This window comes from Solanum dulcamara, chromosome 6, assembly GCF_947179165.1.
Source record: "Solanum dulcamara chromosome 6, daSolDulc1.2, whole genome shotgun sequence".
Taxonomy (NCBI): Eukaryota; Viridiplantae; Streptophyta; class Magnoliopsida; order Solanales; family Solanaceae; genus Solanum; species Solanum dulcamara.
In genome coordinates this window covers 16681563-16753651 of record NC_077242.1, presented here as the reverse complement: position 1 = coordinate 16753651, position 72089 = coordinate 16681563, and the positions used below count along the sequence as shown (strand labels likewise).

Here is a 72089-nt window from a genome sequence, read left to right as displayed (position 1 = left end):
TCAAATGATTTGGGTTAAATACCCTGTAGAATATAACGAAGTTCCCAACGCATTTCTTGAATACATATTTCTATTCTGAAAGTTTCACTAAGCCTATTCTTACAATTGAGGCTTGCATTTCTCCATTGGTTGATAAACTCGATGACATGTTCATTTTCCCATTGATGTGTATTTGTGAGTTCAAACATGCTCGCAGTACGCCTTGTGCTATAGAAACAATTGAAAAATTCATGTTCAAGTTGTTTCCAACTATCAATAGAGCCAGCCTCGAGATTCGTGTACTAGTCAAAGGCATTCCCTTGTAAGGAGAGCATAAATTATTTAATCAGATAATCTCCATATGTTCCACCATTATTCCAAGTTTCAACAAAATAGGCGATGTGTTGATTGGATTTCCCTTTCCGTCAAATTATTGAAATTTTGGAGGTTGATTAATGCAGGAATCTTTAAAACATCGATTCTTGAAGTGTATGTCTTTGCATACGTAAATGGTGACTTTGAATACACGCCATACTTATCTATGATAGTTTCCATAATGAAGTCCTTCAATTGATGAATGGGAATTTCTCCTTCAGCGGATACTTGCAGTTTATCACCTACATGTATTTGCTTTGTAATTGAATCTCCCTTTATTGTACCATGGGACGTTTTTCAGGTGCATGACTTGAGTCCCCCTCCATAACATTTTTAACTTTGTCTATCAAATTGACGATTCGATTATCCTGATCTTGCACATATTTTGTTAGACCTTCAATTGCCTTTGTCAAACTCGCCAGTTGTTCTTCAATAGTTGATGCATTAGTCATCATCGCTTGGATAGCTGTTATGGATGATGGAGTAAAGCACAAATTTTTCCTCAAACTAAAATTTATTTGGAACAAGTTACGTGGAATGACTGGGGTAGGTCTAGTGATCAAGACATCATCTTTATCTTGAATAGTGCAATTTCATGTGTTAAAAGGACTAAGTCGAGCCAATGTCTTTTCAATAATATCAGCTATATTCTCTTCTTTTTCCAATTCACTCAGAAATAATATTGCCCCCCTTTGAAGATGAAAGATCAAAAATAAGAATGGATGCAGTCGACAATTGAAGTGCTTGTTGTCCTAGCAAGTTTGCCTTGTTTCTAGTGATGTCCCAAACCTCCCATAGTAGCATCCAGTATGTTCTCCACCTCAAATAAAAACTTGAAATCAGTAGCCTTAGCAACAATAGTACTGAAGTCAAACTTCTTAGATGTCATTTAAGTATTCTTGAAGTTTGATGATCGATGAAAAGAGATGAGAGGTAGAGATGGTCCCACTGGGCGTGTCAAAATTTATAAACAATAAATTTTTGAACCGAGAAAAATAAATAATCAAGACCAAAAAATTGGAGTAACAAAGTGTAATATTTGATTTCAAAATGTAGTGCGTGTTACAATCTCTATGATAATTCTCTGATTCTTCAAATAATATGAAATCTCTTGAACTTGAATTTGATTTAGAGTCAAGGGATTGAATAGCTTGATCTTGAATCTTCGTCTTCAAATTTGAATTTGAATTATTTGTTACGAACACTTGTATGGTTATGACGAATAATAAATATGAACAAGTAACTTGATCTTGAACTTCTTAATATTTGCCTTTGTTCTTGATCTTGAATTTGATTACTTGAACTTTGTAGCTTTATAGAGAATTTGCGGCCTTTGATCCACGAGCTCTCTTCTTACTTTTTTTTTCTTTCAAAAAAAAAACTTTGAGAATAATGAAGACCCCTATTTATAGTTGTAGGGAGTGGTATCCCTGTGTGATTTGATTGGTTGGTTTGAACTAACAAATCAGATGCCTTTGGTGAAGAGCGTCAATTTGATTGGTCAGAACATGTCACATATACACGTGTCATTATTCTAGTGGCTCATTTAATTTGACTTGGATTGCCACATAACTTCGACACGTGACATGATTTTAGTGGCTTATTTAATTTTACTTGGATTGCCACATAACTTTGACACGTGACATGAGTTTAGTGGCTTATTTAATTTGATTTGGATTGCCACATAACTTTGATGCGTGGCATGATTTTAGTGGATTATTTAATTTGACTTGGATTGCCACATAACTTTGACACGTGACATAATTTTAGTGGCTTATTTAATTTACTTGGATTGCCACATTGTTTGGACTATTTTTTTGAATTTAATATAGTCCCAAATTAATGTACGGATTTAAATCAAATAATTTTAATATTTACAGTATCAAAATTTCATTTAATCTTATGGCCTTAAACATGGAACGTGAATTGCTGAAATTAAAGTGTTGCCAAAAAAGGAAAAAAGACATTCTTTTTTAAACAACTAAAAAGGAAAGTAGGTCATACTTTTTAAAATGGGGGAAGTATTTGACTATTTTACTTGTTTGGAATGATTTTATGGCTTGTGAGTATGCTTTAAAGAATATGTGGCTTATTTAATTCATGAAAATGCTAGTTGATGATTTTTACTTTTCTTTATTAACTCAGAGTATGATTATGATGATATCTTGTGGTGATTATTGTTCTAGTTGTATATTGAATTGATATGAAGTTTATGTGTGAATTGGGAAGGTTGAAAGTGTCTTAAAATGCATTTGCTGAAATTGGTATTGCACGTCTCCATTCTATTTATGTAAAAATAATGAATTGATTGACTTCTATGAGTTGTATGTATGTTATCTATAATTGTTGTTCTGAGATCAGTATTGCGACCTGCATTTCATTTAAATTAGAGTGCATGCCTACACAATATGTTACAGGGATCGAAGTACACATTTAAAGATCTCGCTAGTCCTTCATGAGCCCCGACTACTCAATGAAAAAAATTAAGTGTATACTCAATATGTGCATTCATTCATTATCTCTTATTGTAATTTGTTATGTATTTAGGTTCTGAAAGGGTAGTGTGATTCTTATTTTATATTGAAATCGACTGTTGTTATTAGCGGATAGTCTGGGTTTTGAGAGAAGATTACTTGTGTTTTGAGAACTGAACAGGGAAGTATAAGATCGACTCTTGTCATCGCTTTCATGTTAAGGTCAGTCAACGATGATGTCGAGTAGTCCTTTTTTTGGTACACACCCTTATTTTTTTTGTACCTCAAGTTGTAGGTGATTCACGGTCTAGAGGTAGTTGTTTGGCTGTTTTGCCAGATTTCTTCTATCTTTATTGTATTTCCCGTCTTATTATTCCCTTTGAATCTTACAAGTCTGCACTTGTGTCATAAGATTTCAAGTGTTTTTGTTATTTTTCGCAGTTTGTCCCCTACTTTGTATTTCATGAAGAAAAATAATCTATACAAAATTTAGTTTTGTTAGAGTTATTAAATTCCGAGGATTTTGCGTAAAAATCTCATAATTGATTGAGACAAACGCGTTTTGGTCCACAAAGGACACTCACAGTTCTGACAAAAGAATCGCTTGGAACTCTATGAAAGTCAAGTCTTCTGGCCTTATTGTAGAGTTGACATTAATTCTCAATAATAATTTATTTCTTGTTAAGTACTCCTAACAGGATTTGTTAATTTGCACTAACTTCAATTTCTACTAGTAAACTCCATGCTATAGTATTATTAGTTTGTTTCAAAATAATCATTACGTGTTGTTTTCACTTATCTTCTGGTAGAATTTATCATAGATGTCCGATTATTTTTGCGATTATAAAAAAATAAATCACAATTATGTTTCATTTTCACACTAAAATGAAATAAGAATAAAAAATTTAAATAATGGTAATCAAATAGATCTATAAAGAGAGAGAGAGAGAGAAAATGTCCAAAATCATACACTTTCTTTGATTTTAGACTCAAAATAATACATATTCTTTTATATGAAGCACTAATAGTCCTCTTTCTTTAATAAAATGGTGCACTTTTAGTCATAGCCTTAAACACCGTTACTTTCTTAACGAAAGACTTCACGTGCATATCACATGATTTACTCTCCCTCTTAGGCATATTTCTCCATAAATAGATGAAATCACAAAAAAAAGGAATTGTTTAAATGTGTTTTTTTTATGTTCGTCACTTTTTTTTCTTCTCTTTTAATGTGAGTACCATCTATAAATCTGTGTGAACTGAATTCACACCTTTTTTTAAAAAAAAAATGTCAATTTCAAGAAGAATGGACAAGAATATCTTAGCTCCATATAGAATTAGTTAATTTAATCAGAAAGTATCAATCCAACCAATCTAATTTTAAGTAATAAAAAGAAGAGTAACTTTTACATAAAATCCAAATACTAGGATGTGAAAACTAATAAAAACTTGCCGCAAGAGCAACAACTTGTGGTCTCCTCTTGGTGAATAGAGAATATATGTCGACATTTTTTTGACTCTTGTAAGGGTAAGACTTGATCTTTTGCTATATTTCTCTTCATTCTTTCCCTATACGTCTATGTCCGCGCAGCATTGTGACTACATTATGTTTTCATTTTTTTGCCCTTTTTAATGACTGACTCCCTATAATTTATATGAACGACTCCCTTATTTATCACCACTTTTTCTATCCTAATTTATGTAAATGACTCCTTCTTTAATACTCTTTCTATTCTAATTTATGTGGGCAAGAGGGTCAAAAATACTTAGTTTTAGATGTTAATTTGGGCATAGTATTTTTTTCAAAAAATAAAATAAAATATAATTTGTATATCTACAAGTCAACATATATAGCTAAATATTCCAATTATTTAATTTAGTCAAAGAAAAGAAACTCCAAATAGTAATACTTTTGGACAATATCGGAAGTAATATTTTATTTCTTTTTCAAGTTGTATGACTTTGTATTCTATATAGTGCAAATCTTTCTTGGTTTTGTCTCATCATTTTCTCTTTTTTTAATAGTTGATATGTGTCAATAGTACTCCATAAAACACCCTAAACTATCATTGGGAAACACCCTAAATTATCATTGGGATCACATAATAGAAACCTTACGCATATTAATCTTAGTCATGGCAAAGTTAGAAAAGGTGGTATTTTGGTACATTCTATTGCTTCTTCCCGCCATAGTGTTAGGCAAGTGTACTTGCGATCCCGATGACGAGGGAAGAAATAAAAAAGAGGCGCTCAAGTACAAAATGGCAGCACTCGCATCCATTTTGGTTGCGAGTACAATTGGGGTGTGTATTCCGGTGCTGGGCAAGGTGATTCCCACCTTAAGTCCAGAGAGGAATTTCTTCTTCATAATCAAAGCTTTCGCAGCTGGTGTGATCCTATCAACGGGGTTTATACACGTGCTCCCTGATGCATTTGAAAGCCTAACATCGCCGTGTTTGAAAGAGCATCCCTGGAGAGATTTCCCTTTTAGTGGATTTGTTGCTATGGTTTCCGCAATGGCGACTCTGATGGTGGATACTTATGCTACTTCTTATTATAATAAGAAAAATTTGAAAAGTGTAGTGGTGGCTCAGTCTGGAGAGGAAGGAGGAGTTATTAATCATGCTCACTCTCATGGTTCAGCATCAATGATGGCTAATTCTGAGTCCGAACTACTTCGTTACCGTGTTATCTCTCAGGTAAGGCTTTAAGTTATATATACTTACCGTGTAAAAGAAAATTATGCAATTTAAGTTAGGTTACTAATCATTATATATTACTAAATATTAAATGACTTAATAATGTAAATATTCTTTATGATTTTTAATAAAAGGTAATATGAGAATTGAATCTTCACTTATTGTGTGATAGATTCACTATTCAGAAAGTAAAAGGAAAGTATCTAGTTTTTTTCTTTAGCTGTACTGTACACATCTACAAAATAAGTTTTTTTTGTTAGCCATATTTCATATGATCAAAAAGTCATTAATATTACCTTTTATTTAAATTAACATGAGTTTTATTATCTAACGAATAAACTATTAAAGAATTATATTTTTTAAAGATATTCATCAAGGATAAGTCAATAAAATAGATTTTTATTTTCTAGGAATGAATAGTTATTTTAAAGGGTGTACCTAACTAAAAATACTATCATTGGACAATTTCCAATGGCATATATTAATTATAGTCAAATGTATCATTGATTCGTGAAAAGATTTTTCCTGATATTTCTTGTTTCATTGTTTGTTTTTTTTTTAATAGTGACGCTGTCGCGGCTACCATACTTGTCCTTATTCTCGTATAAAGAAAAAGAAAAACAAAAGAATTTATTTTTATATGTCCACTTATAATTTGTACTTTATATCTTTTTTTAAAAATAATGATTAATAAAAATGATTTTAAAAGTAAGTAATCAATGTTGAGAGTAAATTATGAAAAAAGTAATTGTCTTTTCTTAATATGTTAAAAATGACAAATATAAATAAAAAATTTGTTTTAAACAAGTAGACAAATTAAAATAAACGGAGAAAGTCTGTATAATTTTTTTTGTGTGTGAATAATAACATTTGTGGTGGGAGATGCAGGTTTTAGAATTGGGAATAATAGTACACTCAGTGATAATAGGAATAGCTTTGGGTGCTTCTGAAAGTCCCAAAACCATAAAGCCTCTTGTTGCTGCTTTGACTTTTCATCAGTTTTTCGAAGGCTTGGGACTTGGTGGATGCATTGCTCAGGTAATTACACTTCATCTTTTTTTTTTCTTTACTAATTGTCATTATAATTGGAATAGCGCCTAAGTCCTAACCATAAGTCACCTTAAGACTAAGTTTTTCATGATTAAATTTAATTACGTAATCCGTTCATTTAACGCAGTTAAATATGAGATGAATACGATAGTGAATCATATGTAAGGGTTTATAACATAAAATCTTGTATAAGAAAGTATATTATTTGTTTGGCTGCATGGAAAAAATAATTAATAATGGTCATATAACTAATGTATTATGCGGGATATAACCTGGAACAAGAATATATATAATGGGAAAGGAGGGTGGGGGGCACTAGTGGATTGTTTTGGGTCCATTGCATTTATGTGAATTGAAGGCAACGTACTCAGAGGGAGTATTCTTGTCTAGATTTTGACCAAGTCTTGAACGTGAAGTGTTATGGGTTTTTTGTCCAAATGCCTAGTTACTAAAAATTTGCCATTCAAAGTCAGAAAAAGCATGCTACGCCAAGTCAATGAAAAACAATATAGTGGATATGTTACTACTAATTATGCATTGCAAAACTTTAGGAGTTTGATATCGTAGGTTACTTATAATTGCTTTTTTTCTTTTTGCATTTTTATATATATGAGATTTTAAAATATTCATTTCGTAAATGATCAAGAGATCTTTTCAAGTGCTAGTACTTTTAATTTCTTATTTATATTTCATGTGCTTAAGTATTCGATTTTAGGTTAATATATATATATACTAAAAATTTAACCCTATATATTTAAATTACTTTTTATATAATCTCGTTATATAAATATTCATGTGGGCAGCAAACAAAGCTTAAACTCTCGTTTGGGTCTTTTGCAGGCAAAATTGAAGACCCGCACAATTGCAATTATGGTTTTATTTTTCTCGCTCACAACCCCAATCGGAATAGGAATTGGGCTGATAATAACAAACGTTTACGATGAGAACAGTCCAACAGCTCTTATTGTTGAAGGAACATTTAATTCGGCTTCAGCTGGCATTTTGATTTATATGGCACTGGTTGATTTCTTAGCTGCCGATTTCATGCATCCAAGAATGCAAGGCAATGGAAAGCTTCAATTAGGGGCCAATATTTCACTTCTTCTTGGTGCTGGACTCATGTCTATGCTAGCCAAATGGGCTTAATTGATCAATATGGAGCAATATCAATTTCACATCTTTTTTTTTTTGCATCTTCTTTTGACAGTTGGTTCTACAGTATACGATTATAAATCTTTTTAAAACTACATTGATTGACTTGTTTTGTTTATATATATGGTAGATTCTGCTTTCTTCGTGTGAAGTGTTCTTCGTAAAATGTTGGTTGAGAGCAACCAGTACATTGTGTAATAAATAAAAACAGTGCCTAGTTGGTATTTGAATATTGGAACAAGATCAACACAATAACACTTTGTAGCTTGTGTCCAACTGATATAAAGTGTTTGAATTAAAGTTGAATATTAGGCAAAAGTGAAATATGTAGTAGACTTTTATGTTAGGTTTTTCAATAATTAAATGCATGAACGTATTTTTTCAATGGTTGATGCAAGAATGGTCAGTGAAGAAAGGAAGAGATCCATGTACATCGAACTATCAGTTAAGGAAATAATAGGAATGTATCGACAAAAGTTAATTACTCAAAAAGTATTATTAATTAATGGAGTCATCATCACAAATAATGGGATATTCTGCCGCTTTACAACATATATTCATCGCTAAACCAATATTGCGACAAAATGGAGTGTGTCACTAATATGCTCGTAGCTAATTTCTTCCTGACAAAAGAATTAATCTTTTGCAAGGTTGGCGATCCATTTGCGATATATCTTATCTGTTGTCAAGTATATTGACAAAAATAATCCGTCACTATATTTGCATTAGTTTTGTAGTTGAATCTGTAAGTCATTTCATAGAATACTTTTAATCACTAATCTATCGCTAATATGATACATTTCTTTTGGCAATACAAATCATTTGTTGCAAATCCGTAACAACATTTTTATTTTGTATTTGTCACAAATACGAAAAATATCCATTACAAACGAACAAAAAAAAAAAAGAGGCTCAAAGAGTCTATGAAGATCCTTATTAAAGAGTGAAAAAGGATTGTTTTTTTGTAAAAAAAAGACTACTGCGACCCAAAAGATGGAAGAATAAGAAAAAATATTTGTCGCTTGTGAATACCTATTTCTCTCTATACAAATTTTCCATCACAGAAATATAATTCATGGTAAACATTCATTTGCTATTACTAATCAACTAAGCCATGCAAGTGATTGGGCTTAATAAGAAAACACTCTAAAATTTCTCCTTTCAAACATTCATTTGCAATACTTATCAGCCATATTCGAAGATAACGAATTTTTATTGTAAGTGGGGTATTTTGACCATAAATTACAAAACTGTGTGAAATTAAAATTTATTATATATTCAAAAAACTATATAAAAAGTATTATAATTTGCAACTTTTTTCATGTCACTATATTAAAAAAAATACATTTTAAAATATTGATCAAATTTTATCTAATTTGAATTTTGAAAAACTTTAATTACCTAAAGTAATTATATGATCGAACGGCTTCTTATTTTTCGTCTTGCAACGCTGAGCCAAAAAAAAACAGAAGTAAACAGGGAATAATTGACACTTTTGGGGCAGCAAGTCCACAGAAGTGGCCAAAATCTCTTTCAACGTTCTTTAATTTGGTCATATATATATATATATATATATATGGAGTCATTATTTTGCAGCTTTTTTGTTGAGAAGTGACAAAATGATTTGCTAGACGAATATGACCGAAAGTCGTTGACTGAAATAATAGTGTATTTTTTAATCTTTCTCCGCCGGGATATGGATATGAAGCCTGACATGGTTGACATTCCAATTTAAAGTAATCATCTTTCTTTTTCGTTTATAAAGAAAAAAAGTTTATTTGTAGTGATATTATTGTACTTTTCACTCCTAGACCTACAGGTATATTTAGATTATTTGTATAACAATAAAAATATATATGAATCATTTTTGTAACAAGTAATATATCAATTCTAAATTATAAAGTTGAGGAGTATATTATATCCTTTTCGTTTTATCTTTCATCTTTTATAATAAGTGTGAGTAGTGGCAGAGCCACATGCATTTGAGGTTCATAAAAATATTTTCTTATGTATATATATGTTATATTGACACTTTTTGACCTCTATACGATTTTACTTTTTAAAATTTAACTCCTTCGAAATTTTGAATCCGCCACCGAGTGTGAGTCCAAGGTAGACAAAAAATAAGATGGTAATAGACTAATTTGAGTTTTCATTTCGTTTTCTCACCAAAGCTTTGAGGCCCTTTTAGAGGATGACCTTCGAAATCCAAACTACTTTGAGTTTTCATTTCTATGATATTGGATGAATGAGGTGCTTCTTAGTCCAACTATATTACTTTCCTTTTGGTGAAGGACCAGGTCCTTTATTTTTCCATTTCCCATTATGGGTGGTATTCATTCGCATAGTCTTCTCTTTGGTTATGTGCGTTTCATTAGTTTAGGGTGTGCAAAATTTGAACCGATCGATAAATTAAATCGAAAAAATATTATTGGGTTATTGCTAGTGGGTTATTGGATTAACAAATTTTTAATAGTTTTATAAAAAACTATTACCGGGTTAACGGTTCGGTTTCGGTTTTTAGTATTGGGTTATTGGGTAAACCGATAACCCATTAAGACAGTAGTAATTTACTATTTTACCCTTCATAAATATTAAATATTAAACGTAAATAGAGCACATATACCCTTAAGCTATATTCTGGCTCAAAAATACCCTTTCCGTCATACTATTGGCTCGCTTCTACCCCTCGATTTGACGGAATGAAATGTGACATCAATGTGTATTAATTTGCGCCTCATAAGATCTCCACATAAGTACCCCACCCCGCTTCCTCAATTAAAAGACCCAAATCAACCCATTAAAAGACCCAAACCCACCCCACCCATTAAACATAATTTCCGTCCCTTTCTCCATTTCTAAGCTTCCCAACAATTAAAGGAAGCATGCCCATCAGAGCTCAATACTAATCAACAAAGTCGAGGGATAGAAGATTGAAAGGAGAAAAGCACAAAGAATTGATTTGATATTCATGAATATTTTTACATGTGTTTTGAGAAAGATGTTGGCTTTTAATATTTATTGACAAAATGAGTGATTTGAATTAATACTATATATGTATTTTATTGAGTTTTGAAAGAGCAAAAGAATTGAGTTTAAATGAATTTGAGTAAATGATGTTTTGAGAAAGATATTTTTATGAGATGTAAATAATGTTTTGAAGTGTAATGATTGATGAAAAGGTAATAAGATGAGTTTGATGTTTTTTCAATAAGACTAGATGATGATGTTAATATGAGCACATATTTTGGGAGTAGTATTGAGCACTGAGTTGGGTTAGAGTTTAATTGACTCAAACCCCAGAACTACGTAGTCATCGTAGGATAGAGGCTATACCTCTTAAGTCCTAAAAAGAGGACTTTGATGATTGGATCCAAGATGGTGATATCTTTTACCCTAGCAAGGTATTGGATGGATGTGGCAACGGCATCGCTTCGTTGTATCATCACTTGCTCATAAGTGATGGTTATTAGTTAGAGAAACTCTCAACTGAGTAAGCATTGTTTATTATTATTATTTTTAAACTTACATTACATATTGATGTTGAGTTCTGAGCCGAGTCACCCTGAAAGGAGTTTCTTGATATCTGTCCTTATTTTCCTTCCATTTTACATATTCATACATTTCATGTACTGACGTCATTCGACCTGCATCTATCCTTACTTTCCTTCCAGGTGTTAGAGATCCTCAACAGGTGCATCATTGAAGATCATTACTTTCCAGCTATTTGGTGAGTCCTTGTATTCAGAGGAACTCTTTATTCTTTTATTATTGTTGAGTATTATGTTTCTTTTGAGGTAGTCATGGACATGTCATTGGTACCGTCTGATAGTGTTAGAGGCTTCATAAACAGAGTTTGATAATGTCATTGGAGTAGTTCTCCTTTGAAACTATTTCTTCTAAGAATTATTTCTTTCATTTGATGTTGATGATGGCGAGCGCACATAAATATTCTTATTTTCACTTAAGTCTTTCGTTGATGAACGAATGAGTGATGAGATCAAGTGGTTCTCTTGGAGGCCAGAGATGGTTTTTGAGTGCCGACCACGCCTAGGGTACCCTCTCAGGGCGTGATAGAATGCCACATTTCATTTTGTCAAACGGAGGGGTAAAAGTGAGCCAATAGTATGACGGAAAGGGTATTTTTAAGCCACAATATAGTTTAAGGGTATATGTACTCTATTTCGAATAGTTGAAGGGTAGCTTTGGCTCTTTTCCAAATATTAAACATTAATAATTAACCTAACTAGACACTATATGTCTATATCACCACTCTACATAGTTTACCTATTTTACAGTACTACTTCACACCTATTTATTCTTTACTCTTTTCTCAAAACCTAAAGATTAGTTTGTAATAATAGCTTTTGCACGTTTTTAAACATTTGTAATTTGATTAACATCAAAAATACCATATTATATTTTGGATGTAACATGTAATTGATGTAGCCTTCATACTACATCTATTGACTAAGGGTCTAGTTAGTCAAGCTACCATGGCTAATTAATGGTAGTTAAACTAACCAAGTGGTTAGTAGGTTGTTAGAAACTAACTAAGTGGTTAGTAAGTTGTTAGAAAAGTAATTAGTAGTGTACATATACTCAATACACAAATAAGAGGCATTTGATATATACATGTATGTATGTGATGAAAAGAAATAGATGAGATATTTTTTTCTCTCTCCTCATTCAGTCTTTTCTCTTTTCTCTCTCTCTTCTTCTCTTCTCTTCTCTTCTCTTTTCCTCCGTAATTGAATGCTTGAGTGTAACCTCCATTAATGGAGTTTTAGCATGGTATTAGAGCCTACTCTACGATGTACGAAGTAGTGCACTCTACTGCTGAGATTCGAAGCGAAGGAGCAGTAGAATCGGAAGTCAGCAGCTAAGAAGAAAAAAACAAAGCTCAAAGCTATGAAAAAATGGCCATAACAGCTGAGTTTGAAGCTGGATCTATGGAAACCAGCAACCTAAACACAAACACCACCGCTGAAGCAGCACAAGTCAACACTCCAGTGATAGATCACAATCATCCACTTTATCTTCAACGTAGTGACACTCTAGGAAGCTCTCTAATCTCTTTGCAACTTACTAGTTCAGAGAACTATGCAATTTGGAGTAGGTCCATGCGTATTGGACTGCTAGGTAAGAGTAAATTAGGGTTTGTTGATGGTAGATACCCTAAGTCAAAATTTGCCCCAAAGTACTTTGATATTTGGGAAAAATGCAACGCCGTTGTTTTATCCTGGATTATGAACTCTATGAGATCAGGCCTACTCAGTAGTGTAGTATATAGTGATGACGCTCACAAAGTGTGGTTTGACTTAAAAGAGAGGTTTGACAAGATTAATGGCGCACATGTGTTCCATCTTCATAAGGAGATTCACAGCTTAAGCCAGGGAATTCTCTCAGTGACTAATTACTATACCACACTTAAGAGTCAGTGGAATGAGTTTGACTCCTCATTCCTTGTCTAGGATGCTCCTGTGATGAGTCCAGAAAATTCAAAGAACACTGTGAGTATCAAAGGCTACTTCAATTTCTAATGCGATTGAATGAGTCCTACTCAGCTGCTCGAGGACAAATTCTGCTTCAAACTCCTACTCCCAATCTAAACAAAGCCTTCTTACTCATCTTAGATTATGAAAGTCAGAGAAACCTGGTCCATACAAGTTCAGATGCTTCTCTTCATAGGACTATTGAAAGTACATCCTTATTCAGCCAGAAAGCATCTACTCATGGAAGTGGTAACTTTGGATATCAATAAAGAGGTGGTGATGGTCATCCACATAAAGGACATTATGACTCTCAATACAAGCCCCAGTCTCAGAAGCCTCAGAAAGTTGTATGTGAAGTGTGTGGATATAGGGGACATACTAAGGAGAATTGTTTCCAAAGGCTATCCTGTTGGGTGGAGATCAAAGAAGAAAGGTGGAGGCACTAGTTCCTATGCCAATCAAGTTGAAGTCTCTCAACCTACTAACTGTGCCATGTCCACTCTGAATCCTTCAGCTCCAGCAACTTTCTTCACACAAGATCAGTATCAGCAGATTATCCAGATGTTGTCAAAAGAAAGTGAAAATGCAGGGGAGCACTCAGCTAAAGCAGTTATTGTAGGTAGTATCTTGTCTGCCTTAGTCTCCAAATATGCTCCTATGGATTGGATAGTTGACACTGGAGCCACAGATCATATGACAGCTAATCTTGATGTGCTTGATACAGTTCAACCTGTGCCTAGCTCTGAGAGGAGAGAAGTTTACCTCCCTACTGGTAATGTAGCATTAGTTTCACACACTGCGAGAACTAAAGTACTTGGTAGTTAAAGTATTAGTAATATGTTGTTTGTTCCAGACTTCAAGTGTAACTTACTGTCTGTGTCACAACTTACCAAAGAACTTCAATGTATGGTAGCTTTCTTTCCTGATTTTTGTATTTCTCAGAATCTCTCTAATAGACTGGTCAAGGGGATTGGTAGAGAAGATCAAGGTATTTACATCCTCAAGGAAGGTCTCATCAACTCAGTCCCTGCCTTTCCTCCCTCAGCACATTCAACAAATACTTTTTCTGCTCCAGCAAGTAAATTTAAATCTGTTTCCTTGTGGCATAGAAGATTAGGTCATGCTCCTATAGACATAATAAAGAAGTCCATTGTTCTTGATATTGTTCATACTACTATGCATTTACCTTGTACTGTCTGCCCTTTAGCTAAACAAACTAAGCTCCATTTTCTAGCTAGCTCTCATATTTCTAAATCAGTGTTTGAACTTGTTCATTGTGATATTTGGGGCCCTTACAGAGTACCAACTCATTCTAGAATGAAGTACTTTGTTACTATAGTAGATGATTTTTCCAAATTTACTTGGCTATTTCTTATTACCTCTAAAGCTGATACTATAGTGGTGTTGAGAAAGTTTTTTGGACAAGTTCTCAATCTTTTTTCTACTACTGTTAAAACTTTTAGGACTGATAATGGCAGTGAGTTTCTTAGTCATGACTTCTAATCTCTACTTTCTACTCTTGGTATCCTTCATCAGAGTACCTATGTCTATATACCTCAACAAAATGGTGTTGCTGAAAGGAAGCATAGAACTATCCTAGATATGGCTAGAGCCATCAAATTTCAAGCTAGCATACCTTTGAAATTTTGGGGTGAGTGTGTCACTACTGCTTTCTACATTATTAACAGACTTCCCTCCAAACTTCTTTACTACAAATCGCCCTTTGAATTACTACATTCATCACCCCTTCCCTCTCACATATAAGAACTTTTGGTTGCTTATGTTATGCTGCATGCCCAAAGATCTCAGACAAATTTGCACCTAAAGCCATTTCTGCAGTCATGATGGGATACTCTCTGTCATAAAAGGGTTATCTCTTATATGATTTGCACTCTAAATCTATGTTTGTTAATAGAAATGTAATGTTTAAGGAGGATATTTTTCCATTCAAAGACTTGCAAGCCTCCTTTAATCCTGTCTTTCCTGTTCTTACTCTACCTACACAAATTGTTGATCCTCCTCCTGAGTCACAGTCTCCCTCTCCTTTATTATCTTAATCTCCTTCACCTCCTCATCAATCCTGCTCAGACCATTCCTCACCTCCCTTTGATCTTTCTATTACTCCAACAGTTCTTCCTCCTAGGAAGTCCTCTAGACAAACTAAACCTCTCATGTGGCTTCAGGACTTTGTCACTACTCACCATAGCACCTCCTCTTCATATTCCATGTCTGATCATCTGTCCTATATTTATTTGTCTCCACCTTATGTTCATGCTCTGGCTGCCCACTCAGCTATCACTGAACCTACCTCATACTCTAAATCCTCTCTTGATCCTAAATGGATCCAGGCTATGGAACTTGAGATTGCTGCCTTGCCGGTAATCATACTTGGAGTGTGGTGGACTTTTCCCCTAGCAAGAAACATATTGGCTGCAAGTGGGTATACAAAGTGAAGTACAAGGCTTTAGGTGAGGTTGAAAGGTTTAAGGCAAGGCTAGTATCCAAAGGGTACAGTCAACAAGAAGGTCTTGACTACACTAAGACCTTCAGCCCTATTGCTAAGATGGTCACAGTTAGATCCATTGTTGCTCTTGCTGCTTCCAAAGGCTGGTGCATTCACCAAATGGGTATTCACAATGCCTTTCTCAATGGTGATCTCTTGGAAGAGGTATACATGACTATTCCTGCTAGCTTTGCAAGACAGGGGAAGTAGGGTAAAGTTTGCAAACTCCACAATTCACTCTATGGCCTTAAACAGGCTCCTAGGCAATGGAATCTAAAATTAACAAAAGCCTTGGTATAGCTGGGGTTCATTTAGAGACAATATGACTACTTATTGTTCACTAGACAAGTTGAAGGTGACATTGTTATTGTACTGGTCTATGTAGATGATCTCTTAATCACTGGCAACAAGCAAAATCTGATAGACTGCACAAGGAGGGACCTACAAAAATAATTCAAGATGAAGGACCTAAGAGAACGTAAATTTTTCCTAGGAATTGAGGTTGCAAGATCAAGCAAAGGAATACATTTGTCTCAAAGAAAATATGCACTAGAGCTAATAGCTGAGACTGGTCTAGGGGGAGCCAAACCTGCAGCTACACCACTTGAACAAAATCTGAAATTAACTTTTGTCAAGTATGATGAAGCTGTTGCTCCTAAAAGAGAACATGAAGACCCTGCACTGAAGGATCCTGATAGATATCAAAGGTTAGTAGGAAGACTCATCTATCTTACCATGACTAGGACTGATCTTGCATTTTCAGTTCAGAAGTTGAGCCAATATATGCATTGCCCCAAGGAATAACACATGGATGCAGCACTCAGGGTAGTCAGATATATTAAAGAAACTCCAAGTCTTGGACTCTTCATGCCATCAGAAACCACAGAAAAACTCCTTGCCTACTGTGATTCAAACTGGGGTGCATGTCTAGAGACTAGGTGGTCTGTCACTGGTTATTTAATCAAATTTGGTGAAGCTCTCATCTCTTGGAAGTCTAAGAAACAAGAGACAGTCTTTAGAAGTTCAGTAGAGGCTGAATTCAGGAGCATGGCAAACTGTACAGCTGAGGTAACTTGGCTGATTGGCTTATTCAAAGAACTTGGCATTCAAGTTGATCTTCCTGTTAGAATGGTGTGTGACAGCAAATCTGCAATACAAATTGCAGCAAATCCAATATTTCATGAAAGGACCAAACACATAGACATAGATTGTCATCTTGTAAGGGAAAAGATATGTCAAGGAATCCTGAAAACTGAATTCACTCACACTAAAGATCAACTTGTTGATATACTCACAAAGAGCCTTGGCAAAGCACAACATCAACTACTTCTAAATGGCTTAGGAGTCATGGACTTGTTTAGTCCATGAGCTTGAGGGGGAGTGTTGACTAAGGGTCTAGTTAGTCAAGTTACCATGGCTAATTAATGGTAATTAAACTAACCAAGTGGTTAGTAGGTTGTTAGAAACTAAGTGGTTAGTAGGTTGTTAGAAAAGTAGTTAGTAGTGTACATATACTCAATACACAAATAAGAGGCATTTGATATATACATGTATTATGTGATGAAAAGAAATAGATGAGATATTTTTTCCTCTCTCCTCATTCAGTCTTTCCTCTCTCTTCTTCTCTTCTCTTCTCTTCTCTTCTCCTTTCCTCCGTGAATGAATGCTTGAGTTTAACCTCCATTAATGTAGTTTTAGCTCTACTCTTATTGATGCAATTTCTCATTATCTTTCTTGTTTTACTAGATCAAAGAATTTATAATTGATTTGCTTGTTTCACTGCATCGCGTCAAATTGTTAGAGAAGTGAGAAGTCACATATTTATTTTATGACCATTTTTTTATTGGGTAAATCGAAAATTGAATCGTTAACAATCAAAAACCGATAAAAAATATCTTATTGGTTTAGCCTATTTAAAAACCAAAAATCGATAAACCGAACCGATAATACATAAAACCAAACCGAACTGACCGATCCCACAGCATGCCTTAGCTTGTGCTATCATGCTAGGTGTATATCTAGTATTTTATCGTGTGAACATTCTAGTTCTTGTGCCTGTTTCTTTCTTTTCTTCTATGTCTTGGTTTTATCGTGTAAACATGTTTAACAGTTTGAGGACCTGTTCCTTTTGTGTGTTCTAATGGGTTTCTCTCAGGCTAGCTCCTTTTGAAGTGCCATTTTCTTTATAAGCTTAGAATCATGAAAAGCACTAGATGTGATGTCTGATTTCTTTCTCCATCCTTTCTTCAGAATTTTTGGGTGAATTATACCTCTAGTAGGGGTTGATGTTTCCTTATTTCTTTTATTTTCTGAATTTTCACATTTTTGAGTGTGAACCTGTTCCTTTAGACTAGCCTTTTTCTCCTTCAGGTTCTCTTCTTTTTTTGCTACGAGTATTTTTTGTGGCCTTTTTCTACCCCCGAGTCACCTTGTAGCAACTTTGATATATATATATATATATATATATATATATATATATATATATGTTGGGGAATTAACGAAAGAAAGAGCAATGTATGAGAAGAAGACAATTACAGAGAGGGTACGTTTTTCATTCATTCTGATAAACAAAGTTACATAGGACTCTTTAAATAGGAGCCCGTTTGGATTGGCTTTAAGTTGGTCAAAACCAACTTAAAGCCCCTTTTTAGCTTTTGGACGTGTTTGCCTAATGCTGACTTTAAGCCATAAAGTTCTTAAAGTCAGTCAAAAATGAAAAGTTAGGATTCTAACTTTTTTTTACTTTTATATCCCTTGTATTTTAACTAAATTCCCAAACTACTTTTTTTTTATTCTTTTAACCCTAAAATTCACACCATAAGCACTTTTATCCAAACACTCAACTGCTTATTTATAAAAATAACTTTCAGCACTTCAAAGTTCTAAAAGCACTTCATACATAAAAGTTACTTTTTTTAAGTCAATCCAAACGGGCTCTAGGAATTAAAAAACTCAACCAACTAGAGAAACTTACGAAATACATGTCCCACTAAATTAACCAATAATAATCCACTAATCTAAATATTAGCAACTAATAAAGATCTGCTTTGACTCAACTAGGACTCCTAACAAACGTGTTACTCTGCCAACTAAATAGGAACCATTAATTACCTTTGAATCAATATAAAACACTCCCCCTTGATTCAAATTAACAAACTTCAAGTTTCTGCCTGAATGATCATGCTTGGCTTGTGGGAGTGCCTTGGTGAGAACATCTGCAATTTGATCCCTTGTACCGCAACACTTCAACTCTATATCACCTTTTGATGTGTGGTCACGAATGAAATGATAACGGATGTCGATGTGCTTTGTTCTGCTGTGAAAATCCGGATTCTTTGTCATTGCAATTGTTGCCTTGTTATTGCAGAATATTTTTATCGCACCCTCTTGCCGATGGAAAACATCAACTAATAATCTTCGTAACCATAAGGCCTGACATACTGCTGAAGTTACAACAACATACTTTGCTTTCGATGATGATAATGCAACCACATCCTGCTTCTTTGAACTCCAAGGAATCGCTCCAGATCCTAAACTGAAAACATTTTCAGAAAGTACTCTCTCTGTTATCTATACTTCCTTCCCAATCACTATCTATACCCTTTCAAGCTGAAATCCACATCTTTGGAGTACCAAATTTCGAAATCAACGGTCCCAGCAACATAACGCAAAACTCTTTTGGCATCACCAAGATGTTGGTTGGTAGAACAATGTATATACCTAGACAACATACTAACAGAAAACAAAATATCAGGACGAGTATGTGATAGGTAGTTCAAACCTCCTATCAAGCTTCTATAGTGACTAGGATCGGCAAGATCTGTGCCATCTTCAAGCTGAAATTTTTCATTTGCATTCATGGGTGTGGCAGCCACTTTACAATTATGCATACCAAATCTGAACAAGAGGTCTTTTGCATACTTCATTTGAGAAACAAAAATCTCATCTTCTACTTGTTTCACTTGAAGACCAAGAAAATATTGCAAAATACCTAAATCTGACATTTCAAACTCCTCCATCTTGCAAGATTTAAATTCAGCAACTAAAGTTTCACATGAACCTTATAAATTATGTCATCCACATAGAGACAAACTATCAAGAAATAACTCATACCTTGTTTCTTTACATATAGCGTAAGCTCATTTTCGCTCCTTTAAAATCCATTCCTCAGAAAGTATTGAGTCAATTTTGTTGTACCATGCCTGTGACGCTTGTTTTAGCCCATAAATGGCCTTCTTGAGCTTGTATACTTTTTTCTCATTGCCACTAGTAACAAAACCCTCAGGTTGGGAAATATAAACCTCCTCTTCCAAATCCCCATTTAAGAATGCAGATTTAACATCAAATTGATAACGGGCCAGCTTAGTTAGCAGCCAAAGATAAGAGTATTCTCACTGTTTCAAAGAGAGCAACAGGTGAAAACGTTTCATCGTAATCAATATCTTGATGTTGTGCATATTCCTTAGCTACGAGCCTTGCTATGTATCTTTGTATGCTCCCATCTGCGTGACACTTGATTTTGAACATCCATGTGAGTCCAATGGTTTCCTTTCCTTCCGGTAGATTTACCAACTCCCATGTCTGATTCTAGTCAATTGCTAGCATCTCTTCTATCATTGTATTTTTCCATACTTGACTCTCTGCATCTTCCTTAAAACAAGTGGGTTCTGCAACATACAAAGCAAAAGAACAATTTTCATAAATCTTCCTCAACAATCTGAATTTCGCTAGTGGAGTCTCACTTGAAGAGTCTATTGAAGAAGAATTGCTGCTACTTCTTTGGGGGGTTATGCAATGATCACTTGCTGGAGCAGAGGTGCTTGATTGAGGAATAGAAAGGCTGCTACTTGCTGGAGAAGAACTGGATGAGTTCCCTGGAATGAAAACTGCTGCAGGTTCTTGCTCAAAAACTTCATCAGTAGGCGACAATTTAATATTCGAACTAACATTCCCAGAATCAAAGTTCCATCTAGCATCTTCATTAAACATAACATTTCTACTGATCACAATTTTGCCACTCAGTGGATCATATAGCTTATAAGCTTTGGATTGTGTGCTATATCCAACAAAGATACATTTTTTTGACTTTTCATCAAGCTTATATCTAGCATGTGAATTCACCAAAGAATAAGCTATATATCCAAAGACACATAAGTGGCTTACCTTGGGCTTGCTACCTCTCCATGCTTCATATGGTGTTTGATTAAGAACAGATTTGGTGGGTGAAATGTTCAGTACGTAGACAGCAATAGCAACAGCTTCAGGCTAGGAACACCTCTAGCTTGCATCATGCTTCTGCCCATTTCACCGACTGTCTGATTTTTTCGTTCAGCTACACCATTCTGATCCGGTGTATATGGTGCTGTGAGCTCTCTGTGAATACCATTTCCTTACAAAAGGTGTTGAATTCATTTGACATAAATTCACCACCTCTATATGTTTGAAGAATCTTGATTCTTAAACCACTTTGCCTCTCAACAAAAGACTTATATTTCTTGATATTATCAAATGTTTCAGATTTGAATTTCAAAAAATATACCCAACTCATTCGACTATAATCATCTGTAAAAAGCAGAAAGTATCGACTTCCACCTAAGGACTCAACACTCATAGGACCACATAGATCAGCATGCACCAGTTCAAGAAAAACAGAAGCTCTGACTTGCCTACAGGAAATGATTTTCTATTTTTCTTCCCATACACACATCCTTCACAAAATTCAAGAGCATCAATTCTAGGCGAACCAAAAACCATATTTCTACGACCTAATAATTGCAACCCCTTTACGTTCAAATGACCATACCGCAAATGCCACAAATTAGCTTCTGTACTGCCTTTGGTAATTAATGCAAAACTTTTAAAATTAGAAACTTCAAGTGGAAACATTCTATTTTGAGTCATTTGAATGTCAACAATTGTGTCCTAAATTTTTATCTTGAATGCTACAGGAATTGTCATCAAACAAAATAGAGGATCCACAAGTCATCAATTGCCCAACACTCGATAAGTTATGGGCCAGACAAGGAACTTATTGCACAACATGGAGAAGTTTTACATTACCATGAGAAGTTTTTAGAGAGATTGTACCTTTTACGTTGACTTTCATTGCCTTGTCATTTTCAAAACGAACTTCTGACTTCTCTGATTCATCAAGTTCTCTGAACAGTGACCTTTTGCCAGATATGTGATTAGACCAACCACTATCAATGATCCATTCATCATCGGAACCATCATCTACTGAGGAGAGAGCCATAAACAAATTACCCTCCTTCTGTTGTTACTCAGTGAAATTGGCATGTTGTTGATCCTTCTATTTAGTCCAGCAATCAGCTTCCTTGTGCCCCATTTTTCTGCAATAGCGGCACTAAATATTGCTCTTAAACTGCCGGTGGTCACCACCAAATTGAGCTCATCCTCTGCCATGACCTTGACCACAGAAACTCTGCCTCTGTATCCTCTAACATTTGAAACTTTTGATTTGCCTTTGAAAGAAGACTCCCCCTTGATCAGAAATGCCTTCTCTTCACCCTTTTCTTGAGAAACATTCAGTCTATCCTCATGAACTTGCAATGAACTCATCAATTCATCAAAATAATAATTAGATAAATCATGGGACTCCATAATGACATCTACGACAAAATCAAATCTTATATTAAGACTTCTCAAAACTTTAGAAACTACAGTTTCATCAATAATTTTGTCACCGTATGCCTTCATATGATTAACAATTGTACTCACCCGAGATAAGTAGCCTTGCACAGATTCACTACTTTTCATGGCTGGAGTTTGACAGTCATTACCTTTGTCGAGCCGTGAATTCTTTATTCAGAATATCCTAAGCCTGCTTTGAGGTTTCTGCAGCAGCTATTCTAGAAAAGATTGAGTCATGCATCGCTTGCTGGACGTAAAATAGAGACTTGGAGTCCTTTTTGTTCTCCCGCAACCTTTGTGCTTCATCTTCCTCAGCATAATCATTCTCCAGCAAATCCCACAATTCTTGAGACTTGAACAAAGTCTTCATCTTTATGCTCCAGAATTCATATTTATCCCCATTAAAGATGGGAAGTAGTTGCTGAAATGTGGTAGATGCTCATTGGTAGCCAATTTTTTTGCCCTCAATCTTGATTTTTCTTCTTGCTCTTGCCTTACCTCCCAATTTAACCTAACCTGGATAGAGAGAAAAATTAAAAATACACTATTGGTTTAACTCTCTCTCTCTCTGATATCAAACTTGTTTGGGAATAGAAGAAAGAAAGAGCAATGTATGAGAAGACGACAATTGCAGAGAAGGTACGTTTCATTCATTCTGATAAACAAAGTTACATAGGACTCTTTAAATAGGAATTAAAAAACTCAACGAACTAGAGAAACTTACGGAATATATGACCCACTAAATTAACCAATAATAATCCACTAAGCTAAATATTAGCAACTAATAAAGATCTCCTTTGACTCAACTAGGACTCCTAACAAACGTGTTACTATTCCAATTAAATAAGAACCACTAATTATGTTTGAATCAATACCCAACAATATATATATATATATATATATATATATATATATATATATATATATATATATATATATATATATATATTCTCAAGAGTTTCCATTACCATGTGAGCCATATACTACAAATTCCTTTTGGAGTAGAAATGGATTACATCCTTGATTTTTTCGAAGCTTGCATTGATTTCATCTTCTTTTTGGAATTGAGTTAGCTCTTAATGTTATCCTTCTCTTTCTTTGAGATTTTCTTTTGTCTTTTGTGATCCTCCTTTAATACTGCAGTCCTAGATTTGTCTTTCGAGATGTCTATAGCTGTTTAAAATGTTTCTCATTTATTTTTAATAGTGATGCGTGAGAAGATTTTGCTGAACTCATTAAGACTACTACCACATATTTGTATCTTTCTTGATTTGACTTTTAATTGATTCTCTTGGTCTAGGGAATTTTCTTGTTTTTCTTGAGTAACATTTCATAGTTTGAGATTTTCACCAATAATAAAATCTTTCATTCTTACCTTCCATCAATTGTAATATTTGTTATTGAAGTCTGATGGCATTTTAGTAGATAGTCTTGTACTTTTGGAGGTATGGCCATCTTTGATCCTTCAAGGTGTACGTTGACCTTTATTGATAGTCTGGTTCTGATATCGATTATCAGTTTGGATGTGAGTTTTGTACCAATGAATCAGGTTTATTAACTAACTATACTAGAAGGTAAATTGCAAAATAAATTAAATCAACACAAGTATTTAGCGTGCAAAATTCCTTGCTCAAGAGGCAAAAATCACGATCTCCTCTCGTAAGATTTTCCCCAAATTCAAGCAATTTAAGGTTTATAACTGCCTTTATAACATTTATGGAATTGTCCTAACAGTCCCATATATCTACCCGCTTTATCTAGTCAATGAATTTTCTTACAACACAAAACAACACCTACTGCAATAAATTAAGAAAGTAATCAAGATCTTGTTTTGGAACCACAGAAAGAGACTAAGTGTTTGTTTGGCTTAACTTATTTTAAACAACTTATAAGTTGAAAACAACTTATAAGCTAAAAATAAATAACTTATGGTAGCCCAACTTATTATTTTGGATTATAAGTTGTTTTTCAGCTTATAAGCTACTTTAGATAAGTTAAGCCAAATAAATTTAATTATTTTTTTGAGCTTATTTTAAGCACAAAATGAATTTAAGTTGGTCAGCCACACTCAAAAAAGCTGAAAATAGATTATAAGTCAATTCAAATGAGCTTTAACTATTACAACACAAAAATTGTATATATATCTCTCGATAGGACCAAATTCTTTGATTGTAGTAGTTTCTTCTTCAACACTATTTGTGTTGACTCTCTCACCCTGACCCCTCTTTGGGTGTGGTCAAACTCCAAAGCTTTATGTCCTGTTGTTTATATAGGAGTAAACAGTTATCTTGTAGTTCTCCAATCAAAGACAAATTGATTCAAGTCTTTTCTTGAATCCAACCCTAATTTGACTTAGTTTGAATCTTCTTCCCTTATTAGGCTTCTTCCTCCTAATTTCAAGCTAATTTCATGCATTCAATTTATGTTAATATTTTTATATGTTAAACTCTAGTTGACTCATAATTCCAATTCTTCAAGTCTTCACGAAACAACTTCTTCAAGACAACGTCCAGTTCTGCTAGAGAAGAAGGTTCTCTAGTGAATTCTTCTGGCACAGTTGCTAACTTTGTCATGAAGATCTTTTAATGATCTGATTCTTGAACTTCATTCTTCATTCTTCATTCTTCATTCTTCAATCTTTTTTCTCTGTATAGATTTTTGCTTGCACAATATTTATTAATTATTAGAATACCATATAATTATAAATTTATAGTGTTATTTTAAAGATTTTAAACAGTTAGCTCTAGTCAAATGAATTCACTTGTCTTGTATATGTTAACTAATAGTGACATTTGCTATTATCGTTGGAAGACAAGTTTCCCAACACTTGTCATGTGCAAATGTACTCTTTTTAACTATAAATAATCCCTCAAACCATCAGCAATTACACACCAAAAAATAAGCTTCTATCTCTCACCTTTCCCACTCTCTCTCATCACGTTACCATTTTTTTTTGGCCTTTCTTTAATATTACATAATTGTCCTTTTGTTATTTAATTCTCCTTCCAAAGAAGCTTCACTACTTAGAAGAACAAGGCCTCTTACATAATAGCGAGATCTGTCACGAAGAGGGTAAGACTCCGGAAGTTGGAAAGTTAAGGTAAAGATAAAACTCAGAAGTTGTAGCTTTTTGATTCTTTACAAGGTCCTTTACGGACCGTATTAGGCTCCACGGTCCGTGGAAGGTCTCCATGGAAGGTATCTAGGCAAAAAGGGTTTTCAAGCAAGGATTACAGACGGTTGTATAATCCGTCTAAAATTTCACGGACCGCAGATCTTGCCATAAACCTCCTTCACATAAATGGCTCAAAGGGAGTTGTGCGAGAGGAGCTTTACGGCTTGTGGAAAAGTTTACAGACAATAGGAAGGTTTGTTTGGGGAGAAGGTTCAAAAACCTTGGGGTGCTAGTTCACAACCCATCGTACGGTCCGTAGAGACCTTCACAACCCGTAGACTCTTCTATCTAAGCCACCCTCCCCATGATCTAGTTCACCCTCACCTTTACGGACCCCTATATGGTCCGTGGTGGGCTATACAGACCATACAATGCTCCGCGAAGGTGTCCCGCCAGTTTTAAGGTCAGCAGTATTTGGGTCTTTTCCTATTTATTTAACTCCTAGACTTGGTCATTTTGAGTCTTACTAAGGGACTATAAATGATTTCTAAAACATCAAGACCCTCATTCTCTCAAACGCTTTCACTACAAGAAAAACTGCCTCCAAGGAAGGGAAATATGATTCCTATTAAGTCCAAATCTAGTCCAAATTTAGGGACTAGGAAAAGTCGGTCGCCATCCATCCTAATAGCCTCCGCCGCAATAGGGCAATAAGGATGAATTCAAAAAGCCGGTCGTTGAATGATTTTGGGATGGAAAAAATATCTAGTCGCTAAGTAATTTTAGAGACCGCATTTATTGTCTCAAATAGACTTATTTTCAGGTCATTAAACATCTTTAGAGACTATGAACAACTAGTCCTAGAATAGCTTTAGCGACCATCAATGACCTAGTCCTAGAATAGCTTTAGAGACGAGCAATAATCTGGTCCTAATATAGATTTAGCAACCATCAATGACTTGGTCCTAGAATAGCTTTAGAGACGAGCAATGATTCTAGTCCTAGATTAATCATTGACGAGCAACATTTCTGGTCTTAGAATGACCTTTAGAGACGAACAATAATTCTGGTCACTAGAATAAAAATTCATCAACAAATATTAATTTTCTACTAAAATTTTCTGTACAGGGTATATATATATAGAAGAGACAAGAAGATAGAGATAAAGAGTGTGCGATTAATTACAATAAATTAGTTAACATTCCATGATTTTAGTTTCAATACTTGCTTGACAAAAACATTTAGCTAATATCCGAGCTATACCACGAAATCAAGTTTTGCATATGATTAATTCGTAGCAAACTAATAAAGAGCTCATGCATCTTCTTCTAAACTTAATCTTGACTAACGACTGAACAAAAGTTAGGCAATAAGTTTAAAGTTTCAATCTTCAATTCATCAAGTGTTGTCCAGAAACATAAAAAAAAGCTGCAAGAAACTAAGAAAAATCAATTAGAAAAACTATGAGATACATTTACCAAGATCCAGAATCTATTTTGAAGAACTATAACTAAATGTCATTTGGCAGATAATAGAAACTAATTAGCATTAGAGACGAGCTGGAATGAACTGAAATTGGGTAGAAACAAATTGAATGAACACACTAGGCAAAATTTTGTTATTTGTGACAAACTCTTCTAGAACTAATTGTCGACGTCTATACATCGATCCAAATGAGAACAAATTATGCTTTTGTACTTTCTACAACTTCATCTAGTTAATATTGGATTCAAAGTCGCAAGCCAAATGGTGGACTCGCTTACTACCTTCTTTGCTAGTTAATATTGGACTCAAAATTCAAAAGAAGACGTCCGTACTGATAATTCCATTTTCTCAGGTCATTCATGCTAGCTAAAAATGCAGCTATCAACAACGATCAATGCTGCCAGCATTTTCCCAGTATTCACAACTGATGAACCAAAATAAAAGCCAACAATTAATTGGAGTTATGGTTAATGTTGAAAATAAAAATTGTGGGCAGCAATGCATCAAAAATAATAACAGAGTAAGAAGATGTGTGCAGCTGTCAGAAACTTGAAGAACAAAAGCTGTGCAGAAAATTAAAAGCAAGGAGGAATAAGTTGTGTCCTGCAACTATATACATGGATGAAGCTGATAACTATGAGGGCACTACTTGTGGTGGAAGGTATACATGGCTTGTAGAGCTTTTAAGTTTCTTAAAAATTTAGTTTACTTAAATACTGAGCTATTCGGCGACATCAGGTAGGACATCACTTGCATTTAGGCTCATACCTCAGAGGAATGCAATACTGGATTGCTCTCTGATTACAGCTGCTGATCATGTTATTCCTCAGAGCTACATACCAATATCTATGTTCCAGTTATGGATGACCTTACGCTCTATGAAGGCATGCTTTGTAGAAATACCAATACTGCTTATGTAAGTACTATTTCTTTTCAGATGGTCAAATGGTGTTTCTTAAAGCCACTTGCACATGCATACTAATGTTCTAAGTTCAAGTTCAGATGGTCAGATAATTACTATCAAGTAAAGAGATGCAATGGCCAAATCTAAAATTATAGGGATACTAATGTTCAAGTTCAACATGAAGACACTCGAAGATGTTTAGTGGATTGTATGTACATTAGACACTATAGAATTGTTAAGGCGACGAGAACTTGTAATAATTGTTTAAACAAAGTAAGCTCCATGTATGTTGGTCCAGATATTTCATCTACCAGCTCGATAAAAGAAAGAGCAAAAAAGAGAATCATAAAGTCCAAATCCAGACAGAGGAAGAACGAACAATAAATCCAATCCAAAGTAATAATGAAGCTAATACAAAGCTACTTAGAAGAGAGGAAGAAGCTGAAAATGAACAAAGAAGCGAAGAAGACTTGACCAAAACAAAGTAACGATTTTACTTCCAACATAAACAGAAAATGACCATGTTAGAAGTTAAGAAGTTAAGCTAGGGGTTTTTTAGTCTTTGACTAGGATCTGTTAAAAAAACTAATTAGTTAGTTAATTAGTTGAGTTGGTTGTAACTGATTGGCTGTTATAATCATTAGCAATGTATATGTGTATGTGTATGTGTATTAATACACGTATACTGATGAAACAAGAGAATAATAGAAAGTGTGAGAAGATATTTTTTCTTCTCTCTTCCACATCTCTCCTCTTCTTCTTCTTCTCTCTTCTCCTTCTTCTTTCTTCTGTATTTTCTCTATTCCTTGCTTTCACAAGCAGGTTCTAAGCTAAGTTGAAGCTCAGTATGAATCTGTTCATGGTATTAGAGCCTGTATCACAGTGATTTACTGTGATAAGTGTTCCGTTTTTTGAGTCAAAGAATCTAGTTAGATTCATAGATTCATCAAAGTTTTTTTTGAGGTCGATTTACAGGTCTAAGCTCAGATCGTCCCTACAACTACAAAAATCAGGAAGAAATTTTGAAACATGACAGGTGAAAAAACCCTAGGTCAACGGGTTCAGCTGAATCCCTCCATGTCTGGGCAAGGTATTGACTACAACCACTCTCTTTTCTTAAGTCCTACAGATGTAAGTGGAATCAGTATTATTTCGTTTCAATTGCTTGGTGTGGAGAACTACACCCTATGGAACCGATTGATCAAACTAGCTCTACTAGGAAGGAACAAATTAGGGCTGGTTGATGGTACATGCAGAAAGGAGATGTATGGTGAGGAACTGTGGAGTCAATGGGAAAGGGTAAATGCTATCGTTTTATCATGGCTGATGAATTCAATGTCAAAAAGTCTGCTCAGTGGAATTGCATTTGCTTCAAGTGCAATGGATGTGTGGACTGATCTACAAGAGAGATTTGATAGAGTGGATGGTTCAAGGACCTATAGTCTGCACAAAGAAATCGCAACTCTACAGCAGGGGACAACTTCAGTCTCTACATATTACACAAAGCTAAAAGCTCTGTGGGATGAATTTGAGGTATTAGAACTTGCACCTAGTTGTAACTGTGAGAAATCCAGAGGCTTTGTTGCTCACATGAATAGACAAAGGTTATACCAATTCTTAATGGGGCTTAATGATTCGTATCATCAGGCTAGGAGCCAGATACTCATGATAGATCCACTACCAACTGTTAATCAGGCCTATGCTATGGTAGTAGGAGATGAAAGTCAAAAGTCTGTTGTTACAGGCATCAATACTTTGGGCCTAAGTTCTTCCATCTTAGAGTCAGCAACAATGTACTCTAAATGTGGGAACAGCTCAGGTGCAAATCATAAGTTCAAGAAAAATACACTGCTAATCTGTGACTTTTGTAAGTGTAGAGGTCACACTAAAGAATACTGTTACAAAGTTGTTGGATATCCACCAGACTTAAGTCAAAGAGGAAGATACAAAGTGCAAACACTGCATACATTGACTCTGTGAATTCCAGTCAGCATCCTGCTCATGCTCATTTCTCTTATGGATTGAACACCAAAGTACATGACAAATCAGTATGGGAAAGGAACATCAAAGCACAGCATAACACAGATACAATCCCAGTTGAAGCCAGCACACCTGTTACCACTACTAGTCAAGCTGAAAAGGATGTCAAACAATTACTTCAAGGCTGCACATTCACAAAAGAACAGTATGATCAGATCCTGAAAATGCTGAATCAACAGTCACAATCAAGAGTTACTGCATCTGATGGCAATAAGACAAATGTTGCAGGTAAAGCATTGTTTGTCACTGAAAATAGTGATGTCTGGATTATAGATACAAGTGCAACAAACCACATGATATCAAATTTGGATATGCTGAAAAAGGAGTCTGTGTTAAAGCTAGATATTCCTAAGGAGGTATCCTTACCCAATGGAGGTACCACACAAGTAACACACATTGGTTCATGTAATCTGTCAACTCGAAGTCTTATTACTAATGTGTTCCACATACCAGAGTTCAAATATAATCTGCTGTCTGTCAGCAAACTAACAAAGGAAGTTGGTAAAGAAGAAGGGGGCTTGTATCTACTATGGAGGCAATTATCTCAAAGCAACAGTAAGGAGTTTGCTCTTGTTGTTGATTCAGCTCATCCCAAAGTCAAGAATTCAACTACAGACATGGAGTTATGGCATCAAAGGCTTGGACATGTCTCTTCAACAGTACTTGCTAAAATGTTTACTATGACTAAACACATTATGTGTCAAGTTTCTCAGTGTCTAGTTTGTCCAATGGCAAAGTAAACCAGGTCTATTTTTCCTTCTAGTAGTATCAAAAGTAGTAACTGCTTTGAATTGTTACATGTTGACCTTTGGGAACCTTACAATACAGCTATCTTTGATGGCAATAAATATTTTCTTACAATAGTTGATGATTTTTCAAGGATGACCTGACTATTCTTGCTTAAACAGAAATCAAATGTTTGTGTATCACTTCTAATATTTCTGAAATATGTTCAGAATCAGTTTGGGAAGCCTGTCAAAGCTATAAGAACTGATAATGGTACAAAATTTGTTAACTCAGTTTGTGATAATCTGTTTAAAGAACTAGGTGTCATATATCAAAAATCCTGCCCTTACACTCCTCAACAAAATGGTGTTGCTGAAAGGAAACATAGACATTTACTTGAAGTCACAAGAGCACTAAGATTTCAAGGTAAAATTCCTATTAAGTTCTGGGGTCACTGTGTACTAGCTGCGACCTATCTTATTAAGAGACTTCCTAGTAGTGTGCTTGAGTTTAAATCTCCTTATGAAAGACTATATGGTGTAAAACCAGTACTGTCTCACTTGAGGATAATTGGCTACTTGGCTTTTGCAAAAAATCTCACTGAACATGATAAACTCATGCCCAGATCAAGGTCTGTTGTCCACATGGGCTATTCTGAAGTGCATAAAGGGTATATATTATTTGATTTGCTCAACAGGTCTTTCTTTGTGAGTAGGGGTGTTCTCTTTAGGGAAGATATCTTCCCATTTGCCACAGATGATAGGTCTACTCATCAGCAGCTGTTTGTAAATACCCTACAAGAATAAGTTATCAATACACTGGATCCTGTGATCTCACCAAGTCCTGATCAGACTGCTATATCACCAGGTGCTGATCAGACTTCTTCTATACATGCAGATGTTGAGCAAACTGAGGTAACTCAGACTTTCCTGAAGTGCAGCTGCAGTATGATCCCATTGTCCCTAAGGTGCCTCCTGTTGTAGTGGTTCCACAAATTACTAGAAAGTCTACAAGATCTAAGCATCCCCCTGTCTGGCTGAAGGACTTTGTCCCATTCAATACACTTAAAGATTTCCTTTATCTTCTATCTAACTATGTCACTTATCCTCATCTATCCCCCTCTTATCAATGTTACATTGCAGCTACATCTATTGTGATAGAACCTACCAATTATGCTGAAGCAATCAAATATCCTAGATGGATTGAGGCCATGCAAGCAGAGATCCAGGCCTTGGAGAGCAATCATATCTGGGAGATTACACCACTACCTGCAGGCAAGAAGGATATTGGGTGCAGGTGGGTTTATAAAGTCAAATATAAATCCACAGGAGAGATAGACAGATTCAAGGTTAGGTTAGTTGCAAAGGGGTATAGACAGCAAGAAGAAATTGATTACACAGAGATATTTTCTCTAGTGGTTAAAATGATAACAGTGAGGACTGTTCTGTCTATTGCAGCATCCAAACAATGGCACATCAATCAGATGGATGTCTTTAATGCTTTCCTTCATGGAGACTTAACAGATGAAATATACATGCAGCTTCCTCAAGGTTTTGTCAGTCAAGGGGAGAATGTGTGCAGACTGACAAAGTCTTTGTATGGCCTCAAGCAAGCTCCAAAACAGTGGAATCAAAAACTCACTGAAGCTCTCCTAAGACTGAAGTTTAAACAGAGTCAATATGACTACTCCTTGTTCATCAACAAATCATCAGAAGGAGTTGCAATAGTACTTGTGTATGTAGATGACATGCTGATCACTGGCAGCAGCTTGAAGTTAATAGAAGAAACTAAGAGAGCTTTACAAAAGGCCTTCAAGATGAAAGACTTAGGGGAGCTCAAGTACTTCCTTAGAATTGAATTTACAAGGTCCACAGAAGGAATATTTATGCATCAAAGGAATTACACACTTAAACTCATAGCAGGAGTGGGAATGACAGCAGCCAAACCAGCAAGCACCCCAATGGATGTAAATATCAAATTGACATCCAAACAGTATGATGAACATGTGAACAAGAATCAAGAGGAATCAGATGATCCCCTGACAAATCAATCAGCATATCAAAGGCTTATAGGTAAGATACTGTATCTCAACATGACAAGGCCAGACATATCCTTCAGCACTCAGACATTGAGTCAATTCCTAAATCAACCAAAAAAATCTCACATGGATGCTGCACTAAGAATAGTCAGGTATCTAAAGAGACAACCTGGATAGGGCATACTACTCTCAAGCCACTCAGACAACCAGGTTAGTGTATATTGTGATGCAGACTGGGTTGCTTGACCTCTAACCAGGAAATCAGTCACTGGATACATGATAAAGATTGGAAAGTCACTGATATCATGGAAGGCCAAGAAGCAGTCCACAGTATCAAGAAGCTCAGCTGAAGCTGAATATAGAAGTATGGCCTCAACTGTGTCAGAGTTGGTCTGGCTGCTGGGATTGTTGAAAGAAGTGGAGGCTGAAGTAGAGATGTCAGTGCAAGTGTATAGTGATAGCAAAGCTGCGATTCAGATTGCCGCCAATCCAGTGTATCATGAAAGAATAAAGCATATAGAAATAGATTGTCACTTCATTAGAGAAAGGCTACAACAAGGCTTAATTCAAGTACACTACCTTCCAACTCAAGAACAACCAACAGACATACTAACTAAAGGATTGTCTAAAGCTTAGCATGAACATCTTTTATCCAAGCTAGGGGTGTTGAACATCTTTACACCACCTAGATTGAAGGGGAGTGTTAGAAGTTAAGAAGTTAAGCTAGGGGTTTTTTAGTCTTTGACTAGGATCTGTTAAAAAAACTAATTAGTTAGTTAATTAGTTGAGTTGGTTGTAACTGATTGGCTGTTAAAATCATTAGCAATGTGTATGTGTATGTGTATTAATACACGTATACTGATGAAAGAAGAGAATAATAGAAAGTGTGAGAAGATATTTTTTCTTCTCTCTTTCACATCTCTCCTCTTCTTCTTCTCTCTTCTCCTTCTTCTTTCTTCTGTATTTTCTCTATTCCTTGCTTTCACAAGCAGGTTCTAAGCTAAGTTGAAGCTCAGTATAAATTTGTTCAGGCCAATTTAGTACTAACTGTGATGATAGCATATAGTGCAATATACTTCTAACACAAACAGAAAAATACCAGTTTAGTATTAACTGTGAGAACAAGTTTTATGTCAGATATTTCATCTCATTATGCTATACAAACACAGCAGGGATCCTTATTTGTCATCAAGTGAATTCATTTTATAAAATTATGGTTGGAGAATATTAGTTTCGATAGATTGAGTCCTACGAATATTGTGTGTATTGGTAGCTTGGCTGATAAGAAAGGGTTCCCTTTTCAAATATTCTCTCTTTCTTATAGCTTTTTTTGTCCTTAACTGGAAAGTTTAAGTAGAAAATGACTACACAAATCAACAAACAAAATTAAAAAGTCAAAGTATACTGTTACGTACTTGATTAGAAAAACAATATTGGCCATTCCACTGTTTTGAGAAGCGAGAAGCGGAAAAAAGCGGCGGGGGCTTGCTTCACAGAAGCGAGAAGCGTGAAGCGAAGCGCATGCTTTTTTCAGAAAAAGCGCTATTTAGTATAAAAATATAAAATATAAAATATGCATAGATAAATAATCAAGAACTCAAAAGACTTAGATTAAAAAGTAACTAGATAGTCAATAATCCTCATAAGTAACAACATATAAAGCAAATGCATAACCAAATCACAAAGAGAGCAAAATCTTATTCTTCAACAAGATCCTCAAACTCTTGAAGTGCCATCAACAAGGGTTCAGGCGTTTTAACTCAAGTCTGTTTCTCTTTTTTGTATGAATCTGCATAGAATATGTAGAAAGTAATTAATGGGAGGAATTTGGACAACTAAGATACCATTTAATTTAGTAATAACGTAATATAGGTTCTCACATGTTCATACACGCTCCAATTTATCTCGCAACCGGATGAGCTACAAGTTAAACTTTGCACTCTAATAGCAAATTATTGCAAGTTTGGGACATTATGACCATATTGCATCCACCATTCAACTGTAGAAGAATTATTTTAAAAGTTAATATGTAATAACTTAAAAGTTAAAGCTCTAATAGTTAAATGTTGAAATGCTCACCTGGTGACCTTAAGGTTCAAGCTCTAATGGCCGACTCAATTTCAAGTAGCCCATCAGCTTTCATGTACACACCAAGCTCATCCCCTATTTTGTCTTGCAAAGTTTTATCTAGGATCATCCTCTCAACACATGCATGATATCCCAACCATACTTCTTCAGTTAAAGTCTTCATCTCATTGTTTTTATAATAGAGCCTCGGGTTCAAAATATGTCCAGCTGCATGTAAAGGTTGATGAAGTTGATCCGTCCACCTTGCATCAATGATTTTGAAAACATTCATATATTTTCTGTCATCATAATTGAATGCCTTTTCAATACTTTCTTTGGCCCTATCCATGACTTCATAAATGTAGCCCATTGGTAGTTTTTTCTCCCCATCCACCATACGAAGTACATTAATTAAAGGACCACCAACTCTAAGTGCTTGAACAGTGTCATTCCAAAAATATGGACTGATGATGTGTCTCGCAACTTCTTTCCCAAGAGTTTCCTTTGCATAGACACTCTCATTCCATTCAGTGGACATAAACAAGGTTCTCAAATTTTTCTTTTGCATATAAAAACTATGCAATGTCAAAAAAGTTGTTGCGAATCTTGTCTTAGCAGGTTTTACCAAGTTTCTTTGCTTTGTGTATCTCCTCATCATATTCAACAACAGTGCCCTTTGACTGATATAAGAATGTATCTTAACAGCCTTACCAAAAACTATTCAAAAAAAATTAATAGTTAATAAGTAAGAAAACTAACATAAAGATTAAAAAAGAACATTAAATATCAAGATTCATGAACCCCTTTATGAATCATGAATCTTGATATTTAATGTTCTTTATGCTTTCTTAGTTGATTTGTACCGAGAGGAGTCCTCTCACAGGTTTAATGCTTTCTAGTTATAGTTAGTCTCTTTTTTGTATCGGGGATGAGTTAGCCGACCTTAATAGGTTAGCCGACTTATGAACCACCATAGGATCGGAGGTAAGGTTTATGTCCCCCTCCTTGTATTTTATTTTGATTATTTATGTTAAGGCTTGGGGGTGTTGCTCAACCCCTGACTGTGCACGAGAGGTGGGAGCCTCGTGTAGGGTCTGTTCCCATAAAAAAAAATAAATATCAAGATTCAAGTTCATCTGTAGAATACGGGGCCTCTTTGAAAATGTCACCAAACATCAAGTTGATACAATGAGCAGTACAAGGAGTCCAGAAAATATGCGAAAATACTCCCTTCAACATGTCACCCGCTTTTTTGTTCTCACTTGCGTTATCGGTCACAACTTGTACCACATTTTCCTTGCCTATTTTCAACATAGTCTTCTCAAACAAGTTAAACATCTTATTAGAATCAGTAGAAGAGTTACTAGCATCATGAGATTCAAGGAACACACTCCCTTTTGGAGAATTCACCAAAACATTGATGATCATTTTCCCATTCCTTGCTGTCCATTTATCCATCATAATGGAACAACCATACGTTTTCCATTGAACCTTATGATCTTCTACAATTTTGTTTGTCTTTTCCACCTCTTTTTTTAAACAAGTAACTCTTACCTCATGATAGGTAGGGGGCTTCATTCCAGGGCCATATTGGCCTACGAACTCAATGAATTCACCAAAACTTTCGGTGTAGTTAACACAATTGAAAGGCAATCCTGCATCATGCATCCACCTAGAAAAAGCAGATATAGCACGATCCCGTAAAATCTTGCTAGAAGCCTCTAGATCTATCACGACCCAAGCCTAGGGCCTAGACGTGACACAGCGAATGAGACACCCGAAGGTACCTCACCCAAGCCTCTTAGCATTCGTTAAGCATTTCATTGGTAATGGCATACAATAACAAGCGGAAAGTAAATAAATAAAAAGGGAATCGGGACTAAGGGGAATATCGTGGAATAATAGACCTTAGCGACTTCACAACATTTTCCATTCATGACCCAACATACCTCTACTAATAGACTTGGCGAGGGCTAAGACATGTCCCCAGCTCACCCTCAAAATAGTATCAAGAAATGTCTTCATAAAAGTTTTAATGTTTTACAAAACACGAGCTTAGAATATAAATGAGGTTGTTCCCGGAACATGGAAACTCACCACAAGTAATCTTCAATCGACCTGAGCTAGCCGCATAGAGGAGGTCGGGGAGAGACGTCGGTCCCTACATGGTGATATCATGTAGGCAAAAGTATGTGTTAGTACTTTGAATGTACTAAGTATGTGAGTATGCTATGAAATGAAGAACATAAGAGGAATATGAATAAGCAATGTGTATAATGAATGCATGCATTAGACATCATCATAAGAAACCTTAAAACATTTATTTTGTGGGGAAGTGACCTTAACCGACATTTAAGACCATGAGAGCTATTACATGGAATCCAACATAACCCCCTACGTTGGCACGGGGAGACTACTTGCCGGGTAGAACTCCGTTAACTTTAGCATTCTTTAACTTTAACGTTATTGGCTTATTGTGGATCCACTAGCCTAAATAGCCTACAAGGGCTCCTATGTTGGCGCATAGTTAATGCATCATGAGACTTTACTTAAGGACCCCTTAGGTCGAGTCCCTATCTACATGCTTCATTCGGTGTTAGGCCAATCCCACGGAATAACATTTAAATATCATAATAACACAAGCATTGTATAACTTTAGACATCAAATCATTGTCGGTGGAATAGCTCATTAAATATTTCATTTGATTCAACTATGTGAGAATTATCCTGTCACTTTGAATCCATTCCTTGGCTAAGAAGCCATTTTATCAATCAATCATTTCATAAAGACTCCCTTTCGTAAACATTTACTTCATAACATTCATTGGAGTCAAACTTCATTTCAACTTTACTTTATTATAGGAAACTAGGTGGGTTCATTTCAAAAAGAGACATTCAAAGACATTTAAAGGATACTTGTATGCATGAGAATGATATGAATGCATCCAATCAAACATCTTAAAAACAACCCACCATATGCACTTTAAAACTACCTTTCAAACCTTCATATAAGTACCTTGATAAACCATCCCTTTCATGTAAATAAGGATCACCATAAGTCAACATAGCCAAACAAACTTCAAATATTCAAGAATCTATACATTTGAAATTGTAGTATGAAAATCCATAAAATTTCTCATCACTTGAAATTAGGAGTCAATATACATATATATCAATAGGAGTAAATAACTTAAAATATACCATAATCTATGCATTTGGAATCATTATGTAAAATACCATAGGATTTCATCATTTAAAATTGGTATACTAAGTTGAGAAAATATTTGGGCTCCATGGGTGGAAAAACCCATTGATGAAAACCCACATACCTTGGAGAACAAATTCCCAAATGCAAACTTGAGAGTAATGGAGACTTGAAGAACCTTGAATGGAACCCTAGGTTTTCTTCTTGAAACCCTTGGGAGAACTTTGAGAGGAGAGGATTTAGTGTTTTAGTCTAATTGTGAGAAAATGAGAGAGTTAGAAGGTTTAGGATCTTTAGATAGGGTCAATTTAGTCCCCAAAAGGACTTCACTTTGGTTTAAAACACAAGAAGAGACTAAAATGACCTTACAATCTGGAAAATGAGCTAAAAACCCTGCTGGCGCAATAGCTGGCGCGCCGCGCCAGCACCCAAACTACTAAGGCTAGTTTCGGGCACTATAGTGGCGTCGGGCGCCACTGAAGCGCCAGGCCAAAATTTCTGCAGTGATAGTTTGTCATAAAATGATCATAACTTTTGACTCTGAACTCGTAATGAGGCAAACTTGGTGGAGTTGGAAACAAGACTCAAAGAACTTTAATTTGATAGGTCATGGTCCACCCAATTCGTTATATTCTAGGAGATATGGTCATTTGAAGTTGACCTCAATCCGGACTCGTACGAAAACTTAGCCGGTGGAAGTTCTTTGGACTTGGCTTGGTGTTAGAGGTCCCTTATGACCCCTAAACACATATAATACATTTCAAATACTTAGGAATTGATCCCAATTCATATATGAAATTAGTAGTCATCGGTTTCAAGCCTATATGGCTATGAAGAATGGTTCGGGTCTTGACATGGAAATTTTCAAGGCGTTACAAGATCAATAGGTCCACCTTTTCTTTTTTCATTTGGTTTTTGCGAGAAATAGAGATTAAGAGGACCTTTGACATTGCTAGCGGTGGATGACCCACTTTCACTAGTTGAAGGTTTCTTTTTTGAGGGAGGTCCCATCGGCATATTCACTTCAACTTCATCATCCATTTCATCATTATCAACAAGATTAACCATGGATGCTTCAGGATTCATTTGAGTTTTAAATTCATTTTTTTCGCAAAATACTCCTTTATTTCTTCCTTCGCACTACTCGGGACCTTTGGACACACTTTAACATCTTTATAACCACCAATAAGATGCTTTTTGTGACGAAATATTCTGCCATTATATGTCATATCACAAAAAATACATTTGATTTTTGTGTTACTTCCCATGGCAATTCCATATGCCCAAGCTGGATCATTTTTTTGTGCCATTAAGAAAATACAACTTACTATAAAGAAAAAATAGAATAATAATTCAGTTACACAAGTCAAATTGTCAAAATAATTATAGAGCAGTTGACAGATGGCAACAAAATTAATAAAGCAGTAATAGAGCAGCTGAGCAAAAATTAAAAAAAAAATAAAGCGGCTGGCCTGCTGCAGTGGGTTTTAAGTCAAAAATTGGCCATGAAAGTGGTCTATGGCCTCCACTTTTTGATAAATTCCCTTTATGCAGTTAATTAAACATCCAATAATCATTCTCCACTTCATATCACCAGCCCACTAGCCTAATAAAACAGCTGCAGCAGTATTAAAAAAAATAAAGCAGCTGCAGTGGGTAATAAAGCAACCCTTGTTTTGTGTAATAAAGCAGCCCTTGTTTTGTGTAATAAAATCACTATAAAAAATTCAATCAAATTTTTCAGCTCAACAAATTAATTAATATTATATGATAAAATGATTTATGAGAAAAAGAAAATCATGATACAGATATAAAAAAATAGAGCATAGCTTAACAAAACAGAGGTCCACTGAGAACCCAAATCAAAAAAAAAATGGCCAAAACATACCAACAGTTGCGCAGAAATGCACTGCTGGATAGAAATAGAAAAAGAAGATGAGAAGAAGTGATGAAGAGAAAAAGAGAAGAACATCACAGCAGTTGCGCAGACGGCAGAACTGCTGAATAGAAATAAAAATAGAAAGAGAAAGAGAAGAAGAGAAGAAGAGAAGAAGAAGAGAAGAAAAACTAACCAGGTTGAAGTTTGAACTGACGAAGTCTCAAAAAAGTCACGGCAGCTTGGAATAATTAATTGTAAGTTTACAGATTTGTTCTTTTAAAATAAACCCTAGTGCCGCTTTTAACAAATAAGCAAGCTTTTTTCTCGCTTCTACATGAAGCGTGCTTCTCGCTTCTTCAATGAAGCGCACGCTTTTCTGATATCGCTTCGCTTTACGGTATTGAAGCGCTAGTGCCTCGCCTCGCTTTGCTTCACGCTTAAAGCGAGCGCTTTAGCGTTTTTTCACAATACTGGGTCATTCAGTTGAAACGGACGATGTCACAGGTGGGACATGTGATTGTTGAGCAGCGAAGAACTCATTCAATAATTTGTTATCCTCTCGAGTTGAACGTAGCGCAGACAATAATTCAGCCTTAGAAGTTGTTACACCTTTTAAGTCTTTCACCTTTACTCCACCCCCAAATCCAAATACATGTCTACAAGTTTGAGGTCCACAACATTTTTCAACAATCTCTATGCTAGGCATAGATGGATCAGCTTGAACCATTACTTCGAGTTGAGCCTACATTATAAAAGAACATTTTCTATCAAAACATATAACAATTTAAAGTAATTAACATATTCAATTTACCAAACGCAGATGCTTTTCAATTGCTTCAGGTTCAACAAGCTTGTTATCATTCTTATGCGTCTCAAAGAAAATAGTCGCCAAATCTGGTGGATTGCCATCTTTTTCGCCCTTTACGTCAAAATCAAACATGTCAAATAACACATACCTCATAAGTATTTCATTTAGAAAAATAATTTTATGATAATACCTTTTGATAAATAATCTCTCGAATAGGCTTGCTACCAATATGATGAAACATCTTCAACTTAACTTGGTTTATTCAATTCCTGCTGCCTCTTGCCTGTATTTGTGAAACAATAAGCTTAATTAAAATAATTATAATAAAATTATGAAAACATCTGGGATCTCATGTTTCTTTCAGAATCATACCTGAAAACTTTCAGAAATAAAATGTTCATTTACTAATCATTCCCATTTTTTTTCTACTCCCCTTGGTATAACTTTAAGAGACAGTTGGATTGACTTATCCTTCACATATTTAAGATGCCAGTATCCTCTCCATTTATGTCATAACTCATTCATCCATACCAATATATGATCACAATAATCATTCATGTCAACACTCTCAAATTTATTCTATAATAATTGAAACATGTGTTGAGTTATTACCAAGAAAGAAATACCAAGAATGGACAACAATATTAAAAAGAGCTCTGCTTCTAGTAGGATAAGCAGAGCTTCTCTATAGCAAAGAAGATAAAAAGAAAGGAAAGTTTCGTTACCTAAGTTTATTAGGTTGTGGACTATGTAAGATTAAGAAGTACTTTTCTCGCCTTTTTAGCTGAGATCAACTGGTGGGTTATGTAGAGAAGGATCAGACTCCTCATTTAACTTTTAAGCAAAAGCAATTCTTTTTTTTCCTTCACGATTCTTGGTTCATCACCTATCATGTGACAATCTACAGCGCTGGATCATGTGATATAGATCAAAGTCAACAAGAGGAGTAGTTCCATGAATCCAACTAAAATAAAATATTTTGAACTTGGCTTTAATAGAAGAATTGTTTAGAGAACAGAGAATTCTCTTTTGAAGCCGTATTATATTCAAAATCAGTGTTAAAAGTTTGTCTGATGTAACAAATTTGATGTATCAGGAAAACAAAATTTCAGTAGCATATAAAAAGGATGTGAAACTTGTCAAATCTAAAGCGCGAGCTATTTGTAAAACGATGTGAAATTTCATTTAATGAAAGATTTGAATCAAGTGTACATTTATTACCTCAACGGCAGCCCACATGTGATCCAACTTTTCTTGCTTAATATCATTCCATGATGATACTCTCAACAGACAAATATTCCGGTCACAAACAATTTTTCCCAAATGCTGCAAAAACAGTTTGCTATTTGTTCCAACCGTTCGATTATTGTAAAGGGTACTTTCATCTTTTGTCCGTTTTCAAGCGAAGCAACTTCTTTGCACTTGTTGCTCCCTCGAACTCTTTTTTTCTTTCTAGAATTAGATGAACCTACAGTTGCATAATTTGGTAAAAAATATAACAATAAAGTTCAGTTTTACAAGTTATGAATTCAAAATATCATACCTTTTTTAGTTGTTTGAGAGTGTTTCATAACTTGATCAATAGATGAGGCAATGATATATTGGTTTGCATATTCACATTATGAAGTACCAATTTATCCATTGTTTGCATTTCTTGACTAGAAGACATGGGAGAATTCGATCCTGATTTTTTAGAAGTAGTTTGCACTTTTTGATAAGCATAAAGAACACTCTTGTTGAAAGCTTCCATCTCATACACATTAAATCAATTACATCGAAATAAAATCACTTTTCTATCCATTGCAAATTGCAATCCAATCACATCAATTAAAACTCCATAGTAATCAAGGTTCTCACTATCTTTATCATTCTCACTCAATACAACAACACTACAATTTTTAGTTCTTAACTTTTTATCATAATCTTCTACATGAAATCTATATCCATTAACAATGTAACCATTAGAACGCGACGAATATTGGGTAGGACCACGTAAAAGTGAGAGCAGATCTTCAATGATACGACTATCATCTCCTTTATGCAATTCTGAAACCTATCATCAAGATTATGTTGAATACTTTAGAATTACTATTACAGCATTAAAATATCAAATTTAATATTTATGTATTACTCACCCTATTTTTAAATAATTCAATAAATTGACGGTTTCATTCTGCATCCAACAAGTGTCGATCATTCTTATGAGTTTGTGCAAACTCTCTAGAAAATTGAAGTGAACCATAAATCTCATATAGAAAAAAATACCCTAAAGAAAACAATAATAATGAGATGATATGAAACAAATCTCCATACTCGAGATATGATAAGACTTTATCACAATTCTTTAGTATGTATATATGTGCTTGTTCTAACTCATTTGCTTCAAGCTCAAATGGAGTTTTAGCTCCCAGAGTTTTTCCAGGTTGACAAAACGTAGATAAGCCTCCAGTAGATTGTCTTAAACCCCCATCATAATTTTGTTTAGGCTGATTGAATTTTGTGTCAATTCTATGCAGATACCTTGAACATAAGGTCATACATTCATTTACAATATAGCCCTCTGCAATAAAACCTTCAGAACATGCCCTATTACCAATGAGAGATTTCAAAAAATATAACCATCGTTCCACGGGGTACATTCATCGATAATGAATCGGTCCAGCAATCTTAGCTTCAATAGCTAAATGAACAGGTAAGTGAACCATGACATCAAAAAATGAAGGAGGGAAGACCTTTTCTAACTTGCAAAATGTTATGGGAATTTGAAGCTTCAATGAGTTTCAAGTTATCAATTCTCAACTCCTTCGATACAAGCACACTAAAAAATAAAGATAACTTAATAAGTGGTTCACACACTTCTTTTGACAACATACCATGAAGTACAAGTGGGAGTAGATGTTGTAGAAGAACATGACAATCATGACTTTTCAAGCTCCTCAGATTTAGGGGTTCGCAGGGGGCCTCAGGCCCTACTTAGTTGACTAATAGCTTAATGGTAGAGCATAGCCTTGCCAAGGCTGAGGTTGAGGGTTCAAGTCCCTCCTTCCGCTCCTGGCTTCAGATATCTTGTGGTCTTTCAGGTTCACACATTGAGAAATATTATATGAAAATCCATCAGGAACCTTTAGATTTTTTTTTAAAAAAGACATAATTTGTGCTAATGTTCAGGAGACTGTGTAACATGTAGTTGGAATTTCAATTTTCTTCCCCTTTTGAATGGGGTGTAATTCCAGCCTAATGTTCATTTTTTACAAGTCTAGTCGAGTTTTAATTGTGTCCTTGGTCTTTCCTTTGACATTCATGATTGTCCCTATAATGTTATCGCATATATTTTTTTCAATATGCATAACATTCAAATTATGTCGCAATAAAAGACACTTCCAATATGGAAGTTCAAAAAAGATACTTTTTGTTCCAATTATCCTCTCGAATTTCATGTGATATCTTCTTCCTTTTCTTTGGATCCTTTGATAACTGTAGCCCTTAAAGATCTTGCACTTGATTAAGTATCTCAATACCGAAATGCATTTTTGGTGGGAGCCTTTTCTCCTATGTACCATCAAATAACTCCTTCTCATTCCTCCATTTGTGATTATGAGGAAGGTAATGTCGATAACCCATAAAACACTGCTTCTTACTATTTGCCAATCGAGTTGAGGAAGTGTCTTTATTGCAACACTGACATGCCAATTTTTCTTTAGTGCTCCATCTAGATAAATTTTCATATGTTGGAAAGCCATTGATGGTCCATAACATAGTAGCATGCAACTTAAAATTCTGTCTAGCTGATGCATCATAGGTCTTAATACCAACTTCCCATAATTTCTTCAATTCTATTAAAGGCTGAAGATATGTATCAATTGCATCTCCTGGACCATTTGGACCAGGAATAAGCATTGACAAGATAAAATTTTCTGGTTTCATACACAACCATGGTGGTAAATTATAAGGAATAAGAACCACAGGCCAAATATTATGTGAGGTTTTTGAATTTTGAAATGGTTGAAATCTACCACTAGCAATTCCAAGTAGAAGATTACAAAGCTCGATCACAAATGAAGGATGAAGTTCGTCAAATGATTTCCATGCCACGAAATTAGTTGGGTGCCTCATTATCCATCATCAACTCTTTTATGCTTTTGCCATGTAATAAGAGTAAATGTCTTTGTAGACATAAACAACCTCTGAAGTCTAGGATTTAAAGGAAAATAGCGTAAACTCTTTGATGCTATCTTTTTGCCTTTTTTATTCCTTCTTTCCCCGCTATGTATATCTATTTTCCATCTGGATGCCCCACAAATTTGGCAAGAATCGAGTAGGCTATCTTCCTTCAGGTATAACATGCAATCATTTGTACAAGCATCAATTCTGTTGTAAAAAAGCCCGAGTTCTTGAATTAGCTTCTTCGCCTCTTAATAAGAGTTTGGGAAATTGGCTCCATCAGGCAACAACTCCTCTTTCAACATTTTCAATAACATTGTAAATGATGCATTACTCCAACGACGCATACTTTTGATGTGAAGCAATATAATCAAAGAGGAAAGCTTTGAAGCTTTTGAATTTTTCGTACAGTGGCAGCTCTAAATCCTTCACTAGGTTGCAAATTTTTTTGCTTCAACATTTGGTTCCTCCTCAAGTAAATCGTCACAATCAGTGTGTGTAGTTCCTCCATCTTGATTAGGTTATAAATCTCTCAACATTTCTTCAACTTCATCCTCACTCTCACATTCTTCTACTGTATCACCATCTTCATCTTCATATACAGATTCAGATTCTGAAAATGGCTCACCAAAACATTCTCCATGGTGATACCAAAAAGTATAATTTTGAATTGTTCCATATACTAGCAAATGTGACTCAATTGTTTTACAAGTTCCTAAAGTTGTATTGCAACATTTGACACATGGACATCGAATTTCATATTCTTCTCCTATTTTTCGAAAAGCATAATCCAAAAAGTTTTGAACACCAACTAAGTAGGTTTCATCCAGCCGATTATCAACCAGTTACAATCATGGCTTACTAGGAGCCATAACCTTGAAAAGTACATACAAATTAGATTTAAAAAAATAAAGGATAACAAAAATAATAAGATCCACACAACTTGTTACAATGCACACAGATAGATTCATCATGGAATTCTCAGAACCTTTGGGAGATGGCACTAGTAACTAGGCCGAGGTTGAACCAATACATGATTACAAGCCACTACTATATATGCTGAAGCTAACAAAGTGCCTGATATATTGACATAATTGAAACCAAGTCTGCATATACACTAACTTCAACATACTCCCAAAATAAATCAACGGACTTTTTAATATGGATAGATGGAAAATTTCCTCGGTAAGAACCAAAAGAAAAAGACCTGCTTGGCTGATTTTTGATCCTTAATACTAATCATTTTAATTGTTTGAAGAATATGTTATTCATGAAATAATTAGCTTTTTTAAATTCGATATGCACTCTATATGAAATATTAGTTTACAAATAGCACCGAAGGTCGCTATGAGAGAAGGAACCATAAAAGTGAAGTACATAACTAGAGTTTAATAGTCATTCGGTTGTGGTAATGAATCTACAAGCATACAATGCTACCTTAATGCCTAATATTGAGCAAAGGTTTAGGCTTAACTGGACATCACTTTGTTCGGGTGAAAAACGTTCAGATAATACTCATGAATACACTATATTTGTCAAATATTTGGCAGGTGATATCACATGTTACATATTTGAGGAGACAATCGGGGCCAATTATCCCTTAATCAAAGTGCTAAGGCTGTAAAATATAGGGCTACAGGACACACAAAGGACTACACGTTTGTTAGATTTGGAGATGAGAGTGAGCACTTACATGCAATGATAAAGATGAATGGAAAGATTTGCTACACTAGGCTGTGCATTGGTCCTGAAGCTATTAAGAAGAATGCTGATGAACAGATGCAAGCTTCATATCAATGTACTAGAACTCAATAAGATGACTCTAATATGACTATTTCGTTGGAAACTTGGATACCAATGTAACAGATGATCACTTCAGGCAGGTTTCTGGAAACTATAGGGAATTACTTCATGTAAAAATATCAGTAGGCAAATCGTTGTGGTTTTTTTCAATAGTTCAGGATGATTTACTCGCGTTTCCTAATAGTTCAAAATGAGTAACTCGCTACCTCAAAGTAATGCAGAATGAAAGAACCAAGAAAATTAGAAATTGCTAATCTTAATAAATAATATCACTCTTGCCTTTGAGTAGCAGAATCATTATTTATATATTACATTGTTTATATGTCCAAATTTCAAAACATTACAATTTCCTAAGTAAATCACAGTAACTAGAGTTAAACAGTACATTTATATAAATTTGAACATGAAGAAGAGGAATTACAGTTTAGTCGAAAGCTTTTCAGATGTTAAATAAAAGTTTCAATCGGAATAATAGGACTAGTCCTTATTTGGCTCAAAAAAAGAAATTTGGACTAGCACCTACAAGACTTGGATTTGGTGTCCATGTGAGCTTACGTGCACATCGAGTAATTGAATGGGTATCGTTACCTCCCACCAATACAGGCATGGATACCTCTACTCACCCAGGCTTAAGCAGATGAGAAAATTCATCTAATGTCACATCTAATGAAATTCCTAATTTTGATTCCCAAAGTCAATAATCTAAGTCTAAATTACTAGTTCACTCCTTAGGGTTCATACCAGACATACATTTATGAACCAGATTTTCTATAGATAAGACAACCCTTAAAGGTTTCTATTAATTAATTTCATTGCTAAGCAGAATTTGTAGATTTTGGCAATGAATTACTAGTAGAACTCCATAGTACTAGTGCCAGTTAAACGGGCAGTTGCACTAGATGGCGGAATCTAATGTTGCAGGTAGGCTTCACCAAATGTCAGGTGTTTCACCACGAGTTTCCGAATTTAAAGAACTAATCAATGTCAAGTAAATTTAGGAAGACATCCTATTCAGTCCTAAAATAAAAACATGCCTAGGATCTGCTCGGAAATTAAAGCTCAACCATCAAGACTATCATGACATAAATATCAGCTAATAACTGTTTATGAAATATGAATCTTCATACAAGATTATGAAATCAGATTATCTATTAGAAATCTTAACCCAATAATCTTTCAGTGATTGTAAAAAAAAAAAAAGAAGACAAGATTATGAAATCAGTAACCTATTTAATGTTAGAAAAAAGGAGGAAAAAGAAGAGTAACTTCAATAAACAAGAAAAAAAACGTCATCAAAACAACTTATGGAACAAACAGAGCAACTCAATGGGTAGAGGAACTAGCCTGTAAGTTTGCAACTGTTATGAAATTTTATCTTCAGCAGAGAAAAAATGGCACCTACTTTGATTTAAGGGCAGAGCTACGATGAAAATAGAGTGGCAACGTTGATATTACGGCAGAAAGTTTCTACGGGCAATACTATTGCGCCAGGCGATGGCGACGTAGAAGAGAGACAAGGGCAATATTGCGACGATAGCACGCTCTGTTTTGAGAAGACACAGCGGTTTTTCACTCTCAATATAAAAAGTTTGGCACCTAATTTTTTGTTAAAATAATTTTTTAACATTTGGTGGAAATATCTCCCGCTCAAAGACCTTATATTACAATTTGGGACTAGTTAGTATTTTCGTGATCAGATTTAATACTTTTGTAATAGAATATACAAAGAAGGACCACAATATAATCTCGTCCCAATAGATATACTTTAAGAGACAAGATTATTAGCCCGTCCCTAAATATTGGTCATAACTAAGACTTTTTCTTGTAGTGTCTCCCAATTAAAATCATCTCTCTAAAGCTTCTTCTTCAAGTCAAGTTAGGGTTCAAGCTTCAAGTCAAGTACAATATCCATTGCATTAGGGCTTTGATTACCCATTATGTAGAAATTCACCAATAGATTTCATTCATCAATTGGGTCCCAAAAGAACTCAATTCTCAAAAGTTATTTCCACCCAATTCAATGAGGTTTTCATGTCAATTCTTCGTGGGTCTTTTTCAATTAATTTTATTCTACTACATTATGCATGAATTTACTATGATACGTGATTTTAAATTATTTTCACATGGACCCATGCATTATGTCAATGATTTTCATTTTGAACTATGAAATTATGATCATGAATTTTATGAAGAATGTACGAATGATTTACAAAAAGCTATGAATGATGATTCAAGTATGTTTTCAACCATGAATGAATAAATTATGAAGGGTTTTCTCACAATATGAATGTAATCATGATTTAGATGCTTAGAAAGGTAAGTATCTATATGGAAAAAGTTATGAAATCATAATTCAAGGAGCTACTCTTATGATATTTTATGAATGTGGATTGATATGTGATAAGTGTCTTTCCTTATGATATGTTTTACCTATTCCATTGGTATTTGACTTAACACCGAGAGGACTTTGAGGTGGAGGTTTGGTAAGGAAATATCTAGTAGCATACATCTCCACAGGAAATTAGATACTGGTATGATTTTGGAGCTATAAATTCCATTCATCTTACTTCTCCAAATCTCTAGTTTTAAACTATGTTGCCCCATAGGTTGTCTTAACTGACTTACCTAGTGGATCAACATATAGGTCATGATGTTATGATACGAAGTTTACCTTGGCAAGTAGTCTCTCCTCTTTTGGTGTAGGATTTACGTCGGACTTGATATTATAACTCACATAATTTTAGTATCGATTACGGTCCATATCCAAGAAATGACTGTATTTTTTTATAAGTCCTTAAATGATGTTTTATGATGCAATGACCTTATCATATATTTCATGTTTTACTTCACTCTTTTCAAATTATTTGGTCATGCATCACATGTTTATGCTTAATTTTCTATCTATTCATGTTATGCATATTTCTCACATACTTAAATATTTCATGTACTAACACATATTTTTGCCTACATTGTCTCATAATATAGGTCACGATACTCCCGTTCCTCCATATGGATAGTTTTTTATTCTGTACTTGGATTTGCAAATTGTTGGTAAGTCCTCATATTTCATGGGTATAACCACTATGACTTTCTTTTATGTTCATGCTATTTTACTTTCACCGTTTGGGTGAGCTAGGGTTTGTCCTATGCCCCCATCTAATTTAGTAGAGGCATGTCTAGACTTTAAAATTATATTTCATTCATGTTGACTATTATATTTGAATTCTCTTTATTTTGAGTTTTCTATGTCGAGACTACTTTCCATATTATGTCTATTTTGATTTCATATGGTTTATGTCTTGCTATGTATGCTAAGAGGTTTGGTTAGAGTCTCTTAGGATTCTATTCATTGTGTCACGTTTAGGGTCTAGCTTGGATCGTGACAAACTTAGTATTAGAGCAAACGGTTCAAGAGTCCTAGAGTGTTAGACATGTTCGCGCCATATCTATGAATGAGAGGCTATGAGGCATTTAGAAAACTTCACTCATTTCACCATTCTTAAGTCGTGCGATAGAGTTGAACTCTTTAAGTTTTCCTTCTAACAATGGTTCTTTGTGATTAAAGAATCATGCCTTCATGAAGAGCTTACATTTGAAGGAATGTTAATGCTAATTTTGATGAGGAGAAACAAGCTCCACAATTGCCTAATGATTCTCTAGCCAAGCAAGTCACACATGCCGTGTTTCGAGTGACTTTTCTAGTGTTTGTCCAAGCTATGGCAGCACAAGATAATCGAGAAGTATTTACTCTCGTGAACTCAAATGTAGGTACGATGGCTAGTCGAGTTTGTGACTTCACTCAGATGAACCCTCTGGAGTTCCATGGTTCAAAGGTGGATAAATATCTACAAGAGTTCATAGAGGTTATACACAAGATCATTGATATTATGGGAGTTAGTCCAGTAGAGAGGCTGGAATTAGCCACAAATTAGTTAAAAGGTGTGGCCTAAATTCGGTTCGAACAATGGAAGAATGAAAGAGCTAAGGATGTGGGTACCTTAGATAAAGAAATGTTCAAAGATGCATTTCTTGACCGTTTCTTCCCTTTTGAACTAATGGAGGCTAGGATTCAAGAGTTCATCAATCGAAGGCAAGGTAACATGAGCGTGAAAGAGTATGTATTAAATTTCATTCACCTCAAGATAAGGGGACTTCTTTGAGCCCTAAGCTTTGTTCCCTTCGTAATTCAATTGTCAAAGTATGCTCCATTTATATTTGCCGACTCTAAAGCTCTTATGAGCAAGTTTATTTTGGGTGTCTCAAATTTGGTTGTCAAGGAATGTAGGACAGCCATGTTGATCAAGGAAATGGACAATTCAAGGCTAATGACACATGGTGAACCGATTGAACAGGTGAAATTCAAGAAGAAGACTAGATAGTCCAAGAGGGCTCGGACTGATAGTGGTAGTTATTCTCATCCGAGGTCGGGTAGTTATTTTTCTCATAGGTCCGATGGGAATGAAAAGTCTCAATTTCGACAAAATTTCTCTAGCCCAAATTCATCCCATGCTTCAGGTCAAATGTTTAACAATGATAGGGTATGTAACCCTAAACCTTAAAGAGGTGGTTCTTGTGGATCTTCTATCCCCACTTGTCAAAAGTATGGCAAAAGTCATATGGGAAAGTGCCTAGCTGATATCGATGCTTGTTTTTGTTGTGGGAAAATGGGTCACAAAGTGGCGGATTGCCCTTCAATTTCTGGTGATTCAGTCTTGGCTAAAGCGTCTATAGAAATAGTCCAGTCATAATTTTTTATAAAATTATATCAGTTGATCGTGTATAGCTTGATATAACCAGTTTTGTGTTATTCTCATATGGATTGGCTTCTTGCATATTATGCTTCTATTGATTATAGAACTCAAGTGGTTAAGTTTTAATTTCCTAATCAGTCTTAGAATGGAAAGGTAACAATTTCGTTATTTAACGGTCAATTCATCTCATGCCTTAAAGGTCAAAAAAAGATTTCTAAGGGTTGTATCGACCATCTTATACGAGTTAGGGACACGAATTCCAAAGCCCCTACCTTGAGTTAGTTTCGATGGTAAATAAGTTTCTAGAGGTGTATTCCAATGATTTTTTGGGTATCCTCCCCACCTCTCTCTGAAAGGGAGATAGACTCTGATATTGATCTTCTTCCTGATATTCAGCATATCTCTATCCCTATTTATAGAATAGCTCCGGTAAAACTTAAAGAGTTAAAGGATTTGTTGGATAAGAGTTTCATTAGATTGAGTATCTCTCCATGGGGTGCTCTGATTCTTTTTGTTCGAAAAAAGATTGGTTCTCTTCATATTTGTATTGATTATCGATAATTGAACAACGTCATAATCAAGAATAAGTATCCCATCCCAAGGATTGATGACTTATTTGATCAACTTCAATGAGCTAGTTATTTCTCAAAGATCGATCTTCGATCGTGTTATCATCAACTTCGAGTGAGGGAATGTGACATTTCGAAGATGACTTTTAGAACTCGGTATAGTCACTTTGAATTTTTGATTATGTCTTTTGGATTAACAAATACTTCTAAAACTTTTATGAATTTGATGAATAGGGTGTTCAAGTAATATTTGGATATGTTCGTTATTGTGTTCATTGATAATATTTTGGTCTATTCTCGCAGTGAGGATAAGCATGCCAATCATTTAAGGATTGTCTTGTAAATTCTTAAGGATCGTCAATTATTTGCTAAGTTTAGAAAATGTGAGTTTTTATTGAGGTCGGTTGCATTCCTAGGCCATATTGTCTCCAGTGATGGTATCCAAGTTAATCCTAAGAAGACCAAGATGATTAAAAATTGGCCTATAACTTTATTTCCTTCTGACATTCGAAGTTTCTTGGGCTTAGCCAGCTATTATAAATGGTTTATGAAAGGGTTTTTTTTCATTGCATCGACCTTGACTACTTTGACTTAGAAGAAGGTAAGATTTCAATGGTTCGAGGTATGTGAGAAAAGCTTTCAAGAGTTAAAAGATCGACTTACTTTCACTCCGATGTTGACTTTATCAGAAGGGTCCAATGGTTTGTGTTGTATTGTGATGCCTCCATAATTGGACTTGGTTGTATTTTAATGTGAAATGGTAAGGTGATAGCCTATGCTTCGAGGCAATTTAAGGTGCATGAAAAGAACTATCTGACTCACCACTTGGATGGCAGTCATGTTTGCTTTAAAGCTTTGGAGACATTATCTCTATAGTGTCCATGTTGATGTGTTCACCAATCATAAGAAATTGCAATATATTTTCAACCAAAAAGATTTGATCCTTCGACAAATGAGATGGCTTGAGTTGTTGAATAATTATGACATGAGTGTGTTGTATGATCCGAAAAAGGCAAATATGGTTGCTGATGCTCTTAGTAGGTTATCCATGAATAGTATTGCCTATATTAAGGATGAAAATAAAAAGTTAGTTTCTGATGTTCATAGACTAGCTTGATTGGGTGCTCGCTTAGTTGATTCCAAGGATGGTGGTGTTGTTGTGCAAAATGGTTCCAAATCGTCTCTTATGGTGGATGTGAAGGAAAAGCAAGAGAATGATCCAACTTTGGTTGGGTTAAAGAAAATAGTTGTTTGAAAAACCCATTGAGGCTTTCTCCCAAGGGGGATATGGTATACTTCAATATCAAGGTCGATTATGTGTCCCTAATGTTGATGGCTTGAGGGAGATAATATTGTTTGAATACCATAGTTTGCGGTATTCTATTCATTCGAGCTCTACAAAGATGTATCGTGCTTTGAGAAAAGTACATTGGTGGAATGGAATAAAGATTGATATTGCGTAGTTTGTGGCTAAGTGTCCAAATTATCAATAAGTTAAGGTTGAGCATAAAAAATTGGGAGATTTAGCTCAGGACATTAAGATTCCTACTTGAAAGTGGAAATACTTGAATGTGGACTTCATTACAGGTTTTCCTCATACTCGCAGGCGACATGATTTAATTTGGGTTGTTGTTGATCGAATGACAAAGTCGACATATTTTCTTTCCACTAAAAATTTCTATTCAGCCAAAGATTATGCTAGACTTTACATTCGAGAGTTGGTGAAGTTGCATAAAATTTTGTTGTCTATTATTTTGGACAGAGGTACTCAATTTATATCTAGTTTTGGAGGTCAGTTCAAAAAAATCTTGATACTCAAGTCAAGCTTAGTACAACTTTGCACCTCAGACCGATGATCAAGCCGAACAGACTATTCATACCTTGGAGGATATGTTGAGAGCTTGTGTAATCAACTTCAAAGGCAATTGAAATGACCATTTTCCATTGATTGAGTTTGTCTATAATAACAATTATCATTCGAGTATCCAAATGGCTTCATTTGAGGCCTTATATGGTAGAAGGTGTAGCTCTTCTATTGGATGGTTCGAGGTTGGTGAGGTTTCTTTGATAGGGCCTAAGTTGGTTTGTGAGGTTATCAAAAAAGTTGACTCATTAGAGAAAGGTTGAAAACTGTCCAAAGCCGATAAAAGTCCTATTCGGATGTGAGGATAAGAGAGCTTGAGTTTGAAGTTGATGATTAGGTGTCACAGCCCAAAAATCGAGGTCATGATGGCACACATCTCAAAACCCAATCTGATGTGTAACCCTAAAAATAAAACTCATACCAGACTCCCAAAGGGGAAAGTGATGCCACAATTTAAATAAAAAGAAAAACAATAAAGAGAAAATTATCCCAAAACCTGGTGTCATAAGTATAAAGAGCATCTAATACAAGGTTCGAATCCGAAGATACAACATAAGTCTCTGAATGATACAAAAGACTGAAAAATAAGGATAGACTAGTGACGATCCAAATTCTGGGACCTCACCACTAATCTGAGAATACACAATCCGCCAGATTATCAACTGCCACATAAGGTACCCCGACTAGTATCTGCATCAAAAAGGGATACAGAAGTAGATGTGAGTATAATTCACATGTACTCAGTAGGTTTTAGCTGACTGAGTATTAGGAATTAATCAAACCTATGAAATAAACTAAGGAACGCTTCCACCTACATACAGAAAAGTCCCACTTCGGCATCGGTGCCGCCAGTTTATATATATAGTGGCGCGAGTAAAGTAGATCCATAATAACAGCTCATAATCACAATTAATCAGATAATTCAAGCAGCACAGATATCAATGCAATGCAATATGATGATGCAATAATATGGTAGTACGGTGGAATCAAGACTATCGCACAGCCTGTCGTATACACATGCCGAGCTGTGCTACCAAGTAGGACCCATGGGGGTCTCGCAGACCATATACCTCAATCATAATATCTCATTATCCTTGCCACCTCCTCATGGTCAAAGGATCACAATGCATCCACTACCCTGCCGTAATACTGCCTCGGACAGGGACTCAAGATACAAAGGTTTAAAGGTGTTTCATTTTCTTTCTCAAAAAGAATTTCCATATTTCTCAACTTCTATGATGAATAAGGATGAATGCATCAAAACACATATGACATGGAAGTAATATTCAACTCACATGTGGTAGAAGGTTCAAAGTTCTCAAAACTTAACCTACACATGATATTCACCCTCAATAAATAGTAATAGGAATATTCATCCCTTTCTCAACAATATTTCAATACTCAAGCATTCTCAAAACCCCCAACTCAATCTCTCAGGCGAGCATCACAAGTCAAACAATATACTCAAGCCTCTTTCTTAGGCAAATCATGAATCACATGCTCTCAAAGCAAATAAGATATCAAATAAGGCCTCCACACGGGCTATGTAATACAAATAAACCCCCACATGGCAATACATTAATAAATAAGCCCCCACACGGGCATCACAATATATATATAACATTCTCAACTCATACTACGACCTCATCTAAAATTCTATAACATATAAATGACTAATTACCCCATCTCAATCTCAAAGAAGGATAGTCAAACCTACCTTAATTGCCGAAACCACACTCGAACACCTCCACCGAAAAAGCAACTTTCGAATTCAATATCTGGACTGACAACCCACTATCAATAATAAAATATACACATCACAAGGAGTCCAATGACACCCATATTAATAGGTTTCGGAACCGAGGGTAAAATAGTCCAAAAATTAATTATTTTCGAAAAAGGTCAATCTAGAAATTTATTGGACAATCAAATTCTACTTGTAATAAGGAACTCATGATTGAAAATCCATAAAATAGAGCTCAAAACGAGTTAGAAATCACCATTTTCCTTAAATTCGAATTAGGGAAGAAACAAAGATTTTTGGAGTTTGAAACTAAACTTAAGGGGTTAAAATCATCAAAAACTTAATGAAAAGGAAAGGTTTTAGGTCAAAAATCACTTACCCAACACTTTGCCTTAAAAATCTCTTCTCAAATCACCTCAAGGAGTTTAAGAACTCAAATAATTGATGAAAATATTGAAATGGGAAGAAAAGGGCATTTTTTGCCTAAAAAGTTACTGTTCACGCATGTTTTGTATAAATTTTCGAAAATCACCCTCAAGGTCATTACAATATCCACCACTAAAAAGGATATTCATCCTCGAATATAAGATAAAATAAAGTACCTGGGGTCTCAAAAAGCTGAGGGTACCAAGCCTGCATATCAGACTCTAACTCCCAAGTCGCCTCCTCAGCAGGCCGATGCTGCCACTGCACCTTAACCGAAGCGACCTCCTTGGTCCTGAGTCTATGAAGCCGCCTATCTAGAATATCTATCGGCTCCTCCTCATAAGTCAAATCCGGACTCAACTCTACCTCATCATAAGAAATCACATGAGACTCATCCGGTATGTACTTGCGAAGCATGGAAATTTAAAACACCGGATGGACAGCTGATAATTTATGGGGTAAGGCCAACTCATATGCCACTCCACCTGCTCTCCTCAGGATTTCAAATGGGCCAATAAACCTTGGGCTAAGCTTGCCCTTCTTTCCGAACCTCATCACACCCTTCATGGATGATATTTTAAGCCACACACAATCACCCACCATGAACTCTAAGGGACGGACCCTCCTGTCAGCATAACTCTTCTGATGACTCTGAGCTGTCAATAGTCGACCCTGAATCAAACATACCCGCTCCACAGCATCCCTAAGTAAGTCAGTATCCAATGCATCAACCGCAACAGAATCAAACCATCCAATGGGTGATCGACACCTACGACCATACAATGCCTCAAATGGTGCTATCTGAATGCTGGAGTGATAACTGTTATTATAGGTAAACTCTGCTAAGGTCAAGTGTTGGTCCCATCGGGCACCAAAATCAATCACACAGGCCCTAAGCATATCCTCCAACATCTGAATAGTCCGCTCGTACTGACCATCGGTTTGGGGATGAAATGCTGAACTCATCTCTAGCCGCATACCCAAACCACGCTGTAATGCCTTCCAAAAATGAGAGGTGAACACTGAACCCCGATCCAACACAATAGAGATAGGCACCCCATGCAGCCTAAAAATCTCACAAAGATAGATCCTAGCTAACTGATCCGTATTGTAGCTAGTCTTCACCGGAAGGAAATGGGCTGATTTGGTCAATCGATCCATAATCACCCAGACAGAGTCATACTTACCCAATGCCATGGATAATCCAGACACGAAGTCTATAGTGATACGCTCCCATTTCCACTCAGGAATGGGCATCCTTTGCATAGGACCACCCGGTTTTTGATGCTCATATTAAAGTAGGAATGCATGATAGTCAAATAAATATCGATACATTATATAATTATTTATATAATATAGATACATGATTATACACATTTATAATCATGTATCTGCGCTTGTTGCCAAAACCAACAACACCACGAGGTATGGAACACTCCGGCAAGCAAACCCCAGTTAGATTCTCTGAGATCTACTCAGCCACGCACCGTCACGCCCTGCCAGAAGCTGCAGATCTGCAACGCCACGCGCTGTACGCGCCGACGCGTGTGGTAGTTTTCGGCCATTTTTCGACTCTATTTTTTCTCCTAGGGTGGTCGCCTCTGCATTCCGAGGCTGACCATATATTTGTATCTATATTTTCGGTGAGTGAACAGTGCTTCGATGGTGAACAGTGCTTTTCCGGCAGTGAACAGTGTTTCGACAGTGAACAAGTTTTTCTAACTTGGAGTTGGTACCTCCAATAGCCCATTTCTGATATTTTAGCCTATAAATATTTATTACAGTGCCAAATTAAGTACATGTCTCATTGTTATTAAACAATTGCTAACTTGTGCTATACTATAGGTCGTCCGTTTATCTGAGAGTACCCTTTCAGTAGTGTATTTCTGCTTTTCTGTCTTTAGTGAGTAATGGTAGACTAGGTCATGTTCTCGGTTGGGATCGAGGGCCAGGGTTGGGAGGGCTAAGGGGGCTGAGGGAGCTTCTAGATTGAGAGTAGGGTCTTGGAATATTGGGACCTTATCGGGAAAGTCCATAGAGTTAGTTAAGATTCTTAAGAAGAGGAAGATTAATATAGCTTGCGTCCAAGAGACTAAATGGGTAGGATCTAAAGCTAAGGAGGTGGATGGGTACAAACTTTGGTTTTCGGGCAAGTCGAGGTTTAAGAATGGAGTATGGATCTTAGTAGATAGCGAGCTTAGAGATCAGGTGGTAGAGGTTAGGAGGACCAATGATAGGATGATGATGATTAAGTTAGTCATTGAAGGGCCCACCTTGAACATTATTAGTGCCTATACGCCGCAAGTGGGGTTGGACGAGGAGACAAAAAGGCGCTTTTGGGAGGACTTGGACGAAGTGGTGGTCAGTATACCGCCTACTAAGAAGTTATTCATAGGAGGAGATTTCAATGGGCATATTAGGTCTGTTTCGACGGGCTATGACGAGGTGCATGGAGGATTTGGCTTCGGGTGCAGGAATAGTGAAGGAGCCTCACTCCTGGATTTTGCAAAAGCTTTTGGTTTAAGGGTGGCCAACTCGAGTTTCCCAAAGAAGGAGGAGCACTTGGTAACCTTTTGTAGCTCGAGGGCGGCGACGCAAATAGACTTCTGGCTCCTTAGAAAAGATGATAAAAGCCTCTGTAAGGACTGCAAGGTCATACCAAGTGAGAATCTTACGACCCAACATAAACTATTGGTCATGGACTTGGAGATAAGAAGGAAGAAGAAGAAGAGGGTCGTGGATGACCGACCGAGGATTAGGTGGGGTTGTTTGACTCCGTCTAGTGCCCTAGAGATGAGGGAGAAGCTGATAGCTATGGGGGCGTGGGATAGTAGGGGGGAGGCGAGCAGTATTTGGGATAGGACGGCCAGCTGCATTAGGGAAACAGCTAGAGAGGTACTGGGGGTCTCACGAGGCCGCCATGGTGGGCACCGAGAGGATTGGTGGTGGAATAGAGAAGTCCAGGGAAAGGTAGAAGCAAAGATGCAGGCATATGTAAAGTTGGTAGATAGCAAGGATGATGAAGAGAAGCGAACGAACAGGAAAATGTATAAGATGGCGAATAAGGAGGCGAAGATGGCAGTTTCGGCGACTAAAACGGCAGCCTTTGAACGCCTTTATGCTGAACTAGAGGACAAAGGCGGGGATAAGAAGCTATTTAAGCTTGCCAAGGCGAGAGAGAGGAAGGTACGCTACTTGGATCAAGTAAAGTACATCAAGGACGAGGATTGTCAAGTACTGGTACATGAATCCCGCATTAGACAGAGATGGCAGTCATACTTTCATGAACTCTTGAACAAAGGAGGGGACAGAGACTTTGTATTGGGAGACTTGGAGCACTTGGATAGGCGTCGCGATTTTGAGTATTGTAGGAGAATAAAGTTTGAGGAGGTTAAGGGAGTTGTTCATAGGATGAGCAGGGGAAAAGCGACCGGACCTGACGAGATCCTTGGGGAATTTTGGAAAAATGCAGGTAGGGTAGGATTGAAGTGGCTAACTGCGCTGTTTAATGTCATTTTCAGGACATCGAAGATGCCGAAAGAATGGAGGTGGAGTATAATCATTCTCGTGTACAAGAACAAGGGAGACATTCAAAGCTGCACCAACTATAGAGGTATCAAGCTGCTAAGTCACACTATGAAAGTGTGGGAAAGGGTGATAGAAATGAGGGTGAGGAGTAGTGTGTCTATTTTAGAGAACCAGTTTGAATTCATGCCGGGGCGCTCGACTACAGAAGTCATTCATATTGTAAGGAGATTGGTGGAGCAGTATAGGGAGCGAAAGAGGGACTTACACATGATATTCATTGACCTAGAAAAGGCCTATGACAAAGTTCTAAGAGAGGTCCTATGGAGATGCTTGGAGGCGAAATGTATACCTGTGGCGTACATTAGAGCGATTAAAGACATGTATGATGGAGCTAAGACCAGGGTAAGGACGGTAGGAGGGGACTCAAAGCACTTTCCTGTTATGATGGGGTTGCACCAGGGATCGACTCTTAGCCCATTTCTATTCGCCTTGGTGATCGATCAATTGACAAAAAAAATACAAGGTGAGGTGCCTTGGTGTATGTTGTTCGCGGATGACATAGTCCTGATTGATGAGACTTACAACGGAGTTAACGACAAGCTGGAGGGCTGGAGACAGACGTTGGAGTCTAAAGGATTTAAATTGAGTAGGACCAAGACAGAATACTTGGAGTGCAGTTTCAGTGGCCTGCCTCGTGAGGCTAACGGGGAAGTGAGGCTTGGTACCCAGGCCATTCAAAAGAAAAGAAGCTTCAAGTACCTTGGGTCTATTATACAGGAAGATGGGGATATCGACGACGATGTTTCACACCGTATTGGTGCAGGGTGGATGAAATGGAGGCTCATCTCCGGAGTGCTGTGTGACAAGAAAGTGCCACCAAAACTCAAAGGCTAGTTCTACAAAGTGGTGGTTAGACCGACTCTATTGTACGGGGTGGAGTGTTGGCCAATCAAGAAACTTCATGTTCAAAAGATGAAAGTCGCGGAAATGCGAATGTTGCGGTGGATATGTGGGTACACTAGAATGGATAGAATTAGGAATGAAGATATCCGAGATAAGGTGGGAGTGGCATCGGTGGAGGACAAGATGCGAGAAGTGAGACTAAGATGGTTTGGGCATGTGAAGAGGAGAGACACGGATGCTCTAGTGCGGAGGTGCGAGAGGTTGGCTATGGACGTTTTCAGGAGGGGCAAAAGGAGGCCAAAGAAGTATTGAGAAGAGGTGATTAGACATGATATGGCACAGTTGCAGCTCACCGACGACATGACCTTAGATAGGAGGCTGTGGCGGACTCAGACTAAGATAGTGGATTAGGTGGCCTATCTTTTCTCCATAGTAGTCGTAGTCGCGCTCATTTGTTTATTACCATATGATTTTTGCATGGGATTACTACTTATATTAGTTGACCCAGTTTACTTTGTGTATCATATTTTATCTATAGTAGTTAATGCTCCTTTATCCCCGATCTTTCCTACCCTGACTTTATCGCTCTCATTATTCATATTTTTATATTGTTTGCTATATGTCTGGCTCTACTGACCTATGTCTTATTTTCCTTGTTTCTCCTCCCTTGTTCTTCTCTCTTAAGCCGAGGGTCTTTCGAAAACAGCCGCCCTACCTTTTAAGGTGGGGGTTAGGTCTGCGTACACTCTATCCTCCCCAGACCCCACATGGTGGGACTATACTGGGTTTGTTGTTGTTGTTGTAATATATTACATATACACTACAAAATTATTTAAACATCATATATACATATTTATACACATTTACACAATACTAATATATTACATATACACTACATAATTATTTGTACATTATATATACATGTTTATATACCATTTACATAATATTGATATATTTATACATGATTTATAAATTACATATACACTACATAACTATTTATACAATATCAATACATTACATATACACTACATAATTGTGTGTATACTATATATACATATTTTTACACCATTTATACAATATTGATAGATGAAAAAAATTTCATGAAAAAAGTGTTTTTAAAAAAGGATATTTTTTATTTTAAAAAACGCAGCAAAAATAAACAACAGCAAATTAATTTTTATTTAAAAAAAAATCACTAATGCAAAGAAAAAAAAAGAAAAGGAAATGAAGCAAAAAAAAAAAAGAAGGCCTAATGGCCCTGGCCGAATTGAGCCCTGTAATGTTCAACTCATGACCTCTTTTTGACTATTTTTATGTAAATAGAAATATGACTATATTTATTGTAAATTAATTACTTTATTGTATATATATGAAATTATCCCAATTTTGTAATCAGCACTATAAGAGCCCATTTTTGCAATCTATAGCGATTTTTTGTATTAAAAATGAAGTTGTATTTTCCTTTCAAAATATAGCACAATACAATGTATTCACGTACGTACAATATCTATTAATCATTAACTCAAAATCGCGCAAATACGTTATCTAATTTTAACTGTATGTGTAAATTTTTAAGCAAAAATTGGATATATCTGTATATATGTGAAAATATTAATTGTATATGTTATGCTATATGTGTAGGCTAGCTAACTGTATGTCAATTATTTGCAATAGTACCCCAATTCAAAAATAAAGTTTTAAATTAGGATAATTAAAAAATATTAAAACAAAAGAGAAAGGGAGAGAAAGAGGAAAAAAAGAGAAGCGGGAAGAGAGAGAAAGACGGACAGAAGGAAACAAGAAGAAGGAGAAAGAGAGGGGAACAAGGAGAGAAAGACGGACTGAAAGAAAAAGAGAAGGAGGAGACAGAGAGAGTGAGAGAGACAGAAAAGAGATTCCCGTTAGATCGGATGCTCTAGTTGCTGCTGGCTGTCGACAAAGAAGAGTCAACTAGCGATGCCAGCTTCTGAAAAATCTTTTTTTTTTCGAAATATTTATTGAAAGGGAGAGAGGAGAGACGGACAAAGAGAGGACGTGGGAGAGCGAGATAGATTGTTAAAAAATCTATGCTATAAATTGTAAGACATATATTTCACTATTATAAGTGGTAATTATGATGCTAATATACATTGTTTATGTGAAAATTCAAGAACTTTCATGGAAAGCCCATGTCTTAATGGTCCATCTCTTCAATATCATGCATAAGCTTGCTATCATGAAGAATTTAATTATTAATCAGGTATAATTTAAAAAAAAATTACCTAATGTAACCAATTATGTATATAACTATACTCTATAGCGATATTTTTATATAATTACAAAATATGGCTATGTTTTATCTCTCTTTATATATATCTATGTAGATACACCCACCCACATATAGTGTATGTATCCTCTGCTTTCTCCTCCTCCTTCTCCTTCTTCATTTTAATCTTCTTTGATAAATTATGAGCACAAAACAAAAATTGACAAATAATAAGATGTGTTATACAAAAATAAAAAGATATTGCTTATTTGTGATTATAATTGAGTGGTAATATTCCATTAATGAGCTTATATTCTATCCTTAATGATTTCGACTGATTTGATTGGAAAAATTGAAGAATATCGTTAATAGCTATACTTTGTTGAATTTGAAAAAAATTGTTGAAGAAGATAATATCGATCTATTGATTTTTGAAGATTTAAGTTAAATCTAATAATTGAAAATTATTGAGGTTGTTATTAAAATATCGTATATCAAATTTGGAGTTGATCTTGAACAACGTTGAAGCAAAAATGTATTGGTGAAATCTTTTTACAATAAATTATGGCGATCCATCAAGATTTTGGCCGAACTCTGCCAATTCATCAGAATTTAGGGGTCAACATTTCAATAATTCATAAGGATTTAGCTACAAATCTTGGTCATCTATCGGGATTTTGCCTAAAATTATGACGATTTCAATGGATCATCAAAATTTGACCAGAAATCCTGACAATTTTTATGACAAATTTTGCTAATTAATTTGAAATCTTGACGATTCATCAGGATTTTGTTACCTAATGCTTGCTGCAAATCTTTTTTAATTTTTTTTCCCTAATGAATCAAATCTTAAACAAGTAACATTGAAAGATCATACTTACTCCCCCCAATAGCTACAAGAATTTCATATATCGTTAAAGGATTATTGAACTGAATTTTAAATATTGGGGCCAATCTTAGGAAGACAACATCTCTTGCACTTTTTGCTCTTTGTATAGTACTGTTGTTTTAGTTATCTTACGAAGTTCCCCTTTTAACACTTGAAAGGAATAGAAGCCAAGCTACCAAAGACTACGATATACATGAATGAAGAAGAGAACTCCTTTCTTTTACTGATTAAGGAATAATAATAAAATTCGTCTGCAATTTATCCTCATGTTGCTGTTCTTTGGTAATGTGTAATACTGGAGAAAAAGCTTAAAATAGTCATTTTATCTTTTGGTTTAGGCTCAGTCATTCTTGTTGTTTTATATGGAGCATTAATAGTCCTCCCTCAAAATATTTTTTTTTTGAGATTGAGACATTTATCACCTCATATTTTTTGGTTTGGCTGTAGTGATTTTTGGATGGTACAAAAAAAAAGAGCACTCTTCTTCTCACTTTATCTCTCGTGGAATTATTGTTTCCATTAAACATAGAGGAAGACAACTGAACATTTCATACACTAAATTATGGATAAAACCAATGCTAATCAATAGAGAGAAGCTTGGGGAGGATCAAAAGTGTACCAATATTACAAACATGAGGAACTATTAGTGGTATATGAAAAAATAAAAAATTTGAATCTTAGCCCAAAGATAAACGACTATTTTGGATTTTTTCTTCTATAATATTGTGTTTAACTTCTTCACAATAATTTGATAGTGTACACTATAAAGGTAATTAGATAACTCTCTATAGTTAGTAGATCAATTAATAATTTGGAAAATAAGATAAATAATCTTTTATACACCAGATTAAATTACACTAACAATTAAGTAAAAGTTCATGTATAATAGTGTGAATTGAGATGTATATATATACAAGACAAATCCGGAATAATATTACAACAATGTTGTTCAATTTTGGAATATTATGCATGAAGTTATAATTAAATAGAGAAAATACGAAAAAGGAGAAGATGCTAAGAGGAGAAAGATTGAAGCCACAAATCAGCATCAATAAAAGAGGAGTTGAGGAAGGGAAGAACTTGTGTATCATTTAGTCTTTGAACGTATGGCGCCCTCAGCGCCATATTGGATCCTGCTCCGGAGCAGTTGTACTCCCCATAGAAAATTGTCCTGTAGTATTAATCAATATTAAACAAATAATTAATTTCATTGCAATATATAAATTAATAAAAATTTTAGATGAAATGATTATATATACTGTTACTTAACTGGTCTCTTGAAGGGTCATTCAAGTCATTCCAACCCTCAGGAGCCACAATATCCGTCATCAAAGTGTTAGCAAAGACGACGGTGGAGTAAGGCCTCCATGCACGCCCCAACCAAATTCTACCAGTGCCTCCTAAAGTGCAATTCACGAAAGTAAAGCCACTGTTTTCGTCTTTGGTAGCTCTTCCGTGTGCTGTTACCGCCCCGTTTATCGACTTCACTCCTGCGGCTACGGGACTTGCTATTGATATCAATTGGCAGTTCTGCATGCGCGCGCACTTCAAACTATTAAAATTTCTAAAAAGATAACATGTACGTATAGGTGAAATTAATAGTACTATACCTCGTAGATTGATTTACCGTTGCCAAAAATGAAGTCGATGGAACCTTGAATGTAACAATCTTTAAAGTAATGGCGTCCACGATCGTCATGAAGGGTATCCTGAGCTCCGAAAAATCCACAACCCCAAAAGGCAGCTTCATCTCCAGCTATCCTAATTGCCACTGCTTGTGCTCCTACTGCCCCGGGTACCGGCATTGGTGCTACATTCTGTATTTACTGAAAAACTTAGAACACCTATGGGTGCGAGCAAACGTGTAGCTGAGGTTAAATAATGTCATTGTGTTCATCTAAAAATTATATATAATGTGGAAATAAATTGTTCAATTTTGTGTACATATATAAATTATTGAGACATAAGAAAGCTTCTAATGTAGTGACACAAATTTACTTCTCAAGATCAGTGTGTAATTGAATCTCCTTGTTATAATTTCTGACCTGCCAGCAAGTATATATTGTGGACAATGGAATCACAAATTATTTGTCCATGTTTGATGTGACACATCACTTAAAAAGTAAATTTTAAAAATAATTATTTTACTATATCACCCCTAATTATTATAAGATATCTAAATATTAAAAAATGAATAGTATTTAATAATAAAAATAAAATAAGTATAAAATGACAAACTAATTATTTTTTTGTTTTTCAAACTGGACAAGTAAAGGTTGATATATATTTTTAGGATAGTCTACGAATAAAAATAAGAAAAGAAAGTAAAAGTTATACTGTTTTTCTGCGTGAAAATGAAAAAGAAAGAGAAGGGTTTATGATGATCTATTTATATACCATGAAACTTATATTCTTGGCAATGAAGTTTGTAGAGAAAACTTGGACAGAGCCACTGTAAAATGTGCCATTTGCAGAATTGGCTGTGTCATTCCATATGATTGCTGTTGTCGTATACCCTTGCCCTTGAAATGTGATGTTAGGCTTTGTTTTTGGAATAATCACCTTTTCACTGCATGTTTTTTTAAAGGAAAGATCACGCAAATCTCATAGTTTTAAAAGTTAATTATATTCTATTTATAATTTTTTTTTAAATTATAAAAATTTCTTAAATTTGGTGGAATTCGTATACATCTCAAAATGTCCTGATACATCACGTAAAGTAGTATATTCGATTAATAAATCGCGTAAAGTGATGTATCCGGCATTCCAATACATCATGTAAAGTGATGTATCCGAGAATAGGAAAGAGTAGAAATTTTTGTAATTTTTTCAAATGATTGAAGATTTTAGAGAATATGATAAAACAAATGGTGTATTGATGTAATTTTCCCTTTTTTGAATCAAGCAAAACAAAAATCCGTTACATAATAATATAAGGGAACTTAACAAAAGTTACTTCCAGCCCAATTAATTAATTTACTCCATCCATCCCAATTTATGTAGTGTGTACTTTTCAAATTTCAAGAGTCAAACGAGCATTTTTTCATCGTAAATTTTTATATGCCTTGAAAATATTTTAAATTATCAATTATTGTGGTTTATAGTACTTTTTACGTACGTAGATTTCAAATATGTAAATTTTATTTTAAAAATTAAAAGATTAATTTCATGTCCTAATGCTTAGTCAAAAATTTAAAAGTTAATTTGACTTTCAAATATTTGAATTGTACCACATAAATGGGACGTTGGGAGTAATAACTACTCTACTTACAAATACATGCCATTGTTTATCCATATTAAGCTTCTTTTGGCACTAAAATTCCCAACAGAATCAACTGCAGCTTGCACTGTTGTGAAATTGCAACATCCATTACGATCAACGCAGAGAATGGACGTGTTACTAGGGTCTATAGTGGGGAAATTAGGAGTAAATTTGTCACAAGCTGATTGTTTGGCCTTATCATCGTCAGTATCATGACGATGATGATGATGGTGATGACGATTAACAGGACATAACGATAAAGCTGTAGAGCATCGATCAAGAATGGAGTTGAAGTACGTTCGTGGCAGATTCATGAAATGAGTCGATGCTAAAACAGCAAAGATTGCTATGAAAATTGGGAAATAAATGGCCTTAGGATTCATTTTTTCTGGCTGGAACGTAACGATAAATAATTACGAAGGTGACAATAATACACACACATATAAATAAGAGAAGGATGACATTCAAAAATTGGAGTTAGTGGATTATACCTTTAAGAAAACCTTGTGATAAAAAATGGGAGTACTATACTTGAATGAAGTAGAAGAATGGTTGGCATGTCTTGCAAATTACCCTTTCCTTTTTTGGGATAATTCCATAAGCAATAACTACCAACACATCAAATGGATGATGAATTCTCTCTACTAAAAAATCACTATTTTTCCACTAAATTTTTTATTGAAAAAATATTTAGTGACTAATTTTATTAATATTTTAATTGAATCGATGAGAAAATAAAAAATAATAATGTTTTCATATGAAAAAATTAGAAAGTTTCCCACTATTTCAGTGAGAATCTGTTTTCAACCGTACATTTTGCCAATGAGTTGAATCCATGGGAAATGAGTGGAAAAAAGCATGTCTATAGCATAAATTTTCCATTAAATCGCAGTGAAAAAACCTTTGTTTCTACTAGTGGTTTATCGCCTTGATTGGACTTTTTTTTTAATTTCCTCTAGTTCATATTATTTATTTATTTATTACCATTTTATCTTGATTCAAAATACTTCGTATTTTATACAATTATGAAACTATTAATTTCATTTATCCAAATTTACCTACTTTAATTTATGTATTTCGAAGAAATTTTTCTCAATTACAATTTCTATTGAGTAAATTAAATAGATATTTTTTCTATTTCTGCAAAAGCATTTGATATGCATAAATAATTATGCCATATTATTTACGTGCTAGATATGCACATTCTCTTTGTACTTGTCAACTTAGAAAGATGCAAATTTAATTAAGATTAATATAGTCAAAATCCTTCTTAGTTTGCAGGAGTAGATAGGTTTTCAAGGGTTTTGTAAAAAATAAAAACACCAAATAATATGGATCAAATGAAGTAATTAACAAAATCAAGAATCTCTGCTAATAGAAAGCAACTTAAGAGACTTTAACCGTTATGTTTTTCTTTTTCTTTTAAAAGATTCAGCTAGAATATTATTTCAATACAAATATGTTTGTATTGAAAAATAAAGACAGATATTGTTTTCTAAATATCTGAAAATAGTTATTTTATCTTTATTTTAAAAATAAAAAATATAAAACTTAAATAAAATAATAATTAAATTACACATCGATATATTACCAAAAAAATCTTCATTTTACATGTAAAAAATATTTGTTTGATGAAACATAGTATAAAAACTAGTTGTGATGGCAGTTAGATTATTTTTATTTTGTTGCTGATTAATTATATCGAAATGACATAATAAAACCCACTTAAATATAATAGTATACTAATCTGTTGAAACACAACTGAAATAAATTAGTTATGAATAGTAGCAGAAAGGTCGGAAGGTTAATTTAATGTGAAGCCCGTTAATTAGTTCCTTGCTAATCTTCTTTCGTGAGAAACGTTACGTGAAGTTTTCTTGAATCCATCTATCAAAGAGAGGGGATGCTAGTTGCAACTATATATTATTATTGCTAGAAATGTAATTTTGAGATTAGATTTCTACACTTGGAAGCAACTCAAAGACAGTTTGGCTGATAGTAGTTAAATTTCAAAGTCAGTTCCAAGTTGGGCAATGTTTTGAAGAATAGAATAGTTAATTAGCAAGGAAAGTGGAATATTATGAGTGTAAAATTAAAGTTCTATCTTACAAGAATTATGTTTCTGTTGCGCTATTCGAGTTTGATTATTGTTTGCAATAAATTTTGGAATGCTCAAAATTAGTTGTAATTAAAATAAATAAAATGAAAAATATTTTTATTAATGAATCTTGTGAGTACTACAATTTTGTTGTCCTCTTAATTCTTCTTTTCTAATATTCTTCATAATTTGAGGACCATTATAGTGTGTTTCTCATGTGTAGAATAATTGACCTCCTTGAAATGTGTTTGACCTTCTGAAACGTCAGACATCACTTCATTGTTTCGAGTTGATCCCCGAAAGAAATTTGTTGACCACTCCTTCAATTCAAAGAACTTTGTAATCGATGCTGATGTTTGTCCATTGCTAGCTGAATTCCCCTTAGGAAGTTATGTAACTCCCCCTATTTATATTAAAAGGGAATAGATAAGGTTACTTGTAATTGGTTAACGAACGTCATTTTGGACACTTGCGGCTTTTGACTAGTTGTTAAAGTTAATTGAAATTGTCGCATCATTTGAACACGTGGCATTACCTTGTTGGTATTGAATTTGGTAGGAATGCCAAGTCACCTTAACATGTGACATGAGTTTGGGCTTCAAAGTAAAATGGATCTTTGATTTGAATTTATTAAAAAAATATAACTTACATAAATCTCATAGTGTTAGAAGCAAATTACATCTTATCCATATTCTTTTTCAATTTACAAAAATTCCTTCAAATTTGTGTCATCCGGATACATAGAATCCATTCGAATACATTAATTCTGATACATTAGACAACTTGATTGTTATGTTTAAAAAGAAAATTAAAGGTAAAATTAAATGTCAATTCCACAAATCATGCAAAATAAATTGATATCAATCTCTCCCAAAATTTTAGGAACTTCAAACAATTCAAATTTCAAATTTTCTTCTCCCCAATTTATCTCAAATCAAAATAATTTTTCTTCTTCATCCATTTTTTTCTTTCCAGTCATTAATTATCAGTTTTTTTAATTTTTTAAATAGTTTTTCATCTACAAATTTTTGATAATATGCAAATATACCTTTTTCTTTTTTCATATTACTGAATCTGATCAAGATCTTGATTTTCAACTTTGTCAGAGCTCAAAAATGACGAAATTAGCTACATTTTTCAATTCTACATTGTTTTCCTCGATACCCATTTTCCAATTCTACGAAAATGGATAAGTTTTGGTTATGTATCTAGAAATAATATTTTGAATTAACTTAGAAACTTAATTATATCGTATGATAACAAAGTTTTATCTGTAAAGAGTTTTGTTGCTGGTAGCTGCGGCAAGGGTTTTGCATCGAGATCCATGGATGCCGCCATTGTTGAAAGTGAAAAATAATCTATGGGAGTTGATACAGAGCAAGAAGAAAGTGTAGAAGGATTTCGCCATCATATTTGTTTTGCTTTCTGTCATGACCTCGATTCGCCTTGACTGACACTCACACTAACACTCCGGTGGGAGAATCATTCTTACAGCCCAAGTTAATGACATTTACGAGATATACACAATTTAAACATATAGAAGCATGTTTAAATCAAAATAAATACTGAGTCCCCATAAATTCAGAAAACAATCCAGTAATTAAACTTAACATGCGGAAATATTCTAGGAACTAAAAGTCATCGTACCAAAACTCTAAAAACTAAGCAAGCCTAGAAGAGGGAATGTAATTCCCACAAAAAAGTCATTAACGAATAAAACAGTGTTTGAACATCTATGTCCCGGACGAAGGACTAAGATACACACAGAAAAGTCCACGGTAGCATGACATAATAGCTCACCCTTGGACTCGAACAAGATCACTACTCCTCTTGGCGAGGTCTTTCTGCAACCGGCTGAATATGCCTTGTACTTAATAAAGACAGAGCAAGTGCAGTATCAATACCCAAAATCAATAGTGTACTGATATGATCACGCGGTTAGCCAGTATCATAGATAAGTAAACCCAACACAATAAGCACATATATACAGAATAAGTTAACTATTTTCATTCAATTCAATACTCAACAAGATCACAGTTCAATAACCTCAACTCACATAACTTCACATAAGGGTCCTCTCATGGGACCAACAAACACTCAACTTGTGTCGGAACGTGATACCCAATCCAAGATTTATGTCGGAACGTGATATCCGATCCCAACATACAAAAATAGCCATAAGTACATTCAGTATTCAACATTATATCACCAAGAACGGGTTCATCATAAAATAGGCCAATAAGTGATTATTTCACATATAACCTAGTTCCCCTATTCATATACACATATGCATATCATGAAGCCATTTAACAAATATATGAAATACATAAGGGAACAAAACCATCACCTACCGCGAATTCGAGCTTCAACCACTCTAAGATGCAATAGCTTTCTTTTTTCATGTTCTTTTTGCTAGTTCTTGGTCTAAAAACAAGTCATATATACACAAGGAACAATTAAATAGCCTAATTCACAAGAATTATAACATAGTTCCCTTCTAGGCCAAAATTTATGATCCTAACCCCACCCTAGGGCTATTTTCCACCATTAATTTCAGTTCAAACCTTCCCCCAATAATCACCCATCCTAGTTTATGAGTAGTAGGAATTGAAGGATGAGTTTAGGAAGTAAAATACTTACCTTAAGCGTGTAAATTCATGGAAAATTGATTAAATCGCCTAGGTCGCCTCCAGTCATTCTAAAAACTGTTTCTGCAGAAAAAGAACATTGCTGGAGTTTTTTCTGACTTAAGTTGTGACTGTCCTGCTCTAGTAGGATAAATCCCTCTTTGGCGAGATAGGCAAAAATAGTGAGCTCGAAATTTGAGCTCCAAGACGTATTAAAATATACCCTTCATGCCAAGTCCAATTTTGGGAGTTTTACTCGCCCGTATGTGATTCCACGAAGCCTTAAATACTCCATATCATCTTGGCTAACAACTTACCCACTCAAATTATAGATTCTATCCCCCTCCATTCATATGATCACCCTAGAACTCACCTGACTCAGAATTCGTCCAAGTCTTCCCTAGGCTAATTTTATTTGAAGTTACTACCCAGAGTTTTATGGCCCAAAATCCTTACCCATTGCCTATCTATAATGATGGATACAAGTTCTTATAATAGATACCAATTTACCCATCACTCATCCCCGAGTGACTAACTAGGAAAAATAGGGCTAAAGTACAGATAGAGTAGTATC

At 35.1% G+C, this 72089-nt stretch overlaps 3 protein-coding genes, 1 long non-coding RNA gene and 1 pseudogene across 6 annotated transcripts; 1 reads left to right on the top strand and 4 right to left on the bottom strand.

Annotated features, from left to right (window-relative positions):
• The first annotated feature begins 4775 nt into the window (after positions 1 to 4775).
• LOC129893106 (zinc transporter 5-like) lies at positions 4776 to 7970 on the top strand. The gene is made up of 3 exons (XM_055968600.1): positions 4776 to 5527; positions 6416 to 6565; positions 7418 to 7970. The coding sequence occupies exons 1-3, from the start codon at positions 4964 to 4966 to the stop codon at positions 7721 to 7723; spliced, it is 1020 nt and encodes a 339-aa protein (XP_055824575.1). The 5' UTR covers positions 4776 to 4963; the 3' UTR covers positions 7724 to 7970.
• A 10578-nt stretch (positions 7971 to 18548) lies between these two features.
• LOC129893330 (uncharacterized) lies at positions 18549 to 23135 on the bottom strand. 3 transcript variants are annotated; one of them, XR_008767417.1, is made up of 4 exons: positions 21815 to 23135; positions 20470 to 21116; positions 19841 to 20394; positions 18549 to 19459 (listed from the first exon to the last, which is right to left on the bottom strand). It is a non-coding gene; the product is annotated as an uncharacterized LOC129893330 (long non-coding RNA). The 3 variants fall into 3 exon arrangements; XR_008767416.1 differs by having other exon boundaries at positions 19841 to 21116; XR_008767418.1 differs by having other exon boundaries at positions 18549 to 19447; positions 19841 to 21116.
• Positions 23136 to 34781: 11646 nt separating this feature from the next.
• Positions 34782 to 39044, bottom strand: LOC129892736 (uncharacterized). Its single transcript, XM_055968299.1, has 3 exons — positions 38900 to 39044; positions 36016 to 36408; positions 34782 to 35470 (listed from the first exon to the last, which is right to left on the bottom strand). Exons 1-3 carry the CDS (start codon positions 39042 to 39044, stop codon positions 34782 to 34784), a joined length of 1227 nt encoding a protein of 408 aa, XP_055824274.1.
• Positions 39045 to 40312: 1268 nt separating this feature from the next.
• Positions 40313 to 44758, bottom strand: LOC129892734 (uncharacterized; annotated as a pseudogene).
• Positions 44759 to 64388: 19630 nt separating this feature from the next.
• LOC129892303 (probable pectinesterase 8) lies at positions 64389 to 67275 on the bottom strand. The gene is made up of 5 exons (XM_055967869.1): positions 66800 to 67275; positions 65926 to 66097; positions 65139 to 65345; positions 64799 to 65058; positions 64389 to 64699 (listed from the first exon to the last, which is right to left on the bottom strand). The coding sequence occupies exons 1-5, from the start codon at positions 67171 to 67173 to the stop codon at positions 64543 to 64545; spliced, it is 1170 nt and encodes a 389-aa protein (XP_055823844.1). The 5' UTR covers positions 67174 to 67275; the 3' UTR covers positions 64389 to 64542.
• Between the last annotated feature and the right edge of the window lie 4814 nt (positions 67276 to 72089).

What these genes read in the sequence shown, in the direction of transcription:
- LOC129893106 (XM_055968600.1), top strand. Translation starts at nt 4,964, where the DNA reads ATGGCAAAGTTAGAAAAGGTGGTATTTTGGTACATTCTATTGCTTCTT. An exon ending in GTTACCGTGTTATCTCTCAG is followed by an intron (nt 5,528 to 6,415) that starts GTAAGGCTTTAA and finishes TGGGAGATGCAG; the next exon opens with GTTTTAGAATTGGGAATAAT. An exon ending in TTGGTGGATGCATTGCTCAG is followed by an intron (nt 6,566 to 7,417) that starts GTAATTACACTT and finishes GGTCTTTTGCAG; the next exon opens with GCAAAATTGAAGACCCGCAC.
- LOC129892736 (XM_055968299.1), bottom strand. Translation starts at nt 39,044, where the DNA reads ATGAATCCTGAAGCATCCATGGTTAATCTTGTTGATAATGATGAAATG. An exon ending in CACCGCTAGCAATGTCAAAG is followed by an intron (nt 36,409 to 38,899) that starts GTCCTCTTAATC and finishes TGCATGATGCAG; the next exon opens with GATTGCCTTTCAATTGTGTT. An exon ending in AGTTGTGACCGATAACGCAA is followed by an intron (nt 35,471 to 36,015) that starts GTGAGAACAAAA and finishes TTTTTTGAATAG; the next exon opens with TTTTTGGTAAGGCTGTTAAG.
- LOC129892303 (XM_055967869.1), bottom strand. Translation starts at nt 67,173, where the DNA reads ATGAATCCTAAGGCCATTTATTTCCCAATTTTCATAGCAATCTTTGCT. An exon ending in ATAAACAATGGCATGTATTT is followed by an intron (nt 66,098 to 66,799) that starts GTAAGTAGAGTA and finishes AAAAACATGCAG; the next exon opens with TGAAAAGGTGATTATTCCAA. An exon ending in AATGACCCTTCAAGAGACCA is followed by an intron (nt 64,700 to 64,798) that starts GTTAAGTAACAG and finishes TTAATACTACAG; the next exon opens with GACAATTTTCTATGGGGAGT.